Genomic DNA, 72,089 nt, shown 5'->3' on the forward strand with positions numbered 1-72,089 from the left:
GGACAGGTGAGTATAACCTCCAATACCGTTGGCTGTCCGGGCATGCTGGGTATTGTAGTTTTGCAACATCTGGAGGTCTGCAGGTTGTAGACTACTGTCCTTTACTTTACATTGCACGGATCCCTCAACATACGATGGTTTCAACAAACGATGGTCCATTTGGAACGGATTACCATCGTATGTTGAGGGACCACTGTACATGCATAGTCAAAAGTATCAGTTGTTTATAGTTAATTATAATATGCATAGTCTAGCTATATATTTCAGTTGTTACATATCAGTGAATGACAGATATGAATTTGCATTCAAACAATGGATTGAGGATACATTCTGGACATGAAACCATGTGGGATTATGACCACCTCTTGTGGATCTCTCTTGAGGATTTTGTTAAGGATTTCCCCCCCATTTTTGTTAGTTGTCTCCAGATAGATTTTGCCCGTTGAGGAAATGTGTAATGTCCCAGTACAGGACATGGTCCTGCACTACCCTTAGGCCCTGTCAGGTTGAGTCCCTCAGTGACCTGGGGACTCCCCTGCAGTGTCTCCCCTGCTGTTTCTGTAATGTTATTTATTCTACCTTATGTGTAGTCAGTGTCCTAATGTATAGCTAGTCTAAAGGACCTGCAAGTTTTCTAAAGGACCTGTGAAATATCACATGTTATGTTGTCACATGATGTTACCCAGAAAGCACCAGCTTAACCCCTTAAGGACACATGACGTTCTCATACGTCTCCATTTCCGAGTCCTTAAGGACACATGACGTATGAGAACGTCATGTGTTTTACCGGCCCCCCGCAACCATCTGGAGCGGAGCTGGTGCCCGATGCCTGCTGAAATCGTTCAGCAGGCATCGGGGCATATCGCCCAGGGGGGTCATGATGACCTCCCATGTCGGCGATGGCCGCAGATCGCTGGACAATTCAGTCCAGCGATCTGCGACGGATTCCGGGTCAATCTGGTCTCCAGAGACCCGGTGACCCGGAATTACTGGCTGATCAGGGCCGTCTCTGACGGCCTCGGACAGCCATAGCCTGCAGGGGTGAGGTGGCACTGGTGCCATTTCACGATCGCCCTGATTCGTCGGCCGGATTACCGGCCGACCAATCAGGGCGCCTGCTGCGGGTGTCACTCCCGCAAACCGCTCCGCCCCTCTTCTGGAGGACGTGAGCGGGTGCGGGACGTGCACCCCGGGTGCTGGGGACCCCGATTCCCGGCGTTCCTGTTGGGATCGGGGCCCCAGGAGCAGCGGCGGCGGCAACGACGAGGGACTGACCTGATGCGGCTGGATCGTTGGAGGTGAGTGACAGCCTCCTGCTGTTGCTTAGCAACAGCTCCCAGCATGCAAAAAGGGCATGCTGGGAGCTGTAGTTATGCAACAGCAGGAGGCAGACCACCACAACTCCCAGCATTCCCTTATGGGCATGCTGGGACTTGTAGTTTTGCAACAGCTGGAGGCACATTCTTTCTATGGAAAAGTGTACCTTCAGCTGTTGTATAACTACAACCCCCAGCTTGCACAATCAGCTAAAGTGCATGCTGGGAGTTGTAGTGGTGCATCTGGTGGTTGCATAACTACAACTCCTAGCATGCCCGTTGGCTGTCTGACTGCTGAGAGTTGTAGTTTTGCAACAGCTGAAGGCACACTGAGTTAAGTAGCAAACCAGTGTGTCTCCAGCTGTTGCATAACTACAATCCCCAGCATCCCCAGACAAAGTAGTATGCCTCCAGCTGTTGCATAACTACAACACCCAGCATGCCCTTCCGCTGTCCGTACATGCTAGTGGTTGTAGCTTTTGCAACAGCTGAAGGCACACTGGTTGCAAAACACTGAGTTTGTTACCAAACTCGGTGTTTCACAACCAGTGTGCCTCCAGCTGTTGCAAAACTACAACTCCCAGCATGCACTGATAGACCGTACATGCTGGGAGTTGTAGTTTTGCAACAGCTGGATGTTCCCCCCCCCCCCCCCAATGTGAATGTACAGGGTACACTCACATGGGCGGAGGATTACAGTAAGTATCCGGCTGCAAGTTTGAGGTGCAGCAAATTTTCTGCCGCAGCTCAAACTGCCAGCGAGAAACTACTGTGAACCCCCGCCCGTGCGACTGTACCCTAAAAACACTACACTAACACACAATAAAATAAAAAGTAAAAAAACACTACGTATACACATACTCCCCAATAAAAATGAAAAACGTCTGGTACGCCACTGTTTCCAAAACGGAGCCTCCAGTGGTTGCAAAACTACAACTCCCAGCATGCACTGATAGACCGTACATGCTGGGAGTTGTAGTTTTGCAACAGCTGGATGTCCCCCCCCCCCCAATGTGAACGTACAGGGTACACTCACATGGGCGGAGGATTACAGTAAGTATCCGGCTGCAAGTTTGAGCTGCGTCAAATTTTCTGCCGCAGCTCAAACTGCCAGCGAGAAACTACTGTGAACCCCCGCCTGTGTGACTGTAACCTAAAAACACTACACTAACACACAATGAAAAGTAAAAAACACTACGTATACACATACCCCTATACAACCCCCCTCCCCTCCCCCATAAAAATGAAAAACATCTGGTACGCCACTGTTTCCAAAATGGAGCCTCCAGCTGTTGCAAAACAACTACTCCCAGTATTGCCAGATAGCCGTTGACTGTCTAGGCATGCTGGGAGTTTTACAACAGCTGGAGGCACCCTGTTTGGGAATCACTGGCGTAGAATACCCCTATGTCCACCCCTATGCAAGTCCCTAATTCAGGCCTCAAATCCGCATGGCGCTCTCACTTTGGAGCCCTGTCGTATTTCAAGGCAACAGTTTAGGGTCACAAAAATGTAAAATGTAAAATTTTTGGGAAAACAAGCATTTTAGGTAAAAAAAATATATATTTTTTTACATATGCAAAAGTCGTGAAACACCTGTAGGGTATTAAGGTTCAAATTACCCCTTGTTACGTTCCCCGAGGGGTCTAGTTTCCAAAATGGTATGCCATGTGGTTTTTTTTTTTGCTGTCCTGGCACCATAGGGGCTTCCTAAATGCGGCATGCCCCCAGAGCAATATTTGCTTTCAAAAAGCCAAATGTGACTCCTTCTCTTCTGAGACCTGTAGTGCGCCAGCAGAGCACTTTTCACCCCATATGGGGTGTTTTCTGTATCGGAAGAAATTGGGCTTCAAATTTTGGGTGGTATTTTCTGCTATTACCCTTTTTTAAAATGTAAAATTTTTGGGAAACCAAGCATTTTAGGTAAAAAATATATATATATTTTTTTACATATGCAAAAGTCGTGAATCACCTGTGGGGTATTAAGGTTCACTTTACCCCTTGTTACGTTCCCCGAGGGGTCTAGTTTCCAAAATGGTATGCCATGTGTTTTTTTTTTTTTTGCTGTCCTGGCACCATAGGGGCTTCCTAAACGTGACATGCCCCCCAAAAACCATTTGTCGCTCCTTCCCTTCTGAGCCCTCTACTGCGCCCGTCGAACAATCAACATAGACATATGAGGTATGTGCTTACTCAAGAGAAATTGGGTTTCAAATACAAGTAAAAATTTTCTCCTTTTTACCCCTTGCAAAAATAAAAAAATTGGGTCTACAAGAACATGTGAGTGTAAAAAATTAAAATTTTGAATTTTCTCCTTCACTTTGCTGCTATTCCTGTGAAACACCTAAAGGGTTAATACACTTACTGAATGTCATTTTGAATACTTTGGGGGGTGCATTTTTTATAATGGGGTCTTTTATGGGGTATTTCTAATATGAAGACCCTTCAAATCCACTTCAAATCTGAACTGGTCCCTGAAAAATTGTGAGTTTGAAAATTTTGTGAAAAATTTCAAAATTGCTGCTGAACTTTGAAGCCCTCTGGTGTCTTCCAAAAGTAAAAACTCATAAATTTTATGATGCAAACATAAAGTAGACATATTGTATATGTGAACACAAAAAAAATATATTTTGAATATCCATTTTCCTTACAAGCAGAGAGCTTCAAAGTTAGAAAAATGCAAAATTTTCATTTTTTTCATCAAATTTTGGGGTTTTTCCACAAGAAAGGATGCAAGTTACCATACAATTTTACCACTAAGTTAAAGTAGAATATGTCACGAAAAAACAATCTCGGAATCAGAATGATAACTAAAAGCATTCCAGAGTTATTAATGTTTAAAGTGACAGTGGTCAGAATTGCAAAAAAACGCTTCGGTCCTTAAGGTGTAAAATGGCCTGGTCCTTAAGGGGTTAACCTATGACCCGCAGCTTGACCAATGGGCCTTAGTCCAGCCCCCCACTATAAAAAGGGGCAGCCATTACAATTCACTCTCTTACCACTTGCTACTGAGCACTGCAAACATTAGAGATCTCAGTGCTAGTGATCAGCATCTGGAAGGCCACAAAGCTACAGTCATTCCAGTAAGTCAAAAGTCTATGGGAGAGATTTATCAAAACATGTCCAGAGAAAAAGTTGCTGAGTTGCCCATAGCAACCAATCAGATCACTTCTTTCATTTTGCAGAGGCCTTTTCAAAAATGAAAGAAGCGATCTGATTGGTTGCTATGGGCAACTGGGCAACTCTTCCTCTGCACAGGTTTTGATAAATCTCCCCCTGTGTCTACTGTAACTACAAATTGTCAAGTCCTGCATATAGTCAAGCCTCAAGACAATTGTCTCAAATTTATAAAAAGTCTAATTGGTCCCAGCAAGCTGCGAGGTCCTTCTGGGTTCCTGGCCACCTCTCTGGGATTGTGGCCTAGCTGTGAAGATCATTCCATCTGTCTGAACTCAGTAAAGCCTCCGTTAACCCATAACTGGTTGTGGACTCTCCTTTCCTTAACTAGCCATTGGAATCACGGAGATACAGTTCGTGTGGTTCCAGTACCAAAAACCACTCTGGCGTCACAAACACTACGGCTTAATAACATCTTGCCCCAGGGGTTAATACCATCTGGCCCCACCACCTACAATGCTACATCGGTGGTCCCGCCACAAATGAAAAGTGATTGGACAGCTTTCTGACTAATCTGCTCTTGGTTGCTCCAGGGGTAAAAGTTTCCTTGAGTCAGTAACAACAGGTCATTGGATTTCTTTGGAAGTCATGTGACCTATGTGATGTATAAAATGTCAAGTTGAACTGCTGGTTTTAAGTAAGCTTTCAAGGTCCTTAAAGAAGTGTTGAAAGCTGCCAATCCCTTTTTATTGTTAATTCTATTTATTCTCAGTTTTTTTTGTCTCTTTCCTAGAAGTATGAGTAACGTCACTAGATGGGTGGACTATGCCAGCGCCTTTTTAGTAGATATTAGTGATGAGCGGCATTGCCCATATTCGAATTCGCAATAATTTGCGAATATATAGATGAATAGTCGTCCTATATTCGCAAATTTTGTGTATTCGTTATATTCGCATATTCGAGGAAGAAAACAGTGAGGGGGGGGGGGGCAACTTTACTATTGGTTTCTAGGGATGTTGTTGATAACCTCTGACAAGTGTATTTGCATCATTCAAATTGGCCACAAGTGAAAAGAAGGAATATGCGCATATGCGGAAAAAAGTGAATATTCGTAATTTGTGAATTTGCGATATTCGCAATAAAAATTTGAAATGCGAATATTCGCGCCCAACACTAGTAGATACCTTGGAGCTTGTGACTGGATTCCTTATGTTTAGTAAAATAAATTGTGGTTCATGATTATTTTTTCCAGGGCTAAGTTGTTATTAGTAACGAATATCTTTTTTTATCAGCTTGGGAGTTTGTATTTTTTTTTTCCTTATCCAGTAGTAGTAGTAGTTGTTTATTTATAGTAGTTATAGTTACAGTTATATAATTCTTTATTTTGTGTTTCAATTTAAGCGGATGTATATATTGTGCTAATGTAAGGTAGTGTAGGTAGGTATATTTAGAAGGGATCGACTGATATCGATTATTTTAGGGCCGATACGATACTCTGTGGAGGTTAGGGCTGATAGCCGATAACTTATACCGATATTCCGGTATAAGTTATCAGCTATTTATCCCCCCCCCCCGGCGACACCGCTGCAGATCATTGATTTAAAGCGGGCGCTTTAAATCAATGAACTGCTGCGGCTTTTGCGGTGCCAGAGACCGCCGCCGCCACCTGCTTCTCTCCCCCTGTCTGTCCTGGGGTCCTCCTGAGTCCTATCACCGCCACCGAGACGCCCCCCCCCCCCACCACGCCGCACACCCCCACCGCACAACGTGCCGCACCCCCCCACTGCACCGCGCCAAACCCCCCCACCGCACCGCCCCGACCAGAGACCATCGCCGCCGCTGTCCAATTGCCTCCCACATTCCCGGTTTTATAATTACCTGTTCCCGAGGCCCGGGGTCCGCGCTACTTCTGGCTCCGGCGGCGTCCTCCTGAGCTGTCACTGTGCTCACTGATGGTGAAGTCGCGTTGAGGACGTCACTTGTCATTGCACAGCGCACAGCGTAACACAGGATGCCGCAGGAGCCAGAGGTAGCGTGGACCCCGGGCCCCGGGAACAGGTAATTATAAAACCGGGGATGAGGGAGGCAATGGGGCAGCGGCGGCGATGGTCTCTGGCCGGGGCGGTGCGGTGGGGGGTTCGGCGCGGTGCGGTGTGGGGGGGGGGGTGTTTAGTTGGCGGAGCTTTGGGCGGGGCATTATCGGATTATCGGCAAGCTAATTGCCGATAACGTCCAAAATCGTGAATATCGGCCGATAATATCGGCCAAACCGATAATCGGTCAATCCCTAATATTTAGTATTCATCATTATATTACTGGTAAAATATTGATAATATACAGGCCTTATTTACTAAGAGTGTTGTGTAGGTTTCTTTGTGGGTTTTAATTCCCTACACTTTATTTTCCACGGAATTTATTAAGGTTTCCATACATTTTCCACTTTCCCTACACCTGGCTTTTTTTAACACATGATCTGATCTGTCAGGTTTTCATCAGTTGAAATCTACCACATTTTCTGTGGAAACCTTAGTAAATATGTTGGGTTTTTGTGAAAATGTCGGGAAACCTTTTCTGTGACCACGCCCCCTTTTCCCGACGGTAACGCTCCTTTATTGTTTTTTTTTAGCAAAATGGAGAGTTAGTCTGTTTTTTTTTCAATTCTGGCGCAAATGCGTGCACAGGCGGAATTTCTGGCGCAAACCCGACAAAACATGTAGGGTTTGCAATAGGAAATGAGGGCCACAGTGTTTTATCCTATTGATGGGGATGGACATGTGCATGGCCTATAATCAGTCAGGGAGTATATGTAAGTCTCCAGTCTAGTTCATGCAGTAATACTGAGGTTCACTAAGAGGCCATAACCATTGGTTTTAGAAGAAATTTAATGTCCAACTTTGAAGCTTGATGGACAGTATGTTGAATATGTCCAACTTGCACCTCAAATGATCCCTCATCTTCCAATTAATCATGTTAGCTTCATGGTACTGTGGTGTCGTACTATAAGAGATGGGAAATGTAAACAGTTAATTATCACACACTGAAGTTTTCCCAACTACCTTATTCTGATCCTGACAACCATGCCCTTAAAGGGAATCTGTCCTCAATGTCACCTACACTAACCGGTCGGTACAGTCAGGTACTGCAGGTGACACTGATGACAACGATACTTACCTGATCCTGTTCCGTGCTCCGGTTCTCCCACTATCTTCTTTGGTATCTTCCATCCCGGGGCCGATTTGGAGCATGGGTGGAGCTTTCGACATCACTGCTGCTGTTTGCTAGTAGCGGGATCCAGCAGAGAAGCAGGAGCAGTGATGTCACCAAGCTCCGCCCATGATCCAAATCGGCCCCGGAACAGAAGATCTAAGGCTATTTCTTAATAGCCAGGGCCACTGTCTATGCTACTAAAATAACATTGGGTACTCATGAACAGCTTAGGCTGCGTAAACGTTGAAGATTTTCACTTTACCATCAGCGAGTTTCAGAATTTGGTGGGACCCCAGTTTACATGGTGGGACCCCAGACGTGAGTGTGACCACAAATATAATTTGCCAACTTGTTCTTTTTTGTCATTGTTTTTCAGCTAATAACAGGACTGCACCGCTCCAAGTGACAAATCTCTGCTCTACCAGGATATAAACCCAACAACAACACGTCAAGGCATCAAGTCAAAACTGGCAGTTAATAGATGCATTTTGGAACATACAGTATCTTTTTATGGTTATTCGTGGTTATTAAAGGGGTACTCCCGTGGAAAACTTTTTTTTTAAACCAACTGGTGCCAGAAAGTTAAACAGATTTGTAAATTACTTCAATTAAAAAATCTTACCTTCCAATACATTTTATGGGCTGTATACTACAGAGGAAATGCTTTTCTTTTTGGATTTCTCTGATATTATGACCACAGTGCTCTCTGCTGACCTCTGCTGTCCATTTTAGGAACTGTCCAGAGTAGCATATGTTTGCTACGGGGATTTTCTCCTGCTCTGGACAGTTCCAAAAATGGACAGCAGAGGTCAGCAGAGAGCACTGTGGTCGTGACATCAGAGAAATCCAAAAAGAAAAGCATTTCCTCTGTACTATACAGACCCTAAAAAGTACTGGAAGGATTAAGAATTTTTAATAGAAGTAATTTACAAATCTGTTTAACTTTCTGACACCAGTTGATTTAAAAAAAAAAAAAAAGTTTTCCACGGGAGTACCCCTTTAAGAACATCATCTCCAACTATATGAAAAAGGGCCGTCAATGACACCTGTACCTCCTAACCAAAAAGTAACATCAATGACATATGCTCAATGCTGACAGTTTGACCAGCAATATCATCAATCGTCAATGCGATTCAAAACCACAAATACATTTCTTTTGATTCCAGTTTTGTCCTAACCACCTGACCTTACTCTATTAAAGGGGTACTCCACTGCTCAGCGTTTGGAACAAACTGTTCCAAACGCTGGAGCTGGCGCCGGGAGCTCGTGACATCATAGTCCCGCCCCCTCATACCATCAAGCTCCGCCTCCTCAATGCAAGTCTATGGGAGGGGGCGTGACAGATGTCACGCCCCCTCCCATAGACTTGCATTGAGGGGGTGGGGCGTGATGTCATGAGGGCGGGGCTATGACATCACGAGTTCCTGGCGCCGGCTCCAGCATTCGGAACAGTTGATTCCAAATGCTGAGCAGTGGAGTACCCCTTTAAAGGGGTTATCCACTATAACCCCTTCAGGACCGAGTGTTTTTCCGTTTTTGCATTTTCGTTTTTTCCACCTTGCCTTTAAAAAATCCTAACTCTTTCAATTTTGCACCTAAAAATCCATATGATGGCTTATTTTTTGCGCCACCAATTCTACTTTGTAATTACATCAGTCATTTTGCCCAAAAATCTACGGCGAAACGGAAAAAAAAAATCATTGTGATACAAAATTGAAAAAAACGAAACCTTATTTTGTAAATTTTGGGGGCTTCCGTTTCTACTTAGTACATTTTTCAGTAAAAATGACACCTTTTCTTTATTCTGTAGGTCCATACAATTAAAGTGATCCCCTACTTATATAGGTTTGATTTTGTCGCACTTCTGGAAAAAATCCTAACTACATGCAGGAAAATTAATACGTTTAAAATTGTCATCTTCTGACCCCTATAACATTTTTATTTTTCCGTGTATGGGGCGGTATGAGGGCTCATTTTTTGCACCATGATCTGAAGTTTTTAGCGTACCATTTTTGCATTGATAGGACTTATTGATCGTTTTTATTCATTTTTTCATGATAATAAAAGTGACCGAAAATGCACTATTTTGGACTTTTGAATTTTTTTTACGTGTACGCGATTGACCATGCGGTTTAATTATTGATATATTTTTATAATTCGGACATTTCCGCACGCGATGATACCATATATGTTTATTTTTCTTTTTATTTACAAAGTGTGTTTTTTTTCTATGGGAAAAGGGGGGTGATTCAAACTTTTAATAGGGGAGGTGTTAAATGATCTTTATTCACTTATTTTTTTTTTTTTGCAGTGTTATAGGTCCCATAGGGACCTATAACACTGCACACACTGATCTCTTATACTGATCACTGTTATCCCATAGGGACCTATAACACTGCACACACTGATCTCTTATACTGATCTCTGTTATCCCATAGGGACCTATAACACTGCACACACTGATCTCTTATACTGATCATTGTTATCCCATAGGGACCTATAACACTGCACACACTGATCTCCTATGCTGATCACTGGTTTCTCATAGGAAACCATAGATCGATGATTCTGCCGCTTGACTGCTCATGCCTGGATCTCAGGCACTGAGCTGTCATTCGGCGATCGGACAGCGAGGAGGCACTGAGCTAACCGGCATTCTTTTACTTTAGAGTTAAAGGGTTAATAGCACGCGGCACCGCCATCAATGCCGCGCGCTATTAGACACGGGTCCCCGCGTTATAGATCGGGAGCGGACACATGACGTTCCAGTACGTCATGTGTCCTTAAGGAGATAAGCTGATTTTAGTATGTACCTGCCAGACAGTAATGGACATGCTTAGGACGGATCTGCGCTTGTCTTGGGGCTAAATGGCTATGTTGTGAGCTAACCATAACACTGTGGCTATTTTTTTTGTAAACTGGGTATTTCCTGTTGGAGTTCGTTCTCTCAAACTACAAATCCCATAGTTCCTCGTTTGTAAGTGTGAGGTCACTTTTCTCCCTCCCACCCATTGAAACACAAATGAGCTGCATTCCATTCAAAAGACCAGTGTTTTCTGACCAGGGTGCCTCCAGCTGTTGCAAAAAAATATTTAAAAAAATTAGTTGCAGAATGATCTCTCTCCCACCCTGGGGTTGCTCCACCCATTGAAGCAGACAGACTCCCTTTGCACGCCTGACTAGTGATGTCATGTCTCGGTTGCACTGCAACCTGGGAAAACCCGAGACCTGAGTAATTTTGTATGATGAAAAAAAAAAATATTGGGGTGAAAGTCACAGAAAAATTGCGAGACCACCGTCACACACAGGTACAGACACTATATTATGAACTACACTAACTTTACATCCTCTGTAGCATAGTCAAATAAAAAAAAATCCTGAAATACCCCTTTAAAAGGGTAATCTGGAGGAAATCAATTGGTGCCAGAAAGTTAAACAGATTTGTAAATTATTTCTATTAAAACATCTTTACCTCCCAGTACTTGTTAGCAGCTGTATGCTACAGAGGAAATTATTTTCTTTTTTGTCTTGTCCCACAGTGCTCTCTGCTGACACCTGATGCCCGTATCAGGAACTGTCCAGAGCAGGAGAAAATCCCCATAGCAAACCTATGCTACTCTGGACAGTTCCTGACACGGACAGAGGTGTAAGCAGAGAGCACTCTGGACAAGACAAAAAATAAATTTTAAAATAAAAGAATTTCCTCTGTAGCATACAGCTGCTAAAAAGTACTGGAAGGATTACTATTTTTAAATAGAAGTCATTTACAAATCTGTTTAACTTTCTGGCACCAGTTCATAAAAAAAACAAAAAACTGGAGTACCCCTTTAAGTTACATTTTACATGGGCTCTAGTACTGCAGTAAGTCAGAAAAACCATTTGAAGACATCTATAAGCCCTTTAAGATGAACTGATCATTTGGCCCATCTAGTCTGCCCAATAATCTGAATACTATCAATAGTCCCTGGCCCTATCTTATATGAAGGATAGCCTTATACTTATCTCTATCTTATATGAAGGATAACCTTATGCTTATCTCTATCTTATATGAAGGATAACCTTATGCCTATCCCTATCTTATATGAAGGATAGTCTTATGCTTATCTCTATCTTATTTGAAGGATAGCCTTATGCCTATCCCCATCTTATATGAAGGATAACCTTATGCCTATCTCTATTTTATATGAAGGATAGTCTTATGCCTATCTCTATTTTATATGAAGGATAGCCTTATACCTATCCCTATCTTATATGAAGAATATCCTTATGCCTATCCCTATCTTATATGAAGGATAGCCTTATGCTTATCTCTATCTTATATGAAGGATAGCCTTATGCTTATCCCTATCTTATATGAAGGATAGCCTTATGCTTATCCCTATCTTATATGAAGGATAGCCTTATGCTTATCACTATCTTATATGAAGGATAGCCTTATGTTTATCTCTATCTTATATGAAGGATAGCCTTATGCTTATCCCTATCTTATATGAAGGATAGCCTTATGCTTATCCCTATCTTATATGAAGGATAGCCTTATGCTTATCCCTATCTTATATGAAGGATAGCCTTATGCTTATCCCTATCTTATATGAAGGATAGCCTTATGCTTATCACTATCTTATATGAAGGATAGCCTTATGCTTATCTCTATCTTATATGAAGGATAGCCTTATGCCTATCTCTATCTTATATGAAGGATACCCTTATGCCTATCCCTATCTTATATGAAGGATAGTCTTATGTCTATCCCATGCATGTTTAAACTCCTTCACTGTATTTGCAGCGACCACTTCTGCAGGAAGGCTATTCTATGTATCCACTACTCTCAGTAAAGTAATACTTCCTGATATTACTGCACAAACCTTTGCCCCTTTAATTTAAAACTATGTCCTCTTGTGGTAGTTTTTCTTCTTTTAAATATCTTCTCCCCCTTTACCGTGTTGATTCCCTTTATGTATATAAAGTCTCTATCTTATCCCTCTGTCTCTTCTTTCTTCTATACATGTTAAGGTCCTTTAACCTTTCCTGGTAAGTTTTATCCTGCAATCCATGTACTAGTTTAGTATCTTCTCTGAACTCTCTCTAGAATATCTATATCCTTCTGGAGATACGGCATCCAGTACTGCGCACAATACTCCAAGTGAGGTCTCACCAGTGTTCTGTACAGCGACATGAGAACTTCTCTCTCTCTCTCTACTGCTTATACCTCTCCCTATACACCCATGAGCACTTCTCTATTTCTACTGCTTATACCTCTCCCTATACACCCATGAGCACTTCTCTCTTTCTACTGCTTATACCTCTCCCTATATATCCATGAGCACTTCTCTCTTTCTACTGCTTATACCTCTCCCTATACACCCATGAGCACTTCTCTCTTTCTACTGCTTATACCTCTCCCTATATATCCATGAGCACTTCTCTCTTTCTACTGCTTATACCTCTCCCTATACACCCATGAGCACTTCTCTCTTTCTACTGCTTATACCTCTCCCTATACACCCATGAGCACTTCTCTCTTTCTACTGCTTATACCTCTCCCTATATATCCATGAGCACTTCTCTCTTTCTACTGCTTATACCTCTCCCTATACACCCATGAGCACTTCTCTCTTTCTACTGCTTATACCTCTCCCTATACACCCATGAGCACTTCTCTCTTTCTACTGCTTATACCTCTCCCTATACACCCATGAGCACTTCTCTCTTTCTACTGCTTATACCTCTCCCTATATATCCATGAGCACTTCTCTCTTTCTACTGCTTATACCTCTCCCTATACACCCATGAGCACTTCTCTCTTTCTACTGCTTATACCTCTCCCTATATATCCATGAGCACTTCTCTCTTTCTACTGCTTATACCTCTCCCTATACACCCATGAGCACTTCTCTCTTTCTACTGCTTATACCTCTCCCTATATATCCATGAGCACTTCTCTCTTTCTACTGCTTATACCTCTCCCTATACACCCATGAGCACTTCTCTCTTTCTACTGCTTATACCTCTCCCTATACATCCAAGCATTCTGCTAGCGTTTCCTGCTGCTCTATTACATTGTTTTCCTACCTTTAAGTCTTCTGAAATAATTAATCCTAAATCCCTTTCCTCAGAGACTGAGGTCCGGACTGTGTCAAATATTCTATAATAGAAACATACGACCATATTGTGATTCCCAGTAGGCAACAAGCAGGAAATATACCAAAGCCATTTCCATAAGTGCAACCAAAAGTTCTCTATTGTTGCCATTAATTCCTGCAAATAACCATCTTGAGATGGCCGTGCTGATGGTACATGCTACCTATGGCCTAATATTATAAAAAAAGCAACAACCTGGCAGGAGGCCCAAAAACACTCATGTGAGACATACAACCCATCCCCACATTAATCTGCATCTATGTGTGACATTCACTCTAGGAACAGAAGCAATAATTTCGGCTCCACTGCTCTCATCTCTGAGGCTAAGAAATTCACAGATATCTAAAACCTTTGCAGAAGATTAGAAGAACCTGCATAGATCATGGAGGCAGCGCTATGAATACGTCAGGTTCCTTCAAATTACTTAGAATTTATGGTTGGAACAAACCTCACATAGACTCTGTAACACCTGGGTTTGTTAAGAGATGTGAAAGGGTAAAAGACATTAGAAAGGTACTGTCAGTACTGGACTAGTATAAAGGGGTACTCTGCCCCACGACATCTTATCCCCTATGCACAGGATAGGGGATAAGATGTCCCGCCCGCTGGGGTCCCCCGCAATCTCGCCTGCTGCACCCCAGACATCCGGTGCACAAAGCGAACTTCGCTCCGTGCCGGATGACTGGCGAGGCGAGGTAGAGGCTGGTGATGTCACGGTCACGCCTGCTTGTGACATCACGGCCACGCCCCCTCATTTCAAGTCAATGGGAGGGGGCGTGACGTCCGTCACGCCCCCTCCCATTGACTTACATTGAGGGGGTGCGGCCGTGACATCACGAGCGGGGCGCAGCTGTGGCGTCACGAGCCTTCCATAGACTTGCATTGAGGGGGCACCCCATGACGTCACGAGCGGGGCACGGCTGTGACGTCATGAACCTCTGGTGCTGCCCTCTCACGCCCCCTCCCATAGACTTGCATTGAGGGGGCGCGACCGTGATGTCACCATCGGGCCCAGCTGTGATGTCACGAGCCTCTGGCGCTACACCCAATGGTCTAAACGAACACCGAATGCAGCAGGGAGATGGCGGGGGTCCCCAGCGGCGGGACCCCCCCGTGATCAGAAATCTTATCCCCTATCCATTAAATGTCTAGGGGCAGAGTACCCCTTTAAGCCTTGCTGGGACTTGTGGTTGTCTTTTTTTTATCTGCTTAGTTACTGACTTGACTGTACTGTAGTTAATTGAAGTTACTGTTACTTGGTACAGGAGACGAATAACACTGACTTGGGTTCGGCAGAATATCCATTTAAAGGAGTAGTCCAGTCCTGAAAAACGTATCCCTATCCTAAGAATACCACTCGGGGCCCCCCGCGATCTCCTGTATGGGCCCCCGGCAGCCCGCAGTAAGGGGGAGTGTTGACCATCGCACGAAGCGGCGGCTGACACGCCCCCTCAATACAACTCTATGGCAGAGCCGGAGATTGCTGAAGGCAGCGCTCCGGCTCTGCCCTAGAGTAGTATTGAGGGGCGTGTCAGCTGCGGCTTCATGCAGTGGTCAACACGCCCCCTTTCTGCGGGCTTCCGGGGCCCCATACAGGAGATCGCGTTCGAACCCCCCAGCGTTCGTACCCCCCCGCGATCTGAAACTTATCCCCTATCCTTGGAATAGGGGATACATTTTTCAGGACTGGACTATCCCTTTAAGCTTCCTACCACCAGGGTTATAAACTAGACCTTTGTACCTCAGCTGCCGATGCCAGCCACACCCCTGGCAGCTCAGAGAGTCCTGGTTGGCATCTTCTATTTCCACCCTGAAATCCCACTCCATGACTTTTGGGATATTTATTGCTGTAATAACTAATTTCTACATTCTCCACAGAATAGTCTTTGCCTCGGCAGACCTCCAATAATGAGGGCATATTGTACAATACACATTCCACGTAGTGTTAGAGGGGTAAAAGCTGGTGCCATAAAGTTAAACAGATTTGTATATTACTTCTATTAAAAAAACATTAATCCTTCCAGTACTTATTAGCTGCTGAATACTACAGAGGAAATTCTTTTCTTTTTGGAACACAGAGCTCTCTGCTGACATCATGAGCAAAGTGCTCTCTGTTGACACCTCTGTCCATTTTAAGAACTGTCCAGAGTAGGAGAAAATCCCCATAGAAAACATATGCTGCTCTGGACAGTTCCTAAAATGAACAGAGATGTCAGCAGAGAGCACTGTGCTCGTGATGTCAGCAGAGAGCACTGTGTTCCAAAAAGAAAAGAATTTCCTCTGTAGTATTCAGCAGCTAATAAGTACCCAAAGGATTAAAGATTGTTTAATAGATGTCATTTACAAATCTGTTCAACATTCTGGCACCAGTTGATTTAAAAAAAAAAAAAAGTTTTCCACCGGAGTACCCCTTTAACCTCTTCAGGACATAGGGCGTATGGATACGCCCTGCATCCCGAATCCTTAAGGACCGAGGGCGTATCCATACGCCCGTGGGAATTCCGGCCCCCACCGCTAGCCGGTTGGGGACCGGAGCCGGATGCCTGCTGAAATCGTTCAGCAGGCATCCCGGCATATCGCCCAGGGGGGTCATTATGCCCCCCCATGTCGGCGATCGCCGCAGATCGCTGGACAATTCAGTCCAGCGATCTGCGGCGATTCCGGGTCAATCGGGTCTCCAGTGACCCGATGACCCGGAATTACTGGCTGTTCGGGGCCGTCTCTGACGGCCCCGAACAGCCAGAGCCTGCAGGGGTGAGGTGGCACTGGTGCCACCTCACGATCGCCCTGATTCGTCGGCCGGATTACCGGCCGACCAATCAGGGCGCCTGCTGCGGGTGTCACTCCCGCACCCGCTCCGCTCCTCTTCTGGAGGACGTGAGCGGGTGCGGGACGTGCACCCCGGGTGCTGGGGACCCCGATCCCCGGCGCCCCTGTTGGGATCGGGGCCCCAGGAGCAGCTGCGGCGGCGGGACTGACCTGCAGCGTCTGGATCGTTGGAGGTGAGTGACAGCCTCCTGCTGTTGCTTAGCAACAGCTCTCAGCATGCAAAAAGGGCATGCTGGGAGCTGTAGTTATGCAACAGCAGGAGGCAGACCACCACAACTCCCAGCATTCCCTTATGGGCATGCTGGGACTTATGGTTTTGCAACAGCTGGAGGCACATTCTTTCTATGGAAAAGTGTACCTTCAGCTGTTGTATAACTACAACTCCCAGCTTGCACAAACAGCTAAAGTGCATGCTGGGAGTTGTAGTGGTGCATCTGCTGGTTGCATAACTACAACTCCCAGCATGCCCGTTGGCTGTCGGTGACTGCTGAGAGTTGTAGTTTTGCAACAGCTGAAGGCACACTGGTTGTGAAACTCAGAGTTTTTTTTTACCTAACTCAGTGTTTCACGACCGGTGTGCCTCCAGCTGTTGCAAACTACAACTCTCAGCAGTCACCTTACACCATGCACCGTACATGCTGGGAGTTGTAGTTTTGCAACAGCTGGAGGCACACTGGTTGTGAAACACTGAGTTAGGTCACAAGCTCAGTGATACATAACCAGTGTGCCTACAGCTGTTGCAAAACTGCAACTCTCAGCAGTCACCGACAGCCAACGGGCATGCTGGGAGTTGTAGTTATGCAACAGCTGGATGTCCCCCCCCAATGTGAACGTACAGGGTACACTCACATGGGCGGAGGCTTACAGTAAGTATCTGGCTGCAAGTTTGAGCTGCCGCAAACTTTCTGCTGCAGCTCAAATTGCCAGCGAGAAACTACTGTGAACCCCCCGCCCGTGCGACTGTACCCTAAAAACACTACACTACCACAAAAAATAAAATAAAAAGTAAAAAACACTACATATACACATACCCCTACACAGCCCCCCTCCCCTCCCCAATAAAAATAAAAAACATCTGGTACGCCACTGTTTCCAGAACGGAGCCTCCAGCTGTTGCAAAACAACTCCCAGTATTGTCGGACAGCCGTTGACTGTCCAGGCATGCTGGGAGTTTTGCAACAGCTGGAGGCACCCTGTTTGGGAATCACTGGCGTAGAATACCCCTATGTCCACCCCTATGCAATCCCTAATTTAGGCCTCAAATGCGCATGGCGCTCTCACTTTGGAGCCCTGTCGTATTTCAAGGCAACAGTTTAGGGTCACATATGGGGTATCGCCGTACTCGGGAGAAATTGTGTTACAAATTTTGGGGGGTATTTTCTGCTTTTACCCTTTTTAAAAATGTAAAATTTTTGGAAAAACAAGCATTTTAGGTAAAAAAAAATTTTTTTTTTTACATATGCAAAAGTCGTGAAACACCTGTGGGGTATAAAGGTTCACTTAACCCCTTGTTACGTTCCCTGAGGGGTCTAGTTTCCAAAATGGTATGCCATGTGGGTTTTTTTTTGCTGTCCTGTCACCATAGGGGCTTCCTAAATGCGGCATGCCCCCAGAGAAAAATTTGCGTTCAAAAAGCCAAATGTGACTCCTTCTCTTCCGAGACCTGTAGTGCGCCAGCAGAGCACTTTTCACCCCCATAGGGGTATTTTCTGCTATTACCCTTTTTAAAAATAAAAATTTTTTGGGAAAACAAGCATTTTAGGTAAAAATTTTTTTTTTTTTTTTTTACCTTTGCAAAAGTCGTGAAACACCTGTGGGGTATTAAGGTTCACTTTATCCCATGTTACATTCCCCGAGGGGTCTAGTTTCCAAAATGGTATGCCATGTGTTTTTTTTTTGCTGTTCTGGCACCATGAGGGCTTCCTAAAGGTAACATGCCCCCCAAAAACCATTTCAGAAAAACGTACTCTCCAAAATCCCCTTGCCGCTCCTTCCCTTCTGAGCCCTCTACTGCGCCCGCCGAACACTTTACATAGACATATTAGGTATGTCCTTACTCGAGAGAAATTGGGCTACAAATACAAGTAAAAATTTTGTCCTTTTACCCCTTGTAAAAATTCAAAAATTGGGTCTGCAAGAACATGTGAGTGTAAAAAATGAAGATTGTGAATTTTCTCCTTCACTTTGCTTCTATTCCTGTGAAACACCTAAAGGGTTAAAACGCTGACTGAATGTCATTTTGAATACTTTTGGGGGTGTAGTTTTTATAATGGGGTCATTTATGGGGTATTTCTAATATGAAGACCCTTCAAATCCACTTCAAACCTGAACTGGTCCCTGAAAAATACTGAGTTTGAAAATTTTGTGAAAAATCGGAAAATTGCTGCTGACCGTTGAAGCGCTCTGGTGTCTTCCAAAAGTAAAAACACGTCAATTTTATGATGCAAACATAAAGTAGACATATTGTATATGTGAACCAAAAAAAAATGTATGCGTAATATCCATTTTCCTTACAAGCAGAGAGCTTCAAAGTTAGAAAAATGCTAAATTTTCAAATTTTTCATCAAATTTACGGATTTTTCACCAAGAAATGATGCAAGTATCGACAAAAATTTACCACTATGTTAAAGTAGAATATGTCACGAAAAAACAATCTCGGAATCAGAATGATAACTAAAAGCATTCCAGAGTTATCAATGTTTAAAGTGACAGTGGTCAGATGTGCAAAAAACGCTCCGGTCCTTAAGGCCAAAATGGGCTCCGTCCTGAAGGGGTTAAGTCTCATACCCGCTCAATGTTGTTCAGTGGGGAATTGTACTTGGTGCAGATTGGATCTTAAATTGAGGGAAACTTCCAATGAGTCAACTTCAACATTATACCTACTTAGAACAATTTTTTTTGCTCTAGTCATGAACTTCTAGTATGGACGTTGAATGAGTCTTAAACTTAAAGGGGTACTCCCGTGGAAAACTTTTTTTTTTAAATCAACTGGTGCCAGAAAGTTAAACAGATTTGTAAATTACTTCTCTTACAAAATCTTAATCCTTCCAGTACTTTTTAAGGGCTGTATACTAAAGAGAAATCCAAAAAATAAATGCATTTCCTCTGATGTCCTGACCACAGTGCTCTCTGCTGACCTCTACTGTCCATTTTAGGACTGTCCAGAGCAGAAGAAAAAAACCCATAGCAAACATATGCTGCTCTGGATAGTTCCTAAAAATAACAATGGCCGGGACCCGTGGCTAATAGCGCGCTGCATTGATCGCGGTGCCGCGCGCTATTATCCCTTTAAACACGGCGTTCAAAGTAAATCATTGCCGGTTAGCTCAGGGGGCTGTTCTGGATGTCCGAGTCGAAATCGCGGCATCCCGAACAGCTTACAGGACAGCAGGAGGGTCCCTACCTTGCCTCCTGGTGTCCGATTACTGAATGACTGCTCATTGCCTAAGATCCAGGCATGAGCAGTCAAGCGGCAGAATCATTGATCTATGGTTTCCTATGAGAAACCAGTGATCAATGTAAAAGATCAGTGTGTGCAGTGTTATAGTCCCCTATGGGATAACAATGATCAGTGTGTGCAGTGTTATAGTCCCCTATGGGAGCTATAACATTGCAAAAAAAAAAGTGAAAAAAATGTGAATAAATATCATTTAACCCATTCCCTAATAAAAGTTTGAATCACCCCCCTTTTCCCATAAAAAAAACAAAACTGTGTAAATAAAAATAAATATATGTGGTATCGCCGCGTGCGGAAATGTCCGAATTATAAAAATATATAATTAATTAAACTGCATGGTCAATGGCATATGCCCAAAAAATGAATCAATAAGTCCTATCAATACAAAAATGGTACCGCTAAAAACTTCAGATCACGGCACAAAAAATGAGCCCTCATACCGCCCCATACACGGAAAAATAAAAAAGTCATAGGGGTCAGAAGATGACAATTTTAAACGTATACATTTTCCTGCATGTAGTTATGATTTTTTCCAGAAGTACGACAAAATCAAACCTATATAAGTAGGGGATCATTTTAACCGTATGGACCTACAGAATAATAATAAAGTGTAATTTTTACCGAAAAATGGACTGCGTAGAAACGGAAGCCCTCAAAATGGCTTTTTTTTTTTCAATTTTGTCTCACAATGATTTTTTTTTCCCGTTTTGCCGTAGATTTTTGGGTAAAATGACTGACATTATTACAAAATAGAATTGGTGGCGCAAACAATAAGCCATCATATGGATTTTTAGGTGCAAAATTTAAAGAGTTATGATTTTTTAAAGGCAAGGAGGAAAAACGAAAGTGCAAAAACGGAAAAACCCCGGGTCCTTAAGGGGTTAAAAGAAATATTGTATACACTGAAAACACACAGAATACACCCAAGCGCTCCCCCGACACACAAGAAAGAAAAAATGCAGTGGGACCCTTACAAAGAATAATGGGAAGAGCGCCTAAAAAGTACATGAAGGGTCTGTTCACATATCACATTTTTAACATGGTGTGTACAGTAACATGGGGTTTACTGTATGTTCCCTAACTAACCAATGCATCGCTCCCCCTTAAAGGGGACACAAGGTTTGTCCGTTTCCAGGCCAAGTATACAGACACATCATAAAGAATCCTATCAATAGTAAATGTATTTAGCAGTGTACATAGATCTTGATAAGATTAACGATTGTCTTATCCAATTCTTTGCAGGACTGAGATTACACATTAAGATTTTCTATAAGAATTGTGAGCCTCTCGGCCGCCTGTGTGTACTCAGGGGATATTGCACAAGAATGGGAACAATGGCATAGGCCACTCCACATTCTGTTCCAATTGACGGATTGTATGAGATAGAGATAATATAAAGTGCTGGGCTAAGCTGCAATACCAGATGTAACCTATGAATAAGAACTATAGACAAAGGGAGACGGCGCTCCTAGTGTGATACCGTAAATAAGTAAGGTACAATTTAAGCAATATTGCTCACCGATGTAGGTTGTACTACGACCAAGTACAACAATGGTGTAGGCATAAACCCTATACGGGCAAGACTCGGCAGCCGCTCCTGGCAACACGAAGTGAAGCAAAGACAGATCCCTCCAGGACAGCACAGGATAGAGCTGGCGCACAAGACTTCAAGGTAAAAACAGATTTATTTTACCTGGCATGCAACGCGTTTCGCTGGATAACCAGCTTCATCAGGCATCAGCTTCATGCCTGATGAAGCTGGTTATCCAGCGAAACGCGTTGCATGCCGGGTAAAACAAATCTGTTTTTACCTTGAAGTCTTGTGCGCCAACTCTATCCTGAGCTGTCCTGGAAGGATCTGTCTTTCCTATGAATAAGAAGGCGCTGTTCCCTTTCCTATATCTGACATCTCCAACTACACAGGACCTTTGGGCTGGCTAACTCTCCACCCCTGTATACCTGTATACTCCCATAGGTCAGAGCTATAGACGCCTTACAGACTGTCATATTACAAATGCTATTTACTCAACTGCAACTTTCTAGTCTACTTCATTTTTCTCCATTTCAGTATCTCTGGTAGCTGCCGGTGAATGGAAACTTTGTACAGTTGTGCAGTTGTTCAGATTTACAGCCACACAAAGAAAGGGGTACTACACTCCTAGATATGTCATCCCCTATCCAAAGAATAGGGGATAACATGTCTGATCGCGGGAGTCCGGCTGCTGGGGACCCCCGCGATCTCCGCCGTGACACCTCATTCATCCGGCGCACAGAGCGAACTCCGCTCCGTGCCTGATGATTGGTGATCACAGTCGCCACGCCCCCTTCATTCATGTCTATGGGAGGAGGTGTGATGGCTGTGTACTAGCCGTCATGCCCCCTCCGATAAACATAAATGGAGTGGGCACGGCGTGATGTCAGGCTTCTGTGAATGTAAAACCGCAGCATTGGCCCGGAGATCGCGGGGGGTCCCCAGTGGCCGGACCCCTCGCGATCAGACATTCAAAGAACAAGGAATAACATGTGTAGGGGCGGAGTACCCCTTTAAAGTTGTATTGTCGTTTTAAGGATCTATTCACACATACATTATCCTGCACATCAAATATGCGCAGGATACTATACATGTGAAAAGACCTTGAAAAGATATTTTGTCATGTTATAGAGACATGTCGAAAGTTTTGATCGTTCACCGTCTAGAGAAAAACAGCAGCACGTCCAACGTTCTCAGACTTATAACCTGTTTACTTTAACCAAGTGCAATTTAATTTTGTAAATCCAAAAACATAATGTGTTTCAGGGTAAATACCCCTTCCTCAGATGTAACATGTAACATACCCGAAAACATGTATCAAAGGCATTAGAGGCCTTTACAAAAATGAAAGAAGTGATCTGACTGGTTGCTATTGGCAACTCAGCAACTTTTCCTCTGGACAGGTTTTGTTAAATCTCCCCGGTTATGTTTTTGGCTGTACAAAATAAACTAGCACTTTGGTGGTGCAAGCTGTGCATAACTAGCCTGCCCTCTGACTGTGGAGCAGTTAAGGGGTTAATACATTTTGTGCTAATGGTTTTACCCCCTTCCCCCACCTGCTAATCAGCCCAGTAACAGCTAGTGGTCTGTCCCAAAGGTGGGGGGATGGAGTGTGCCTATCAGGGTTTTCAAGGCTGCTTTTTAGTGTGTTTACCCCCCCCCCCCCAAGTATTTAGAGCGGGTTTGGCGCCCTCTTCCCTCCAATCTGCCCTGGACCTGGAATTTTGCGGTTTACTGCTGATGTCAGTTGGTATAGGCATTGCTGCCCACATCAGAGCTTCTGTTTCGGGAGGCAGGTGGTCATCGGTTCCTCCCTCCCTCACGCCTCAGCCCCAGTGATCCCCCTCCCGTACCTCGCGGCCGGTCACGTGGTGCGGCTGCTGGTTCTTCTGCACAGCCGCATTTGCGCCTGTCTCCGCTTCCGCCTGCCGCTTCTCCTCATTTCCCCTAACTCTACGTTAGTGCCAGCTCTTAGGGCTTTGGCCGATCAGTTGTCTTCAACTGAATCGGCAGAGAAAGCCCCCCCTCCTTCCCCTTCCCCGAGGGCTAGTGTGCTTAAGGATTCTTTCTTTTGCGGGTTAGACCCTTAGGTTCCCATTTGTCTGATGAGGTTAAGGCTAAGCTATGGGAAAATGCATATGTTGATATCTGGTCCCTCGTTTCGGCGGATGAGCATACTGTAGATAAGGAGTGCAGGGCCTTGGGTGAGCGGTGTTTTGGGTGTGTGATGGGCCAGAGGCATCCTGAACTGTTTATTTATCAAGTTATGATCAATTCGTCCTTCAGCCGAAAATGGCGTGGGTCGTGAAGGTTACTGAGGTTACTTAGGCTTATGTTGTCCCCTAAACAGGCAACCTTTCAACCCAGGGCCGCTGCGGCAGGACAAGGGTCCGGCCCTGGCTCAGTGGCTGTGCGACGCCTGGGGGCATGTTGGCTCTTTAATGAAGGCCACTGACGTTTTTTCGCGCTGTGTAAGTACAAGCATGAGTGCTCCTCCTGTGGGGTTTGGTGCCTAAGAAGGAGGTGGGCAAGTTTCGTCTGATACACCATTTGTCTCACCCTATAGGCTCGTCGGTCAATGACGGTATTCCGGAAGATGATTCTTCTGTGCAATACATGTCATTTGACGGGGCTGGGGAGTTGGCTAGGAAAGCGGGTAGAGGGGCGTGGCTGGCCAAATCTGATGTTGAGGCCTTCGCCCTGTGCACCCTGATTGTCATCATCTTTTGGGTTGTTTTCTTGATGGGGATTATTTTTATGATGCATGGCTCCTGATGGGCTGCTCCATATTCTGCCGCTATTTTGAGCTGTTTGGCTCTTTCCTTGAATCGGTGGTCAGGTATGAAACACATTATTTAGATGATTTTCTATTTGTTGGCCTGTGTGACTCTGGCTTGTGCCGCTTCCTGCTTGATACCTTTCGTTTTATCATGAGACACTTTGGTTTTCCTTTGTCTGAGGACAAGACAGTGGGCTCTTGTTCGGTGTTGTCATTCCTTGGCTTTGAGATTGGCATGCTGGCTATGGTCTTCTGCCTTCCTTCTGACAAGGTGGTGAGATTGCCTTCTCTGTTGCTTGGTTTTCTTGGGGCTCATAAAGGGACCCTAGTTCAGTTCTAGTCTTTGCTAGGTATATTGAATTTTGCGTGCAGAATTTTGCCTATGGGCAGGGCTTTTTCCCGCAGGTTGTCCTTGGCTACAAAGGGTGTCCGGCATCCGAGCCACCGCATTTGTATGACCAGAGCGCTGAAGGCTGACATTTCGGTCTGGCTGGGGATTTTGGAGTCATACAACGGGCAGACCTGTTGCGACAAACGGGGAGCTCGCTCTCTGCTGGCGTGGCATCAGGGGCCCCTGTTATTGGTTGAGGTGGTGAGCATCAGTCGGTTGTCCCAAGGTTCAGTGTTGCAAGCATTGCATGTCGGCGGCAATGATCTTTGTTCCACTCTACTAGCGGAGCTCCTAACAATGAGGAGGGCGGATTGTGTGAGGTTCCCAAGTTTTTTCTCTGAGCTCCTCCTGCTGTGGTCAGAGATCATTCCCTGTGTGGTGTGGCAGAGGCCGCGGCAGTAGTGAGGGCACGCAGGATGGTGAATGCGTGAATGTCTTGATTCGTGTGGCTCCGTTCCGGCATGGAGGTCAGGCACGTACAGTAAGAAGGGGACAACTGTAGGTGTGATGGTGTGCATCTCATGGATATCGGACTTGATATCTTCTTGGCGGGGTTACAGGATGGCATTGAGCATGGTCTGTACCTCATGGGTGGGGGTCAGAGCCCAGTTTAGGGCTAACTGTTCTCCTCTGTGGCGGAAGAAGACGGATAAAGTGGGGTCAACCTGGGGTAGACCTGCACACAGGACGGTGTGGCAGCACCTCTCGGGGGTTGACAAGAAGCCAATCGGTGACTTGTTGTTTTTATATTTAAATTGTTATTTAAATTGTTTTATAAATAAAGCTGTGGCTGACCCTAACCCACACAAAACGTTAATATTGTTGTCAATGTCAGTCATTTATTTAAATATTTTATATTTAAATAAGGGGAAGGGGTAGTTATAGTATGGTAAGAGGTAATGGGGTCTCAACAGTCTAAGTAAAACGGCTAAAAGTCTGAGAGCAGTGGATATGTTTAAACTTTTTAAGTGATGGTAACTCTTTAACAAGCACCTGTGTTCGGCTGCATTGAAATGATGATTGGGGCATACGACAGCCGGATCCGGAGGGAGAATCTGAAAACTGGCTGCTGTGTTATCCCGGCTGTACCCGCGCTGTACCCCATTTATTTCATTGAGTCTGGCGGTTGGAATATTTTTGGTTTTCCTGTTGGCTTATTTTTGGCCATATGCGTTTTTGCTGCCGTGGTCTGCTGCGGTTTCAGTCCAGCAACAAAAACTGATACAAACTGATCCAAAAATGAGCCATCCAGAGTCACTAGCTTAATGGGGTCCTGCACAGGTTCAGCGGGGATAGGCAGCAGCCAGTTTTCATATTCTCATGTGGGATCCAGCTGCCATATGCCCCAATCGTAATATTAAAGGGGTACTCCAGTGGAAAACTTTTTTTTTTTTTTAAATCAACTGGTGCCAGAAAGTTAAACAGATTTGTAAATTACTTCTATTAAAAAATCTTAATCCTTCCTGTACTTATTAGCTGCTGAATACTACAGAGGAAATTATTTTCTTTTTGGAACACAGAGCTCTCTGCTGACATCACGAGCACAGTGCTCTCCGCTGACATCTCTGTCCATTTTAGGAACTGTCCAGAGCAGCATATGTTTGCTATAGGGATTTTCTCCTACTCTAGACAGTTCTTAAAATGGACAGAGATGTCAGCAGAGAGCACTGTGCTCGTGATGTCAGCAGAGAGCTCTGTGTTCCAAAAAGAAAAGAATTTCCTCTGTAGTATTCAGCAACAAATAAGTATTGGAAGAATTAAGATTTTTTAATAGAAGTAATTTACAAATCTGTTTAACTTTCTGGCACCAGTTGATAAAAAAAAAAGAGGTTTTCCACGGGAGTACCCCTTTAATACTGCCTTAGGGTGCATTAACGTTACAGATTTTGCATACGGTTAGCATATGGTTAAGGGTTATTAAAACTGTATGAGTTAAAACCGTCTGAAACCGTATACAGACACAGTTTATAACATTCTCATTGACTACATTATTATGAAGAAGAAAAAAAACATATAAGGTGAATATACGGTTTTTAAAACAGTAGACTAAACGGACAGACGTTCCGGAAGTGTGAACATAGCCTCAGTGGCACAGGCTAGGTAGGGAAGTCCTGTGCATTAGAGCCCAGGACCTTCTGCAGGGACAAGCAGCTTGAGAGTCTATTACACTGTTATTAACATGTGTCTCATATCTTTGCATGTTGTCTAATTGTTATTTACTTTGCGAACCGAATCGAGCAAAGTGCACGCTTTCAGACAGATCTGGGCATGAAGGGGTTAAAGGAGAAAGTGAGTTATCTTCCCCACGCATAATCTCTTGAGAGATCTTTTTTCGCAGATCCTTCCCTATCTCACCCCCCCCCCTCCTTCCATCCCCACCTGAGTCTGAATCAACTCTTTTGTCTAAACTTTTTAGAAGAAGAAGAAAAAAAAAAAAAAGGTCGCCTGTTTGCTTAGTGTAATTTCGAAGGCAGATCCAGAATAGGGGATCATTTCAGCAGACCAATGAGAAATGTCTGCTCTCACTTGGCACAAAGAAGAAGGGACCGGTGAAATTCCAAAGGGCTTCCTGGCACCACCCAGCTAGTAGGGAATAAAAGGAGGCTGCGGGACAGAGAACAGTTACACTCCTGTGATCTGCATCTCTAAGCCTGCACCAGCCAGACATACTGTAACCATGTCCTACCGCAGCGTTCAGTCTACCACCACCTACAGAAGTGGTCTTGGTGGTGGTGGTGGAGCTGGAAGAGTCTCCTTCAAAGCCCCAAGTGTCCACGGTGGCTATGGGGGCCAGGGTGTCTCAGTGTCATCTGCCCGCTATGTCTCTTCTGGATATGGCGGTGGCCTGGGCGGTGGCAGTGGTTACGGTAGTAGTAGCTACGGATCCGGCGGCGGCTATGGCGGTGGATTCAGCCTCAGCGTCCAAGGGGATGGCCTGTGCGCTGGCAACGAGAAGGAGACCATGCAGAACCTGAACGACCGCCTGGCCTCCTACCTGGATAAGGTGCGATCTCTGGAGAGCGCCAATGCAGACCTAGAGGTGAAGATCCGGGAGTGGTATGAAAAGCAAGGACCCAGCCCAACCCGGGACTATGCCAACTACTTTAAGATCATCGAGGACCTGAGGGACAAGGTAAGCTGGCATTGATGCCAACCTAAACGTATGTTGGGGAAAGGGACGGGCACAGACGTTTTGGGGGGCAGGGGATGACCTGGGGGGAAAAAAAATCTGGAAAAAAAAAATCTGGAAAAAAAAATCTGGAAAAAAAAAAGGGGGGGGAGTCACTTCCCAGAATTATTTATATAAATGTCCATAATGATGCCAGCACTGCCCAGGGCACTTTAAGGAGTAACGTCAAAAAGGGCCCCCTTTCTAGTCAACCTGTGCACATCCCTGGTGGGAGATGTCGTTTTTTTTTTATTTTTTTTTTACTAGAAGATACATTTAATACCAATGTAACTCCTCTACCTATAACCCCCAGCAATGTATCTACTACTTTAAAAATAATTTATCTTTGCATGTACAATTGTATACACTTCATATCATTGCCTATACTGTATTTTATATGCCGATGGTGAGAACTTGCTTTCCATCTGTTGCAAAACTACAACTCCCAGAATGCCCTGCAGGGACATGCACAGAATTTTATTTTATTTTATTTTATTTATTTTTTTTGGGCAGGGGCTGAACTGAAAAAAAAAAAGGGCACTTCCCAAAATTATTTATATAAATGTCTACTTAATAATGCCAGACTGCCCAGGGCCCCAATCCGTGGCTTTCCATCTGTTCCAAAACTACAGCTCCCAGCATGCCCTGACAGCCTGCGGCTGTCAGGGCATGCTGAGAGTTGTAGTTTTGCAACAGCTGGAGAGCCCCGGGTGGGCGATCACCGCACACAGCGAGTGAATAAACCTTCGTTCTTGTATAGAATCTCCATTGTTTATATAAGCTTTGCTTGCTTGCAACTTCCGTACTGTAGCAAAACCTCAGCGAGGTTAGGAGAGGGCCACTAAAAACTGGCCGGACCGGTTTAACCTACATACGCGCTAATCTCCCTAAACTGCCGTCGTATTTGCATAATAATTATTGTTCATTATGGATTATTAGTAAATCCCTTTAAAAGTAATTTATTAGACTATTTCTATAGCCTTTTCTCATTTTCTCTATCCATGTAATGCAGGTTTAAGCAGATAAGGAATCATCAGTTCCTAATAGTTGTCTAGGTTTTGGATAAAGGGGGTGTCCACTGTGGGGAATCCCTTTTGGGAATAAAGTGTACTATTTACCTACAGCACCTCTAGAGGTAGAATGAAGTATTACACAATTCCTATTAAAAGGAGAAATCCGGCAAAAATGAACTTATCCCCTATCCACAGGATAGGGGATAAGTAGCTGATTGCGGGGGTCCGACCACTGGGACCCCTCCCCCCTTGCGATCAGTGAGAAGCACGTGCTGCAGGCGGCACGCACTCCATTCATTTCTGGAGACCCCAGTACAGCATTTTCATAGAAATAAATAGAGGGCGTACCGTCTGCTCGCTCGTCACTGAGAGAGCCGGGGTCCCAGGCATCATGGGGGGGTCCAAGCGGTAGGACCCCCCGTGATCAGCAGGGACATGCACACATAGACTCAAAAGGGGGCTTGAGCCCCTTTCCTTTTAACGCACCTACCCTATAATGCCCTCACTGATCAGGACCCGCGTGGGGTCCCATTCAGCTGACATGACTGCCAGAGGTCCCATTACCTCAGGAATTTTGTTGTGTTAACATATGTAAAGTTTTACCAAACATTTTTTAATGATAAGTGCCCATTTTTTTTCTACTTGAGCCCCTGCCCCCCAAAATGGGGGCACTTCCCTGGCGATCAGCTACTTATCCCCTATCTCCTATGGATAGGGGATACGTTTACTTTTGAGTACTCCTTTAAAATCTATGGGTCATTTGTGCTGGGTACATACATAATAGGTCCTCCAGAGCAGTGGTCTCCAAACTGTGGCCCTCCAGATGTTGTGAATAGTCATTGGTTGTCCAGACATGCTGGGAGATAAAGCTTTGCAACATCTGGAGGGCCACTGCTCTAATTCACTCAATTCATAATTGACAATTAAAGGGGTACTCCCCTGGAAAACATTTTCTTTTAAATCAACTGGTGCCAGAAAGTTAAACCGATTTGTAAATTATTTCTATCGAAAAATCTTAATCCTTCCAGTACTTATTAGCTGCTGTATACTACAGAGGAAGTTCTTTTCTTTTTGAATTTCCTTTCTGTCTGACCACAGTGCTCTCTGCTGACACCTCTGTCCATGTCAGGAACTGTCCGGAGCAGGAGAGGTTTGCTATGGGGATTTGCCCCTACTCTGGACAGTTTCTGACATGGACAGAGGTGTCAGCAGAGAGCACTGTGGTCAGACAGAAAGGAAATTCACAAATAAGAGAATTTCCTCTGTAGTATACAGCAGCTGATAAGTACTGGAAGGATTAAGATTTCTTAATAGAAGTCATTTACAAATCTGTTTAACTTTCTGGCACCAGTTGATTTAAAAGAAAATGTTTTCCAGTGGAGTACCCCTTTCACTTTGCTATAGCTTAAAGGGATTATCCAGGAAAAAAACTTTTTTTTTTATATCAACTGGCTCCAGAAAGCTAAACAGATTTGTAAATTACTTCTATTAAAAAATATTAATCATTCCAGTACTTATGAGCTTCTGAAGTTAAGGTTGTTCTTTTCTGTCTAAGTGCTCTCTGATGACACGTGTCTCAGGAACAGCCCAGTTTAGAACAAGTTTGCTATGGGGATTTGCTTCTAAACTGGGCGGTTCCTGAGACACGTGTCATCAGAGAGCACTTAGACAGAAAAGAACAACCTTAACTTCAGAAGCTCATAAGTACTGAAAGGATTAAGATTTTTTAATAGAAGTAATTTACAAATCTGTTTAACTTTCTGGAGCCAGTTGATATATATATATATATATATATATATATATATATATATAAAATAAATAAATAAAATAAAATATATATATATATATATATATATATATATATATATATATATATATATAAATATATATATATATATAAATAAATATATATATATATATATATATATATATATAAATATATATATATATATATATATATATATATATATATATATATAAATATATAAATAAATAGTTTTTTTCCTGGATAACCCCTGTAACTATTATTACCTTCTCATCTGCGCAGTTATCTCTAGAATTGACCTGTTCGGCAACCGGTAGAGTCAGGTTGTAAGCTCTGCAGGTGCAGTAACTAAGTAGACCTTTTCGGGTTTGGGATCTCGAAAATTTTAGATCAAATTGGTATTCAAGGTGCAGGTGCAGTTACTCTCATCTCCGTCCTCCGTATCCCTTGGGTGTGGCATTGCCTTAGAGCGCTGGGATTATGATTATTCTGTCATGTTACAAGGATATCCTGCTGCTAAATTACACTAAATAAGGGCGAGGTGACGTTTGCTGTCGGCGAGAGTGAAAAAGAATGAACGTTTTCTACTAATAGTCGTGTAAAATAACGTAACCTGTCTTTTCTTACAGATCCTCGCTGCTACCATTGACAACTCCAAGATTGTCCTGCAGGTGGACAACGCCCGGTTGGCAGCAGATGACTTCAGAACCAAGTGAGTGTCGGACTTTATTTTATGGGTATATAAAGGGTTATGCTCAGTGCTGTTAGTATCCCTTGTGCACCTCCTCCATTGTCGTGTGAACCCGTGTAGGAATTCTTCCTTACACAGGTAGCACAATGTTAGTAGACAAAGCAGATGGGAGGGTTATGCTTCCCATCTTGACCACCAGGGCCGCCATCAGGGCAATACTAGCGGTACTTCCCAGGCCAAATGAAACCTAAAAAGGGGCCCCTTTCTGCTGGCTCTGCCACATTCCCCTGCACTGTAAGGGGGTACTCCGCCCCTAGCAGTATAGGACACTGAAATTTCTTAAAGGGGTCGGCTGATCACAAGGGTTGGCCATTTTTGGCCAACCCTTGTGATCAGCCGACCCCTTTAAGAAATTTTGGATAGGGGATAAGATGTCTAGGGGCGGAGTACCCCTTTAATTTGGTTTTGGTGTACACTGCCCATTTATGGGCAGTGTACACCAAAAACAAATTAAAGGGGTACTCCGCCCCTAGACATCTTATCCCCTATCCAAAAGATAGGGGATAAAATGTCTGATCATGCGGGGGGGGGGGGGCGGCCGCTGGGGACCTCCGCGATCTTGGCTGCGGCACCCCCAACTTCGTTCCATTCTGGATGACTGGCGATGCGGGGTGGAGGCTTGTAACGCTGCACCCGACACTCTAAATGAACGCCGTGTGCAACAGGGAGATCGTGGGGGTCCCAAGCAGCCGACCACACCACGATCAGACATCTTATCCCCTATCTTTTGGATATGGGGATAACATATCTAGGGGCGGAGTACCCCTTTAGGCCCATTCTCCATTGGGCTACATGCCTCCCTTCTTTCTGAGTCATCAGTACAATTAGGGTCTTCAACTACAAGTTGTGATTTCTTTAGGGGGTACATGCTATGTTTCTAGGGGGTACTGACTTTTTTAGGCCATATATAACCTTTGGGGTACTTTGATAGTAATAATCTGAGAGGGGAGTACTTGGCTTGTCACTAAGAAACACTGGTTTAGTGCAGACCAACTGGAGGAGAATTGCAAAGAGTTAACAGCAGTAGAAATATTCCCATTTATGGCAAACTCGGCTATAAATAAATCCCTAGTACACAAATTCCTTCCTTTCTCTAGGGATTGGCACAGACTATAAAATCCTGAAAATGACAAATACACAATCCATGCCGATATTTTTCCTATTGCGTTATCTTTGCATATATAAAGTTGGCTTCATGGTTGGGTCCCTGTTGGCTAATGTTGAAATATATAATGCTTCTTAGGACAGTATATCATAGTATGCCCACTATTAGCACACTATAAGCTGCAATACCAGCCAGAGACTATGAATAGAAGAGGCGCTGTTTTTGGAGAAGACTCGGGCTATTCTTTTAATTTACAGCCCCAATATAGTATACAGCGTGTAATGCCCGTGGGTGTACATCTAGTGACCCTACCACCATAAATATAACTTGTATACAACTGTTTAGGACAGTCTACATAGGACTCGTGTGTCACCTAAGACAGCAGAGTCCTAGCGAAGGACAGAGATATGACGGCTCTATAGGTGGCCGCTCACCTTGCGAAAAAGAATATGCGAATATCACCCCTATAATGGGGTACCAGTGGTCCCGTGAGAGTGAACTGCCAAGCCCAAAGGTAACAGAAAGAGGAATGACCCAGTCCCGTGCAGAAATGTAGAGATGAATAGAAAAAACCTTGATACGGGCGCTGTTCTAGATTCCAGGAGATTCAACCCGAGACAGATGATGAACGGTATTAAAGTGCTGGTTAGCTCTATGTTTATTAGATAAAATAATAAAACCAATGACGCGTTTCGGAGGTACAGTCCTCCTTCCTCAGACTGGCATAGTATGCCAGTCTGAGGAAGGAGGACTGTACCTCCGAAACGCGTCATTGGTTTTATTATTTTATCTAATAAACATAGTGCCTGGCCTCAACATACAATAGTTTGTTTCAACATACAATGGTCTTTTCTGGACCATTGTAACTTGAAACCAGACTGAATATACAATGCTACAGACAGTCCAGATCTGCAAAACATGTTAAAGGGGTACTCCGCTGCTCAGCGTTTTGGAACAAACTGTTCCGAACGCTGGAGCCAGCGCCAGGAGCTCGTGATGTCATAGCCCTGCCCCCTTCCTGCCGTCACGCCCCACCCCCTCAATGCAAGTCTGTGGGAGGGGGCGTGACAGCCGTCACGCCCCCTCCCATAGACTTGCATTAAGGGGACGGGGCGTGACGGCAGGAAGGGGGCAGGGCTATGACATCACGAGCTCCCGGCCCCAGCGTTCGGAACAGTTTGTTCCAAACGTTGATCATCGGAGTACCCCTTTAACATGTTTTGCAGATCTGGACTGTCTGTAGCATTGTATGGTGACTCTGGTTTCAAGTTACAATAGTCCAGAAAAGATCATTGTATGTTGAAACTATTGTATGTTGAGGCCAGGCACTATGTTTATTAGATAAAATAATAAAACCAATGACACATTTCGGAGGTACAGTCCTCCTTCCTCAGACTGGCATACTATGCCAGTCTGAGGAAGGAGGCCTGTACCTCCGAAATGCGTCATTGGTTTCATTATTTTATCTAATAAACATAGTGCTAACCAGGCTGGTAGAACTGACCAATCAGAATGGATATTTCACTGGTAAAACAACTGTTTTACTCAAACTGTATGCACTGAATTCCTGTCTGGTAGTGCCCCCTACAGTTCAGGGAGGTACTGCATGTTCTGTACTCTTTAACTGTACCACAGTTAGCTGCTCCTTTGGACACCAGGTAAGGGCGGCTCCATTTAAATTTTTTAGGACACTGTGTACTGTACAGGACCCTGAATCTCCCAGCACCGTATCAAGGTTTTTTCTATTCATCTCTATAGTTATGATATAGTCTATTGTATTATAGGAGATATCCAGTGGTGAAAAACATATCCCCTATCCTAAGGATAGGGGATATGTTTCAGATCGCGGGGGGGGGGGGGGGGGGGGGGGTCCGACCACTGGGGCCCCCCGTGATCTCTTGTACGGGGCCCCGACAGCCCGCGGGAAGGGGGCGTGTTGACCACCGCACGAGGCGGCGGCTGACACGCCCCCTCAATGCAACTCTATGGCAGAGCCGGAGCGCTGCCTTCGGCAATCTCCGGCTCTGCCATATCGATGTATTGAGGGGGCGTGTCGGCCTCCGCTTCGTGCTGTGGTCAACACGCTCTATCTGGCCAGCGAGCCGGACAGAGAGATCGCGCGGGGCCCCAGTGGTCGGACCCCTTACGATCTGAAACTCATCTCCTATCCTTAGGATAGGGGATACGTTTTTCACCACTGGACTACCCCTTTAAATGTAATTTGGGCCAGACCTGTGAAACGCTCAGGGCATCTGATGAACAGAAGAGCGTAGGGTGTGGCCCAGTTCCTGAGGAACTTTATCCATCTGCTCCAGAATATAGCTTTCGTTTTTTTTTCCATTGTCCCCTTTGAGATAATACAGGTTCCAGGGAGCTAAAGAGTAAATCATCCCCATGGCAACAGGACACAACAATTGCACAACACACATGACCTTCACATGAGGTGAACCTACAACACCCACGTCTTCCTATCAGATGCTATGGGATGAATAAGCCTTTCCTTATGCATTTCTTTATGAATATATTAATTACCGCCGGGTACAGAATATCCTATTGTCAACATGACCGTGCCGGTAAACATCCAGGTGCCTGGGTCCTTGAGCGGTATAAAGTGACACAGCCTGTATACAATGCTGTGTGTTCCGGCTGACTACCCAGCTCGCACCTATTGTTGTGCGTGTCTGGGACTTTGGCCGACATCTAGCTGGGCTGGTGGATTAACCCATTAAAGTCACAGCCACGCCCTGCTGTAAAACTATAGGGCCAGGAAAGAACAATCGCTATGAAAAACTCTTGGCGTCTTTTTACGAAACGCTGCTAAAAAAAAAAATAATAATAATAATTTGTGAGTGAAGGAGTCCAGATTAGAAAGGATACTTTCATACACCCTTTTAGAAAATATTGAGTATGGGGGGGGGGGCTCTCTTTAAGATCTTCATCTCTTGACTAGATTTAAAGGGGTACTCCGCTGCTCAGCATTTGGAACAAACTGTTCCAAACGCTGGAGCCGAGAGCTTGTGACATCATAGCCCCACCCCCTCACGATGTCATGCCCCACCCCCTCAATGCAAGTCTATGGGAGGGGGCGTGTCACGCCCCCTCCCATAGACTTGCATTGAGGAGGCGGGGAGTGACGTCATGAGGAGGCGGGGCTATGACATCACAAGTTCCTGGCGCCGGCTCCAGCGTTTGGAACAGTTTGTTCCAAACGCTGAGCAGCGGAGTACCCCTTTAAAGGGGTATTCCAGGCCTTATATGTCCAGCCTCCGCTGCCTCCGGTACCGAGACACTCCCTCGTGATGTCACGCCTTGGCCCCTCCATTCACTCCCCCTCCCAGAGAGGACGTGGCCGTGACATCACGATGGGGCGTGGCCTTGACTAAACATCTCAGAGTCAGCGCCGGCACGGAATGTTGGGGGCTGCACCGAAATCGTTGGGGTCCCAGCGGTGGGACCCCCGCGATCAGACATCTTATCCCCTATCTTTTGGATAGGGGATAAGATGTATAAGGCCAGAATACCCCTTTAAAGGGGTACTACGGTGGAAAACTTTTTTTTTTTTTTTTTTAAATCAACTGTTGCCAGAAAGTTAAACAGATTTGTAAATTACTTCTGTTAAAAAAATCTTAATCCTTCCAGTACTTATTAGCTGCTGAATACTACGGAGGAAATTATTTTCTTTTTGGAACACAGAGCTCTCTGAGGACATCATGACCACAGTGCTCTCTGCTGACATCTCTGTCCATTTTAGGAACATTCCAGAGTATGAGAATATCCCTATAGCAAACATGTGCTGCTCTGGACAGTTCCTAAAATGGGCAGAGATGTCAGCAGAGAGCACTGTGCTCGTGATGTCAGCAGAGAGCTCTGTGTTCCAAAAAGAAAAGCATTTCCTCTGTAGTATTCAGCATTAATAAGTACTGGAAGGATTAAGATTTTTTTAATAGAAATGTTTTCCACCAGAGTACCCCTTTAATGGCAATGGTGTAATGCTTCATCTCTCCTGTGGTGGCACGGTATAGAAATTGAACACTTGCTGCTAGGTCCTACTAGGGGGACATGGTGTGATACCCTTATTATTGGGGGACCTTTCTAAATAGGGTTTCCCCATTCCCTATAAGGCAATAAAGAAAAGTAACTTGTCTAGATATAATAAAAAGTGAAGACAACGATCTTAGCACAGAGAGAGGCCTCTAACCCAACGTCACTTTATTTATTAGGTTTGAGAATGAACTTGCTCTTCGCCAGAGTGTGGAGGCTGATATCAATGGACTACGTAGAGTGTTGGATGAGCTGACCTTGGCCAGAACTGACCTGGAGCTCCAGATTGAGAACCTGAAGGAAGAATTGGCCTACTTGAAGAAGAACCATGAAGAGGTAAGAGGTCTAAAATTAGTCGTGGCCAGGAAGGAGGGACATAGCATAAAGATACAGTCAAGAACAAGAAAAGGGTCCAGCGCAGCTTCTCACAGATATGCGGCTTTATTGTATCATGCAGATAACACACAGGACATACACGGAGGTGACGCGTTTCGGCCGGTGGCACCCGGTCCTAGGCAGCTTCTCACAGATATGCGGCTTTATTGTATCGTGCAGATAACACACAGGACATACACGGAGGTGACGCGTTTCGACCAGTGGCACCCGGCCCTAGGCAGCTTCTCACAGATATGCAGCTTTATTGTATCATACAGATAACACACAGGACATACACGGAGGTGACGCGTTTCGGCCGGTGGCACCCGGTCCTAGGCAGCTTCTCACAGATATGCGGCTTTATTGTATCGTGCAGATAACACACAGGACATACACGGAGGTGACGCGTTTCGACCAGTGGCACCCGGCCCTAGGCAGCTTCTCACAGATATGCAGCTTTATTGTATCATGCAGATAACACACAGGACATACACGGAGGTGACGCGTTTCGGCCGGTGGCACCCGGCCTTAGGCCGGGTGCCACCGGCCGAAACGCGTCACCTCCGTATATGTCCTGTGTGTTATCTGCATGATACAATAAAGCCGCATATCTGTGAGAAGCTGCGCTGGACCCTTTTCTTGTTCTTTATTGCTACAAGGTGAATCCGCACCTGCCCGTGCTGCAGCGGGTCTATGCCGGGTGAGCTGATCCTACTCTTCCTTTAATAACGATACAGTGATCCCTCAACTTACAATGGTCTCAGGTTACAATATTTTCATCATACATTGGTCTTTTCTGGACCATTGTAACTTGAAACCAGACACAACATATAATGTTACGGACAGTCCAGATCTGCGAAACGTGTGAATGACTGGAAGAACCGTCCAATCAGAATGGGCATTCACTGGTAAAACCCCTGTATTACTGAAGTGCATGCCCTGACTGGTGTCTGGTAGTGCCCCCTACAGTACAGGGAGTTATTACATGTTCTGTACTCTTTACCTGTATTACTGAAGTGTATGCACTGACTGGTGTCTAGTAGCGCCCCCTACAGTACAGGGAGGTATTACATGTTCTGTACTCTTTACCTGTATTACTGAAGTGTATGCACTGACTGGTGTCTGGTAGTGCCCCCTACAGTACAGGGAGTTATTACATGTTCTGTACTCTTTACCTGTATTACTGAAGTGTATGCACTGACTGGTGTCTAGTAGCGCCCCCTACAGTACAGGGAGGTATTACATGTTCTGTAGTCTTTACCTGTATTACTGAAGTGTATGCACTGACTGGTGTCTGGTAGCACCCCCTACAGTACAGGAAGGTATTACATGTTCTGTACTCTTTACCTGTGCCAGGGTTACCTGCACCTTTGGACACCAGGTGAGGGCGGCTCCATTTTACTTTTTTAGGACACTGTGTACTGTACAGGACCCTGAAGAAGCTCCTGTCCTCTACATAGACAGTGATTACAGCTTCCAGCAGATCTTCATTACTTTTATATGTAAGGATTTGCTTTATCTGTATTAGTTATCTACTTATTTTTCTTTAATCCTCACTTTTTTCTATTTTTGGGTGATATTTTGGTGGCTCCAAAACCAATTTCCAGGTTTCCATAGAGTTATGGTCTCAGCATACAATGGTTTCAACATACAATGGTCGTCCTGGAACCAATTAATATTGTAACTTGAGGGACCACCGTATTCTAAGAGGTGTATGTTTTCACTAATGTGGTGGTCGTGTGAGTCGGGTGACATGTTTCACGTGACATTTTACTGTCCCCTCTAGGAAATTAACGCTTTGCGCGGACAAGCCGGTGGACAAGTCAGTGTAGAAGTAGACTCAGCACCAGGTGTGGATCTAACCAAGATTTTGGCCGATATGAGAGACCAGTATGAAGTTATGGCTGAAAAGAACCGGAAGGATGCCGAAACCTGGTTCTTCACAAAGGTAAGGAACAATTTCAGATATTCAGTATTAGCTTTTTTGTATTGGTATCCCATTCCATCCTAATGTCCCCCCCCCCTTTTTTTTTTACTATCCAGTCGGAGGAATTGAACAAGGAAGTTGCTGTACACACAGAACAGATCCAAAGCAGCAAGACAGAAATAACAGACCTAAGACGCACACTCCAAGGCCTTGAGATAGAACTCCAGTCTCAGCTCAGTATGGTAAATATCCACTGATTTCCTTTTGCAACATATTTGGAAAGTTAAAGGGGCAGGGACGTGCACAGGTTGACTAAAAAGGGGGCTTGAGCCCCTGCACTTTTCATGTTCTTCTTATAAGTGCCCTGGGGGCGGGCTGGCATCATTATGTGGGCATTTATATTATAATAATTACAAGAAGTGCCCTTTTTATTAGTTCAGCCCCTGCCCCCCCCCCAAATGTCTGTGCACGTCGCCGTAAAGGGGTAATCCAGTGCCCCAGCGTTCGGAACATTTTTGTTCCAAACGCTGGGCGCGGGCTGCTGGGGTTGTGACATCACACCACGCCCCCTCAATGCAGGTCTATGCATCGAGGAGGCGTTGCATGACATCACGAGGGGCGTATTGTCAAGACCCCCGCAGCCCCCACCCAGTGTATTTGAAAAGTTAAAGGGGTACTCCACTGCCCCAGCATTCGGAACATTTTGTTCTGAACGATGGGTGCGGGCTGCGGAGGTCGTGACATCACACCACGCCCCCTCAATGCAAGTCTATTGGAGGGGACGTGGCGTCCGCCACGCCCCCTCCCATAGACTTGCATCGAGAGGGCTTGGCATGACGTCACAAGGGGTGTATTGTCAAGACCCCCGAAACCCACACACAGTGTATTTGGAAAGTTAAAGGGGTACTCCACTGCCCCAGCATTCGGAACATTTTGTTCCGAACGCTGGGTGCGGGCTGCGGAGGTCGTGACGTCATGCCACGCCTCCTCGATGCAAGTCTATGGGAGGGGGGCATGGCATCTGCCATTCCTCCTCTCGTACACTTGCATCGAGGGGGCGTGGCATGACGTCACAGGGGGGCAAGGGCGTGATGTCATGACCCCCGCATCCCGCACCCAGCGTTCGGAACAAAACCTCACCCAGCATTCGGAACAAAACCGCTGGGGCAGTGGAGTACCCCTTTAACTTTCCAAATACACTGGGCGCGGGCTGCGGGGGTTGTGACATCACACCACACCCCCTCAATGCAAATCTCTACGCCCCCTTCCATAGACTTGCATTGAAGGGGCGTGTCATGATGTCATGAGGGACGTATTGTCAAAACCCTCGCAACCCGCACCCAGTGCATTTGGAAAGTTAAAGGGGTACTCCACTGCCCCAGCATTCGGAAGATTTTGTTCCGAACGCTGGGTGCGGGCTGCGGAGGTCGTGACGTTGCGCCACGCCCCCTCGATGCAAGTCTATGGGAGGGGGCGTGGCATCTGCCATGCCTCCTCCCATAGACTAGCATTGAGGGGGCGTGGTGTGATGTCACAACCCCCGCAGCCCGCACCCAGTGACTTGCATCGAGGGGGTGTGGCATGACGTCACAGGGGGCAAGGGCGTGACGTCACGACCCCTGCAGCCTGCACCAACAAAATGTTCCGAACGCTGGGTCAGTGGAGTACTCCTTTAGCAATAGATGGGATGGATCTCTCATCATCTGACGTTTTTTTTTCTTTATAGAAAGCATCCCTTGAAGGTACCCTCTCAGAAACCGAAGCACGATACGGTGCACAGTTGCAACAAATTCAGGCGTTGATCGGCAGTTTGGAGACGCAACTTGGGGACCTCCGGTCAGACATGGAGCGCCAAAACTATGAGTACAAAATGCTCATGGACATCAAGTCACGTCTTGAAATGGAAATTGCCACCTATCGTCAGCTCCTGGAAGGCCACGACGCGCAGTGAGTAGTACCATTTTTCTGTTTATTGATCTACAGTAATTTTATTTCTCACATATCCCTAGTAGCTACTCAGGGTAAGGAATTTTATTAGGCCACACCCAGAGGCGGAGCTTGTAGCTTCTGGTCCCCGATGCAAAATCTGCAACAGGGCCCCATATGCCAATAAAAGTACTGGTCTCTTATGCGGCAGACGTTTTTTGGGCCCCGCTTAGGCAGCAGGGCATCGGTGTGACCGCTACCTCTACAGCTACGCCCCTGGCCACACTCCAAGAGTCCCGTAATGCCCTCAACGACTTCAAGAATATTTGTCAAAGCCCTTTCACTTTTTAGGTCCTTCTTGCAGGACATTCTCTTGAGATGCTAAATGGTTAATGTATCATTCAAACACTAAATGAGTGAGGGATAACGCAGGTACATACTGTGGGCTCATAGCTATTGGTTAGGGAGTACAGTGCTTTATGTACTTATATTTCTCATACCTGTCATCCTTTTTCTTCTACAGGCTCATTGTGGGCACCACCAAAGATGGTAAGTATTCATAATAAAAGAGTAATGTCTGCTTCAAAAACAGCGCCAGACTTGTCTACAGGTTAAAACTAAGCGCAATTCCCTTTAATGGAGCTGAGCTGCAATACCAGGCCCAACCTTATGACAAGTGTGGCATTGTTTCGGGAAGGGAACCCCCATGTTTTTCACATCCTGTACAAACTCTTTTAAAGTGTACCTGTCGTTTCCAAAAACTTTTATATGATGTAGATAATAGCATTATATGTATATTTGTAATATACATTGGTTAAAAAAATGTGTATATTTTTGGGTGAAAAAATGCTGTCCCTGCAGCTATTGCCAGTGTGTCTCTGTGCGACGACAAAATATAAGAAGTTTGGCAGGACAAGTAGGGCTCTGTGCAGGCTCCTGGCTTTGTCCTCAGTGTACAGAGCCCTCCTTGTCCTCAGTGCACAGAGCCCTGCTTGTCCTCGGTGTACAGAGCCCTGCTTGTCCTCGGTGTACAGAGCCCCGCTTGTCCTCAGTGTACAGAGCCCCGCTTGTCCTCAGTGTACAGGGCCCCACTTGTCCTCAGTGTACAGAGCCCCGCTTGTCCTCAGTGTACAGAGCTCTGCTTGTCCTCTGTGTACAGAGCCCCGCTTGTCCTCAGTGTACAGAGCCCTGCTTGTCCTCAGTGCACAGAGCCCTGCTTGTCCTCAGTGTACAGAGCCCTGCTTGTCCTCAGTGCACAGAGCCCTGCTTGTCCTCAGTGTACAGAGCCCCGCTTGTCCTCGGTGTACAGAGCCCTGCTTGTCCTCAGTGCACAGAGCCCTGCTTGTCCTCAGTGTACAGAGCCCTGCTTGTCCTCAGTGTACAGAGCCCTGCTTGTCCTCGGTGTACAGAGTTCTGCTTTTCCCGCCCACACTTCCCGTATTTTGTCTCTACATTTTGTCTCTACATAAGATGTTATTTTTTTACATTAAGTATAACGTTTTTGTAAATAACAGGTACACTTTAACATGAACAATCTTTACTAGCACCAAGAAATTACATATTATTTCTTAGCTATGCATTTTTTTTTTCCTAAAGGGTGTGTCTGGTATTACAGCAACCTTCAGTCAAACCTGACTAAACTGCTATGAGAGGGGGTGCTGTTTTTGGGAAAATAAAATTCAAATCTCACCCCCTTTCATATAGATTTAACATTAGTAGTACCTTATCAAACATGCTCAACAAGCTTAGGCTGGGTCCACACTACGTTTTGTCCCAAACGGGAGCGCATACGGCAGGAGGGAGCTAAAACCTCGCGCTCCCGTATGTGACCGTATGTGCTCCCGTATGCCATTCACTTCAATGAGCCGACCGGAGTGAAACGTTCGGTCCGGTCGGCTCATTTTTGCGCCGTATGCGCTTTTACAACCGGACCTAAAACCGTGGTTGACCACGGTTTTAGGTCCGGTTGTAAAAGCGCATACGGCGCAAAAATGAGCCGACCGGACCTAACGTTTCACTCCGGTCGGCTCATTGAAGTGAATGGCATACGGGAGCGCATACGGTCACATACGGGAGCGCGAGGTTTTAGCTCCCTCCTGCCGTATGCGCTCCCGTATGGGACAAAACGTAGTGTGGACCCAGCCTCAGCCAGATAAAACACAAAGCTTGAATGGCTGAACCTATTAACAAAACAAACTTCTACTGGAAATATGTACTGGAGAATAATGGGAGGAAATGTTCATAATTCCTAATGGCCGCCTCAGCGACAGGACGAAAACATTGTTTTATCCACCTTCTAAGCTGCCAACTAACATAAAGTAATATTCAAGGCCAAATAAAGGTTGGCAATGACCCAGATGTAGATCCTAGGCCCCAATGCCATAATCAGGGCCGGCTCCACTTATAGGCAAAATAGGCAGCCGACTAGAGCGCCCTCTTGATGGGGGCGCCGTTCTGCCCTCTGCAAGAAAGTTATTTCTCCAGGTCCTGACAGCCACAAAACTATCACCCTAGTAGTAAGGAGATTACATGAGGAGGAGGTTTGTTACAGTGTGTCACCCCAGTAGTAAGGAGATTACATGAGGAGGGGGTTTGTTACAGTGTGTCACCCCAGTAGTAAGGTGATTACATGAGGAGGGGGTTTGTTACAGTGTGTCACCCCAGTAGTAAGGTGATTACATGAGGAGGAGGTTTGCTACAGTGTGTCACCCTGGTAGTAAGGAGATTACATGAGGAGGTTTGTTACAGTGTGTTACCCCAGTAGTGAGGAGATTACATGAGGAGGAGGAGGTTTGTTACAGTGTGTCACCCCAGTAGTAAGGAGATTACTTGAAGAGGAGGTATGTTACAGTGTGTCACACCAGTAGTAAGGTGTTTAATGAGGAGGAGGTTTGTTACAGTGTGTCACCCCAGTAGTAAGGAGACAACATGAGGAGGGGGTTTGTTACAGTATGTCACCCCAGTAGTAAGGAGATTACATGAGGAGGAGGTTTGTTTCAGTGTGTCACCCCAGTAGTAAGGAGATTACATGAGGAGGAGGTTTGTTACAGTGTGTCACCCCAGTAGTAATGAGATTACATGGGGAGGAGGTTTGTTACAGTGTGTCACCCCAGTAGTAAGGAGATTATGTGAGGAGTAGGTTTGTTACAGTGTGTCAACCCAGTGGTAAGGTGGGGCGTGTCAAAGGGAGGAGTCAATTGGGCAGCAAAAGTAGCCTTTGCCTAGGGTGGCAAAAATCCTTGCCCCAGCCCTGGCCATAATACTAGTGTTATCTTATGTCAGCGTTTCCCAACTCGCGTGCCTCTAGCTATTGCAAAACTTCAACTCCCAGCATGCCCGGACAGCCAACGGCTGTCCGGGGATGCTGGGAGTTAAAGTTTTGCAAAAGCTGTAGGCACACTGAATGGTAAACACTGTCTTATGTGTCAGATTGGTCTTTGGGCCTAGGTGTAACTATCAGTGTCTATTGCACAGTCCAGGATCTATTACAAATTAATGTTTTTTGTTCTCTTTCTTCCTAGTTAAAATTGAACGGAAGTAAAGTCTTTGGTAGACATTAGGCAGCTGCATCGTAAGAAGACCCTCCTCTTTTTTTTCCCGCTACTGAGAATGGCTTACACGCTAGTTAGGAGACCTGGATCTGCTACCGTTTTTGTTTCGGAAGACCTACAGATCTTCGTAGATTTTGGACACCTGAACGTAGTGAATGAATTGGATGCTTGCTTTTTATATTCTTTTTGCCGCAGCTGTTTAATAAAAAGACAACTTTGGGTCAAGCATTAAAATGTGTTCTTTTGTGTATTTTAAACCTTTATTATTCGAGAAACAGGATGACCGGCATCTTATCTGGCCCACTTGAACCCTACTATGTACTGACATGGGTAAAGAAGTGAGTGTACGTGCAGCTCACAACCATACTAACCGAGGTCACACTGGATGTTCACCGATACCCGATGGTGCAAAAAAAAAAAAGGAGAAAATATATAGAATTAATCCAGACCTGAAGGATGTAACCAGAATTAACAGATAATGCGTTACTGTCGTTAGAAACAACTATTTTCCATTTAATACTTCCTTAAAAACTAAGCATTTTCCTAATATACTTCATAAAAAAATGTGATTGCTAAAGATGTGAAAAAAGGGTTTAAAAAAAATGGCCACTAGGGGTCTCTGTCTTTTTAATTTTGCCAACGAACCCAGAAAATGCAGCATTTTTGGTCCTTTTTATAAAAAATTAAAAAAAGGACCAAAATAGGGGGGGGGGGGATATAGTTATCTCCATGCTGTTCCTCAGAGCACAGAAAAGATCCAGACAGCTGCAGTCCTCGAGAAGCATTCACATGCACAGTTACAAGCACTACAGGGTGCTGAACTATTATTTATATGCAAAATGGTTTCTCTCTGGTCATTTTATGAACTTATTTCTTGTGTATTTGCACCATGTAGATTCCACATGGTGGCTTTAGGGTTCTAAAAAGCATTCACTTCGAATCAAAAGCTGTAAAAATCTTAAATTTGGGAAAAAATGCAGGTCTTGTCTTCTGTCCTTGCGCCATATAGTTTCACATGGCTGCTTTACAGTTATATAGAGCATGCATTTAGACAGTATGTTTTGCAAATGTAAAAATGTTTGTGCAGAACTCATGACAAGGAAGAGGGGAGGGGGGGGGGGGAGGAGAGGAGCTCATCATGCTCCAGGTGAAACGCCCCCAGCCTCTGAGAGAAATGCAAAAAACTAAAGGTGCTTTCACACCACATTTTCAGCCTATGGCTGCCGGCTCCGGCTGGGGGAGGGGAAAACCGTGCGCTCCCGTACCCCAGCTAAACCGACACTGAAAACCAATGACTTTAGGTTTTGTGACCAGACCTAAAACCGTAGTATACTTCGGTCCGGTCATTAAAGTCAATGGATTTCGGCGCCGGTATGTGCCTACAGGTCTTAGGACACATTACTACACTGATTTAAGACTTTACTTATTTATTGTTTTAACTTTCTTACTAATGACAGTAACGCTTTAAGGTCCATAATGAATATTGAATTGTAAGGAAAAATAAATGAAAGAGACCGTGCTCCAAATACAAATAGTTTATTTATTAAAATATAAACAAACAGTATATGTCTTATTCATTAATGTCCCATCACAGGGCCCTTGTGAATGGGATAAATTAATAGCATAAAATCAGTTTAGAGCAAACACCACACTGTTATAAAATAAATCTGTTAATGTATTATACATGTACTGCTGGTTTGCATACAATTGCCTACAAATGAATGATCCAAACTCCGCTATTCCAATTTCAATAATAATGTTGGTACAAATCGATTAAAGCTACACCATCCGGCATTCAGTAATCTGACAGATCTCAGACAATCCCATAGAAATAGACATCGGAAGAGACTGCAAACGTGCTTGTTAGATCTCTATACTCTGACCGGATATAATTTGTGTAGAAGTAGTAAAAGAAAAGGCCCAGAGGAGGCGCCTTGTGAGTTACCCTAAAAAAAACTATAAAACAGCCCCACAGATGTGGGGGCAGATGCAGAGTCTATATATTTGCCGCTCACCTGGAGCGTATAGTATATACGCATATCACCTCATGCAGAGGTACAGTAGATAGGGGATCCCATGCAAGCCCGCAGGTCTCAGGATGGAACCAAATGGAAATCCTGAAGTAGAACTAGGTATAGCAAAGTGAAAATGACCTCCATATAGGCGCCCAGGTATCCAAGGAAACGTCACAACCAGGTCATGGGAGTGAATTCAAGCTTCAAGTTTATTGAGTTACAGCACAATGATTCAGGGTATACAAACCCCTTCATCAGATGTGCAGATTAATCTAATTGTCAGATGGATCTAATTGTCAGGGAAGAAACAAACAGTAAATGTTCTGAGAGTGTTTTAACAGATGGTACACTGTACCTCTCACCCACGGGACCTCGATCTTGTTGGCAAGGGCCTGGCAGGGCCTGTACGGGTCCAAAACAGCTTACGGTGCAAACTGTGTGTCTGTAGTTGGGAGATCTCAAGACTGGTGAGCCGAAGCGGCATCTTACGTCAGACTAATGTCCGCATCCAGGTGGAAGAGGTAAGCGGGGAACTCAGTCAGATCAGCCGAAGAGATGGAACAAGTTGTTGGAGCAGAGTTGGAGCTTAGGGCGTCTCAATAACACAGTGTGGATACATCTTAGATGCTCATTCAGACTGGATTAGACGCGTTTCAGGGTACTGTCTGCATAAATTGTTGATCCCTTTCTCAGTAGTTGTGTTTATTTATTTTAGGCTTGAGCTTTTCTAGAAATATGAGCTTTGGTGAAGCTGTATCTTAATCAAGAGAACCCCTCCCAATTGTTTAGCATACCCTTGTTTGGGATTAGCAATAGGTTTGTGTACAGCAAATTTATGAGATCTTTTACCATCATAGACCCCTATCCAAAGAATAGAGGATATATTTCTGATCACAGAAGGACTGACCACTGGGACACCCCTGCAATCTTGAGAATTGGTTTTCCAATTAGGACTCGAAATGAGGAGACAATGTGCAGACCGTCACTCCATTCATTGTCTTTGGGAGTGCTGAAGATAGCTTTCTACAGTGCTCGGCTGTCTTTGAAGGGGTACTCCACTCCTAGACATCTTATCCCCTATCGAAAGGATAGGGGATAAGATGTCTGATCGGAGGGGTCCTGCCGCTGGGGACCCCCATGATCTTCATGCTGCACCCGGCGTTCGCTTAGATCGTTGAGCACAGTGACGGAGGCTCGTGACGTCACAGCGCTGTGCCTCGCTCGTGACGTCATGGTCACGTCCCCTCAATGCAAGTCTATGGGAGGGGTCGTGACGGCCGTCACGCCCCCTCCCATAGACTTGCATTGAGGCGGTGTGGCCGTGACATCACGAGTGGGGCGTGACCATGACATCACGAGCCTCCGCCCCACATCACCAGTCATCCGGCACAGACCGAAGTTCGCTCCGTTCACTGGTGTCTGAGGTGCCAGTGGCGGGACACCCACGATCAGACATCCTTTGGAAAGGGGATAAGTTTTGTAGGGGCAGAATACCCCTTTAACACCCCATAGACAATGAATGGAGCAGTATTGAGTCTACGCGTTGCCTTTCCATTCAGTGTCCTTGGTGGTAAAACCACTTTAAGTGCCATGATTGCTGGTTTGTTCATGCGGCCCATTAAAATAATCGGCCCGTTTAAAAAACAAAACAAACCCAGCATGGTGCTTAGTATTGGAAGATTATTTGGCATCCATTTAAGACAATTTACGCCATTTGAGTAACATTGTAATTGATGCACCACACATGGTTAAGCAGGTTACCAGCAGCAATGCTTCTCTGATCAGGCGCCTGTGAGGTGACCCGAAAACGAAAACAGGATTGTCTGAGTTTCACCTAATTGAAATGTTTATCCTTGGCAGGTTTCGCATGACTCAGGATGCCCATGCACCTTAGATAGCTATCAGCTGAATGCTCTTTGGCCGAGAGCTTTTCCTACCCCACAGACATGTATGACTCACTTTTAGCAGACTTTTATTTGGCAGGGGCTTATCTCCCGCAGGAACAAACAATTGCTCATATTGAATTTTAGCATGCGTTATGCTACTCTCCCTGGGAATTAGGGGAGAATCAGCACACCCTTACACCAGTGGTGTATCTAGAATACAATGGGCTCTGGGGCAAAATCTGGACTTAGGCCCCACCCACAACTGCTTTGCTAGCATACACAAAGTTTAGTAAACCCCCCAAACATAAAGACAAAACACAATAGCAGTACGTAGTATCACTGAATAATATGCTGTCACCTGATAATACTGCCACATCATTACCAACACATAGTGAGCGAATAATATGCTGTTGTGGTGAGGGTGTGATGAGGGCAGATGGAATTACCCTAGGAGCAGATTGGAATAACATCTTGTGTTCGTGACGCCAGGGTGTGGTTTATCCTCTACACCACCCAAAGGTATACCACTGGATCCTGGGCTAGGTACGGGGGCAAATAATGACTCTGACGCAAAGTTACAGAACAATGGCAGCTTTACTGAGTCAGACAGATGTAACAGTCTATACAGCTTGGCTAGGCCCAAGGAGGTGACCAGTGACTTCAGAGACCACAGGGTTTGCTGGGACTCATAGTGGACTTGGACAATTTGATGACGCTGACTTGAGACAGACTTGACTTGGACTGACTTGAGTGAGACTGACTATGAAAGGCTTCACCCTGTTTGTAGCTTACCAGGTTTTGACTTTCACTTGTGGGGCAGTAGACTTGTGGATCCATGGCTGTGTGGTAGATTTTGGGCCTTCTTAGGACACCAGACACTCTCTCAGGACTTGACCTCACTGTAACTCAGCAAAGTATCAAAGAGAAAGAGGAAGCTCGACCCAGGGCTTATATGTGGGAAACTTTGGAGGGGTCTCATAGGTGACTCTGTAGGTCACATGGCACATGGTCACTGGTACCTTCCCTGGTTACAATTACATGACAACAATACTTAAAGGCATACAACAATATATGTACATTACACTAAATAGCATAGGCACTTAAGATGATACATAAGACACAAGTGCAGGGGGGGCAGAGGTCACTGATATGGAGTCTGCCTGACAGGGTAGCAAGCATACAGGGGTGCAACTCCTGTACTGGGCCACCACACTGTCATCAAATAATACTGTCACACCATTACTACCATAGTGACTATATAATATGTTAGACTCACTGCAGACGACAGGTGCCCAGGGAGTAGTAGATCAGTAACACCACGGTAATCTGGAGCAGATGATGTAGTGGATCCGCTGGTCCTGTGAGGCAGATGATGCTGGCCGTGCCAGGGAGCGGAGTCTAAGGTGCCGCTGGTTTTCACCAGAGCCTGCCGCAAAGTGGGTTGGACTTGCTGCGGCAGGCGGCACCAAGGTTGTTACCACTGGCACGATCACACAGGCAGCTGAGGAGAAGCGTGGCACAGAAGGAATAGGCAGGATGTAGTCAGGCTGGCTAGAGGTCAGGGCAGGCGGCACAGGAGCATAGTTGGTAGGGAAACAGTAGGTCAATAGGCTGGCGGCTAGGAACACGGTAAGGTCAAGGAATACTAAGGTCTGGTACACGGCAAGGAAACACTAAGACTACTTTCTCTAAAGTGCAAGGGAAACAAAGATCCAACAAGGGTAAAGGGAGGTGCTAAAACTTATAACAGTGGTGCAGGTGTGAAGCTAATTACGGGTGCACTGGCCCTTTAAATTTCAAAGCTCCGGTGCGCGTGCTAGGAGGTGGGGGCACGCGCGCCGGAGCTGAGGGACAGAGATCGGGGACGGAGGTGAGTGACAGGATGTGAATCCCAGCCCTGCCGGTGGCCGACATGCAGGAAGAGGTGTGCTCATGGCCGGTATGTCCGGCCGGAGCGCCGTGTATTACATAATACCAGCATTCTGTTACTAAATAAAAAACACTATATACAGACCAATTTTCCTCCATACAGTGACCATATACTGTATACTGTGAAAGAAACAAAACAAAATAAAAAAAAACTAATATTGGTTAGTGTCGATATTCGTGATAAAAATTGGCTATTCAAATATTCGTGCTCAACACTACTTGTGTCTCCAGAATCTGCTGGACAAGCATCTGTGGAAGTCATGGGGCGGAGAGCCAATGGGTCTCTGCTCCATAATGGAATTGAGCTGTTTCTGTGTCCTGGAGATCCATGGCTGGTCCCACTTCTCATATGGGCCTGACAGCATTTGCGGCAAAATCAGCAAAATCTTGTGACCATGGGGTGATATTTACCTTTTATTTGTACCTTGCCTTCTCATGATATGTTATCCTGAGTGGATTTTTTGTGTGTGCCATGAATGTGTATTTTCAATAAAGAAATATATATATATATATATATATATATATATATATATATATATATATTTTTTTTTTTTTTTTTTTTCTAATAGTACACAGAGAAAGGAATTGGGATGGATTGGAAGCCTTTATTTATTGTTGGTGGATGAATATCAGTAGTAGTTGTAGTGGTAGAAGTAGTAGTTATAGCAGTATTGGTAGTAGAAGCAATAGCAGTAGCAGTATTAGTAGAATTAGTAGTAATAGCAGTAGCAGTACTAGTAGAAGTAGTAGTAATAGCAGTAGCAGTACTAGTAGAAGTAGTAGTAATAGCAGTAGCAGTACTAGTAGAAGTAGTAGCAATAGCAGTAGCAGTACTAGTAGAATTAGTAGTTATAGAAGTAGCAGTACTAGTAGAAGTAGTAGCAATAGCAGTAGAAGTACTAGTAGAATTAGTAGTAATAGCAGTAGCAGTAAAAGTAGAAGTAGAAGCAATAGCAGTAGAAGTACTAGTAGAAGTAGTAGTTATAGCAGAATTGGTAGTAGAAACAATAGCAGTAGCATTATTAATAGAATCAGTAGTAATAGCAGTAGCAGTACTAGTAGAAGTAGTAGTAATAGCAGTAGCAGTACTAGTAGAAGTAGTAGCAATAGCAGCAGCAGTACTAGTAGAATTAGTAGTAATAGCAGTAGCAGTACTAGTAGAAGTAGTAGCAATAGCAGCAGCAGTACTAGTAGAATTAGTAGTAATAGCAGTAGCAGTACTAGTAGAAGTAGTAGCAATAGCAGTCGAAGTGCTAGTAGAATTAGTAGTAAAAGCAGTAGCAGTACTAGTAGAAGTAGTAGCAATAGCAGTAGAAGTACTAGTAGAATTAGTAGTAATAGCAGTAGCAGTACTAGTAGAATTAGTAGTAATAGCAGTAGCAGTACTAGTAGAAGTAGTAGCAATAGCAGTAGAAGTACTAGTAGAATTAGTAGTAATAGCAGTAGCAGTACTAGTAGAATTAGTAGTAATAGCAGTAGCAGTACTAGTAGAAGTAGTAGCAAAAGCAGTAGAAGTACTAGTAGAATTAGTAGTAATAGCAGTAGCAGTACTAGTAGAAGTAGTAGCAATAGCAGTAGAAGTACTAGTAGAATTAGTAGTAATAGCAGTAGCAGTACTAGTAGAATTAGTAGTAATAGCAGTAGCAGTACTAGTAGAAGTAGTAGCAATAGCAGTAGAAGTACTAGTAGAATTAGTAGTAATAGCAGTAGCAATACTAGTAGAAGTAGTAGTAATAGCAGTAGCAGTACTAGTATAATTAGTAGTAATAGCAGTAGCAGTACTAGTAGAAATAGTAGTAATAGCAGTAGTAGTACTAGTAGTAGTAGTAGTAACAGCAGTAGTAGTACTAGTAGAAGTAGTAGCAAGAGCAGTAGCAGTATCCAAAAAGGCATAGTACAGGGTCATTTAACTTTGACAATAAACATTCTTTTTATTTTTAGATCAACTATTTTTTAGATAAACCGTCAAGTTTTCTGTTTTGTTGGCAGCTTTAATGCCTGTCAGTCAAGTATGAACTCTATAATCTCTGTCAGTCACGTATGTACTGTATAATCTCTGTCAGTCAAGTATGTACTATATAATCTCTGTCAGTCACGTATGTACTATATAATCTCTGTCAGTCAAGTATGTACTATATAATCTCTGTCAGTCAAGTATGTACTGTATAATCTCTGTCAGTCAAGTATGTACTATATAATCTCTGTCAGTCAAGTATGAACTCTATAATCTCTGTCAGTGAAGTATGTACTGTATAATCTCTGTCAGTCACGTATATACTGTATAATCTCTGTCAGTCATGTATATACTGTATAATCTCTGTCAGTCACGTATATACTGTATAATCTCTGTCAGTCACGCATATACTGTATAATCTCTGTCAGTCATGTATATACTGTATAATCTCTGTCAGTCACGTATATACTGTATAATCTCTGTCAGTCACGCATATACTGTATAATCTCTGTCAGTCAAGTATATACTGTATAATCTCTGTCAGTCACATATATACTGTATAATCTCTGTCAGTCAAGTATGTACTGTATAATCTCTGTCAGTCAAGTATATACTGTATAATGTCTGTCAGTCACGTATATACTGTATAATCTCTGTCAGTGAAGTATGTACTGTATAATCTCTGTCAGTCACGTATATACTGTATAATCTCTGTCAGTCAAGTATGAACTCTATAATCTCTGTCAGTGAAGTATGTACTGTATAATCTCTGTCAGTCACATATATACTGTATAATCTCTGTCAGTCACGCATATACTGTATAATCTCTGTCAGTCAAGTATGTACTGTATAATCTCTGTCAGTCAAGTATGTACTGTATAATCTCTGTCAGTCAAGTATATACTGTATAATCTCTGTCAGTCACATATATACTGTATAATCTCTGTCAGTCAAGTATGTACTGTATAATCTCTGTCAGTCAAGTATATACTGTATAATGTCTGTCAGTCAAGTATGTACTGTATAATGTCTGTCAGTCACGTATATACTGTATAATCTCTGTCAATCACATATATACTGTATAATCTCTGTCAGTCACATATATACTGTATAATCTCTGTCAGTCAAGTATGTACTGTATAATCTCTGTCAGTCACGTATATACTGTATAATCTCTGTCAGTCACATATATACTGTATAATCTCTGTCAGTCAAGTATGTACTGTATAATCTCTGTCAGTCACATATATACTGTATAATCTCTGTCAGTCATGTATATACTGTATAATCTCTGTCAGTCACATATATACTGTATAATCTCTGTCAGTCAAGTATGTACTGTATAATCTCTGTCAGTCACATATATACTGTATAATCTCTGTCAGTCATGTATATACTGTATAATCTCTGTCAGTCACATATATACTGTATAATCTCTGTCAGTCACGCATATACTGTATAATCTCTGTCAGTCAAGTATGTACTGTATAATCTCTGTCAGTCAAGTATATACTGTATAATCTCTGTCAGTCACACATATACTGTATAATCTCTGTCAGTCAAGTATATACTGTATAATGTCTGTCAGTCGAGTATGTACTGTATAATCTCTGTCAGTCAAGTATATACTGTATAATCTCTGTCAGTCACACATATACTGTATAATCTCTGTCAGTCAAGTATATACTGTATAATGTCTGTCAGTCAAGTATGTACTGTATAATCTCTGTCAGTCACGTATATACTGTATAATGTCTGTCAGTCACGTATATACTGTATAATCTCTGTCAATCACATATATACTGTATAATCTCTGTCAGTCACATATATACTGTATAATCTCTGTCAGTCAAGTATGTACTGTATAATCTCTGTCAGTCACGTATATACTGTATAATCTCTGTCAGTCACATATATACTGTATAATCTCTGTCAGTCAAGTATGTACTGTATAATCTCTGTCAGTCACATATATACTGTATAATCTCTGTCAGTCATGTATATACTGTATAATCTCTGTCAGTCACATATATACTGTATAATCTCTGTCAGTCAAGTATGTACTGTATAATCTCTGTCAGTCACATATATACTGTATAATCTCTGTCAGTCATGTATATACTGTATAATCTCTGTCAGTCACGTATGTACTGTATAATCTCTGTCAGTCAAGTATGTACTGTATAATGTCTGTCAGTCACGTATATACTGTATAATGTCTGTCAGTCAAGTATATACTGTATAATCTCTGTCAGTCAAGTATATACTGTATAATCTCTGTCAGTCCCATATATACTGTATAATCTCTGTCAGTCAAGTATGTACTGTATAATCTCTGTCAGTCAAGTATGTACTGTATAATGTCTGTCAGTCAAGTATGTACTGTATAATGTCTGTCAGTCACGTATATACTGTATAATCTCTGTCAGTCACGTATATACTGTATAATGTCTGTCAGTCACGTATATACTGTATAATCTCTGTCAGTCACGTATATACTGTATAATCTCTGTCAGTCACATATATACTGTATAATCTCTGTCAGTCAAGTATATACTGTATAATGTCTGTCAGTCACGTATATACTGTATAATCTCTGTCAGTCACGTATATACTGTATAATGTCTGTCAGTCACGTATATACTGTATAATCTCTGTCAGTCACGTATATACTGTATAATCTCTGTCAGTCACATATATACTGTATAATCTCTGTCAGTCAAGTATATACTGTATAATCTCTGTCAGTCACATATATACTGTATAATCTCTGTCAGTCAAGTATGTACTGTATAATCTCTGTCAGTCACGTATATACTGTATAATCTCTGTCAGTCAAGTATGTACTGTATAATGTCTGTCAGTCACGTATATACTGTATAATCTCTGTCAGTCACGTATATACTGTATAATGTCTGTCAGTCACGTATATACTGTATAATCTCTGTCAGTCACGTATATACTGTATAATCTCTGTCAGTCACATATATACTGTATAATCTCTGTCAGTCAAGTATATACTGTATAATCTCTGTCAGTCACATATATACTGTATAATCTCTGTCAGTCAAGTATATACTGTATAATGTCTGTCAGTCACGTATATACTGTATAATCTCTGTCAGTCACGTATATACTGTATAATGTCTGTCAGTCACGTATATACTGTATAATCTCTGTCAGTCAAGTATATACTGTATAATGTCTGTCAGTCACATATATACTGTATAATCTCTGTCAGTCAAGTATGTACTGTATAATCTCTGTCAGTCAAGTATATACTGTATAATGTCTGTCAGTCACGTATATACTGTATAATGTCTGTCAGTCAAGTATATACTGTATAATCTCTGTCAGTCACGTATATACTGTATAATCTCTGTCAGTCACATATATACTGTATAATCTCTGTCAGTCAAGTATGTACTGTATAATCTCTGTCAGTCAAGTATATACTGTATAATCTCTGTCAGTCACATATATACTGTATAATCTCTGTCAGTCAAGTATGTACTGTATAATCTCTGTCAGTCAAGTATATACTGTATAATGTCTGTCAGTCACGTATATACTGTATAATCTCTGTCAGTCACGTATATACTGTATAATCTCTGTCAGTCACATATATACTGTATAATGTCTGTCAGTCAAGTATCCTTCATGCTGAAATCCCCATGAGATTTATTACCACAGAACTTCAGTAATGTCAGAAACAAGTGACCTGTAAACTGGAGGATTATATCAGCAAACACAAGTCCATAGTGGAGACAAGAAATGAGTCTTTGTTAACCTGAATAATTGCTGTATAGACTGAAATTGAGCTAAAGACAATGGGGGCCATTTACAGTATCAAACCTGTGAAGAGAAAGGCGGTGCAGTTACCCATTGTAAGCGATCTGATTGGTTGCTATGGGAAACTGCGCCGCTCTCTCTACACAGGTTTTGATAAATCTCCCTAATTTTTCCTTCAATGAGGAGAGAGGAATAAGATGGTGCCAACACACGTCTGCTGGCAGAACAAAAGGATCGGACATTGAAATACCAAATCATCTGTTGAGGAAGAGTCAGGATGAATAAGATACTGGTCCAGTCCTGCTGGAATCACTGGGTTTGGCCCCCCTTTTCTTTAAAGGGGTACTCTGCCCCTAAACATCTTATCCCCTATCCAAAGGATAGGGGATAAGATGTCTGATCGCAGGGGTCCTGCCGCTGAGGACCCCCATGTGGCACCCCAGACAGCCGGTGCACGGAGCGAACTTTGCTCCGTGCCAGATGACTGGCGATGCTGCCATCACACTCCCTCCCATAGACTTGCATTGAGGGGGGGGGGGGGTGGCCATTGTGTCACAAGCCTCCGGCGCTGCACCCGACGCTCTAAACCAACGCTGGTTGTAGCAGGGAGATGGCGGGGGTCCACAGTGGCGGGACCCCTGCGATGTGACATCTTATCCCCTATCCTTTGGATAGGGGATACGATGTCTAGGGGTGGAGTACCCCTTTAATGTGTTAGGGGGTCTTAAAGGGGTGTTCCCATCTAGGAACAAGGGCTCCCTCTCTCTCTCTCTCTCTCTCTCTCTCTCTCTCTCTCTCTCTCTCTCTCTCTCTATATATATATATATATATATATGACAACCTCTTTATTTTAGGGTTCCATAGTCTACAGAGATCAATGCAATCATTGATCAGACAGTTTAGGCTTTCCCTGTATTTCCTATTCCTAGTCCTCCTGAGGTAAGTGAAACCAAATGCACCTGGCTGTCACTTATCTCCTCTGCACTCCATAGTAGTGGCACACATTTGCTAAAGGGTGAGAATAAAAATTCCTAATGGTGGCCCTGATAGTATTCAAAGTGTTAATGGTCATGTCCCTTTAAAGGGGTACTCCGGTGGAAAACTTTTTTTTTTTTTTTTTTTAAATCACCTGGTTCCAGAAAGTTAAACAGATTTGTAAATTACGTCTATTAAAAAATCTTAATCCTTTCAGTACTTATTAGCTGCTGAATACTACAGAGGAAATTCTTTTCTTTTTGGAACAGAGAGCTCTCTGCTGACATCATGACCACAGTGCTCTCTGCTGACATCTCTGTCCCTTTTAAGAACTGTCCAGAGTAGGAGAAAATCCCCATAGCAAACATATGCTGCTCTGGACAGTTCCTAAAATGGACAGAGATGTCAGCAGAGAGCACTGTGCTCGTGATGTCAGCAGAGAGCTTTGTGTTCCAAAAAGAAAAGAATTTCCTCTGTAGTATTCAGCAGCTAATAAGTACTTGAAGGATTAAGATTTTTTAATAGACGTAATTTACAAATCTGTTTAAAAAAAAAGTTTTCCATCGGAGTACCCCTTTAAGGGTTAGAAAATAATTTGCCGCTTCCTGCTCTACATATTAATTCTCACAATTTTCATCGGCGGCTTTGCTGGTTGAGTAACTTATTAAAGAACGCTGCACGTTTATGTGTTTATCTTGGGATACGACCATGAGCTTATGAGAAGAAATGTCTTAACCAATCACAGCGCGGCAAGATGTTTGTTCAGGAATACTTTGGCCTGGGATAGTCTTGAACCGGTGACTGTGCGCCACACCCAGCAGTTGGCTACATTACAAAAAATTCAGATTATTATTTATTTTTTGACCAGTGGTGTCACTAATGTTCCATGGAGTGAAAGCAGGTTATAGTCAGTAGAGTCTTTCATGAATCCTCTTCTTTAGTCTTAGTTTGACACTAGGAAAATGCAGAGCTATTCCTAAAAAAAAGACTTGGTATACAGTAGCCTGTGAATAGGTTGAGTTAAAATTTCTATATTAGGTAAAGTTTATTAAAAGGGCTTCTCTGATTAACCCCTTAAGGACTCAGGGTTTTTCAGTTTTTGCACTTTCGTTTTTTCCTCCTTACCTTTAAAAAATCATAACCCTTTCAATTTTCCACCTAAAAATCCATATTATGGCTTATTCTTTGCGTCGCCAATTCTACTTTGCAGTGACATCAGTCATTTTACCCAAAAATCCACGGCAAAACGGGAAAAAAATCATTTGTAACTTTTGGGGGCTTCCGTTTCTACGCAGTGCATATTTCGGTAAAAATTACACCTTATCATTATTCTGTACGTCCATGCGATTAAAATGATCCCCTACTTATATAGGTTTGATTTTGTCGCACTTCTGGAAAAAATCATAACTACATGCAGGAAAATGTATACGTTTAAAATTGTCATCTTCTGACCCCTATAACTTTTTTATTTTTCCGTGTATGGGGCGGTATGAGGGCTAATTTTTTGCGCCGTGATCTGAAGTTTTTAAACCATTTTTGCATTGATAGGTCTTATTGATTAAATTATAGAAAAAGTGACCAAAAATGCACTATTTTGGACTTTGGAATTTTTTTTGCGCACACGCCATTGACCGAGCGGTTTAATTAATGATATATTTGTATAATTCGGACATTTCCGCACGCGGTGATACCATATATGTTTATTTATATTTTTATTTACACTGTGTTTTTTTTTATTGGAAAAGGGGGGTGATTCAAACTTTTAATAGGGGAGGAGTTAAATGATCTTTATTCATTTTTTTTCCCCTTTTTTTTTGCAGTGTTATAGCTCCCATAGGGACCTATAAAACTGCACACACTGATCATTATTATCCCATAGGGACCTATAACACTGCACACACTGATCATTATTATCCCATAGGGACCTATAACACTGCACACACTGATCATTGTTATCCCATAGGGACCTATAACACTGCACACACTGATCTCCTATGTTGATCACTGGTTTCTCATAGGAAACCAGTGATCAACGATTCTGCCGCATGACTGCTCATGCCTGGATCTCAGGCAATGAGCAGTCATTCAGCGATCGGACAGCGAGGAGGCAGGAAGGGGCCCTCCCGCTGTCCTGTCAGCTGTTCGGGATGCCGCGATTAGCCACGGCTATCTCGCAAACAGCCCGACTGAGCTATCCGGCAACTTTCACTTTCGCTTTTAGCCGCGCGGCTCAGCTCTGAGCGCACGGGTAAAGGGTTAATAGCGCGCGGCGCCACGATCGACGCTGCGCGCTATTAGAGGCGGGTCCCGGCTTCACTATGACGCCGGGCCCGCCGTGATATGACGCGGGGTTGCACAGGGGTTATATCAGGAGAGCAGGACCAAGGACGTACCGGTACGTCTTTGGTCCTTAAGGGGTTAAAGGGGTACTCCCGTGGAAAACTTTTTTTTTTTTTTTTTATCCACTGGTGCCAGAAAGTTAAACAGATTTGTAAATCCCTTCTATTAAAAAATCTCAATCCTTCCAGTACTTTTTAGGGGCTGTATACTAAAGAGAAATCCAAAAAAGAAATGCATTTCCTCTGATGTCATGACCACAGTGCTCTCTGCTGTCCATTTTAGGAACTGTCCAGAGCTGGAGAAAATCCCCATAGCAAACTGTTCTGGACAGTTCCTAAAATGGACAGCAGAGGTCAGCAGAGAGCACTGTGGTCATGACAGCAGAGGAAAATGCATTTCTTTTTTGGATTTCTCTTTAGTATACAGCCCCTAAAAAGTACTGGAAGGATTAAGATTTTTTTAATAGAAGTGATTTACAAATCTATAGAACAGAAATAGGTAGCCAGTGGTACGATGAAAAGTTCTGTTTATTCAGATCCCATAAAACCGCATGCAAGCGGGATTCAGCCAGGTAACAAACAACCAATGGTCAGCGTGGACGCGTTTCGGGTATGCACCCTTTGTCTCAGCAAATTGTAAAATCACCACAAAGACAGGTTATATACGGGCATCTGTCCGAGGGAGGGAGGAGTCTGGACCAAGTCCATAATAATTAACCCACTCGGTTACCTCGACAGATTAACCCTGACAAACACTTAACCCCTTCAGGACGGAGCCCATTTTGGCCTTAAGGACCGGAGCGTTTTTTGCACATCTGCCCACTGTCACTTTAAACATTAATAACTCTGGAATGCTTTTAGTTATCATTCTGATTCCGAGAATGTTTTTTCATGACATATTCTACTTTAACATAGTGGTAAATTTTTGTCGATACTTGCATCCTTTCTTGGTGAAAAATCCGTAAATTTGATGAAAAATTTGAAAATTTTGCATTTTTCTAACTTTGAAGCTCTCTGCTTGTAAGGAAAATGGATATTACGAATACATTTTTTTTTGGTTCACATATACAATATGTCTACTTTATGTTTGCATCATAAAATTGACGTGTTTTTACTTTTGGAAGACACCAGAGGGCTTCAACGGTCAGCAGCAATTTTCCGATTTTTCACAAAATTTTCAAACTCAGTATTTTTCAGGGACCAGTTCAGGTTTGAAGTGGATTTGAAGGGTCTTCATATTAGAAATACCCCACAAATGACCCCATTATAAAAACTACACCCCCCAAAGTATTCAAAATGACATTCAGTCAGCGTTTTAACCCTTTAGGTGTTTCACACGAATAGCAGCAAAGTGAAGGAGAAAATTCACAATCTTCATTTTTTACACTCACATGTTCTTGTAGACCCAATTTTTGAATTTTTACAATGGGTAAAAGGACAAAATTTTTACTTGTATTTGTAGCCCAATTTCTCTCGAGTAATGACATACCTCATATGTCTATGTAAAGTGTTCGGCGGGCGCAGTAGAGGGCTCAGAAGGGAAGGAGCGACAAGGGGATTTTGGAGAGTACGTTTTTCTGAAATGGTTTTTGGGGGGCATGTTACCTTTAGGAAGCCCTTATGGTGCCAGAACAGCAAAAAAAACCACATGGAATACCATTTTGGAAACTAGACCCCTCGGGGAATGTAACATGGGATAAAGTGAACCTTAATACCCCACAGGTGTTTCACGACTTTTGCATATGTAAAAAAAAAATAAAAAATTTTACCTAAAATGCTTGTTTTCCCCAAAAAATTTTATTTTTAAAAAGGGTAATAGCAGAAAATACCCCTAAAAATTTGAAGCCCAATTTCTCCCGATTCAGAAAACACCCCATATGGGGGTGAAAAGTGCTCTGCTGGCGCACTACAGGTCTCGGAAGAGAAGGAGTCACATTTGGCTTTTTGAACGCAAATTTTTCTCTGGGGGCATGCCGCATTTAGGAAGCCCCTATGGTGCCAGGACAGCAAAAAAAAAACCACATGGCATACCATTTTGGAAACTAGACCCCTCGGGGAACGTAACAAGGGGTTAAGTTAACCTTTATACCCCACAGGTGTTTCACGACTTTTGCATATGTAAAAAAAAAATTTTTTTTTTACCTAAAATACTTGTTTTCCCAAAAATTTTACATTTTTAAAAAGGGTAAAAGCAGAAAATACCCCCCAAAATTTGTAACACAATTTCTCCCGAGTACGGCGATACCCCATATGTGACCCTAAACTGTTGCCTTGAAATACGACAGGGCTCCAAAGTGAGAGCGCCGTGCGCATTTGAGGCTTAAATTAGGGATTGCATAGGGGTGGACATAGGGGTATTCTACGCCAGTGATTCCCAAACAGGGTGCCTCCAGCTGTTGCAAAACTCCCAGCATGCCTAGACAGTCAACGGCTGTCCGACAATACTGGGAGTTGTTTTGCAACAGCTGGAGGCTCCGTTCTGGAAACAGTGGCGTACCAGACGTTTTTCATTTTTATTGCGGAGGGGAGGGGGGCTGTATAGGGGTATGTGTATACGTAGTGTTTTTTACTTTTTATTTTATTTTTTGTGGTAGTGTAGTGTAGTGTTTTTAGGGTACAGTCGCACGGGCGGGGGTTCACAGTAGTTTCTCGCTGGCAATTGGAGCTGCAGCAGAAAGTTTGCGGCAGCTCAAATTTGCAGCCAGATACTTACTGTAATCCTCCGCCCATGTGAGTGTACCCTGTACGTTCACATTGGGGGGGACATCCAGCTGTTGCATAACTACAACTCCCAGCATGCCCGTTGGCTGTCGGTGACTGCTGAGAGTTGCAGTTTTGCAACAACTGTAGGCACACTGGTTATGTATCAGTTTGTGACCTAACTCAGTGTTTCACAACCAGTGTGCCTCCAGCTGTTGCAAAACTACAACTCCCAGCATGTACGGTGCATGGTGTACGGTGACTGCTGAGAGTTGTAGTTTGCAACAGCTGGAGGCACACCGGTTGTGAAACACTGAGTTAGGTAAAAAAAAAACTCTGAGTTTCACAACCAGTGTGCCTTCAGCTGTTGCAAAACTACAACTCTCAGCAGTCACCGACAGCCAACGGGCATGCTGGGAGTTGTAGTTATGCAACCAGCAGATGCACCACTACAACTCCCAGCATGCACTTTAGCTGTTTGTGCAAGCTGGGAGTTGTAGTTATACAACAGCTGAAGGTACACTTTTCCATAGAAAGAATGTGCCTCCAGCTGTTGCAAAACCATAAGTCCCAGCATGCCCATAAGGGAATGCTGGGAGTTGTGGTGGTCTGCCTCCTGCTGTTGCATAACTACAGCTCCCAGCATGCCCTTTTTGCATGCTGGGAGCTGTTGCTAAGCAACAGCAGGAGGCTGTCACTCACCTCCAACGATCCAGACGCTGCAGGTCAGTTCCGCCGCCGCCGCTGCTCCTGAGGCCCCGATCCCAACAGGGGCGCCGGGGATCGGGGTCCCCAGCACCCGGGGTGCACGTCCCGCACCCGCTCACGTCCTCCAGAAGAGGGGCGGAGCGGGTGCGGGAGTGACACCCGCAGCAGGCGCCCTGATTGGTCGGCCGGTAATCCGGCCGACGAATCAGGGCGATCGTGAGGTGGCACCAGTGCCACCTCACCCCTGCAGGCTCTGGCTGTTCGGGGCCGTCAGAGACGGCCCCGAACAGCCAGTAATTCGGGGTCATCGGGTCACTGGAGACCCGATTGACCCGGAATCGCCGCAGATCGCTAGACTGAATTGTCCAGCGATCTGCGGCGATCGCCGACATGGGGGGGCATAATGACCCCCCTGGGCGATATGCCGGGATGCCTGCTGAACGATTTCAGCATGCATCCGGCTCCGGTCCCCAACCGGCTAGCGGTGGGGGCCGGAATTCCCACGGGCGTATGGATACGCCCTCGGTCCTTAAGGACTCGGGATGCAGGGCGTATCCATACGCCCTATGTCCTGAAGAGGTTAAAGGTAAAACCTGTAAGTAGTAATAAGATATTGTTGCACATAAAATTCCAAACAAAATGCAATAATGAAACAATATATGTCCTATGTTCATGAAAATAAACAAAACATAAGACAAAGAATTTTTTATAATGATAAAGAAAAAAGCTAAACATAGAAAAACCGCAAGTAAAAACCGCACAGTGTAACTAATCCCCTAAAAAATGGAATCAATTAGTAATGGAGAATCAAATCATTTCTAAGATTCAGGCCACTAGGATCAGTGGTCTGGAGGTTATGTATCCAAAAGGCCTCTCTATTGCGTAGGGTTCTAACCCGATCTCCTCCTCTCAAATGTTTGCGAACACATTCGATGCCACAGAAAATCATGTCAGAGACATCGCCACCGTGAACGTCCCAAAAATGTCTAGAGACCGTGGAGGCGTTCACATGGTGCCGATTGACTGCAGCTCGAATGTGCTCCTGTATACGTTTAAAAAAAAAAACGTTTTGTACTGCCTGCATAATTTAATTTGCATTTCTTGCAGGATATAACATAAACTGTAAAAGTACGTTAATAAACGAACGTATAGGAAAACATTGATTAGTATTAAAAGCAGTAACCTCCTTAGTTACTTGAGCATGTTTGCAAACCACGCAGCGAGAGAGGCCACACTTGTAAAAATCCTTTAACCTGAAGCCAGGTGGGGCTAGTCTCGCCGGTGGTAGAAAACATACTGGGTGACAATATGTTGCCAAGGGTGGGAGCGCGTCTAGAGGAAAACCTACAACCTCTACGTATGAATTTAGCCAAAATTGGATCCTGCGAGAAAACTGGTAGTTACTTCTTTACAATTTTAGTTACCTCATGATACTCTGTACTGAAAGTAGTAACAAAAGTAACAATATCATTATCGGGACTTTTAGTTCCTATATTTCTATTGCCACTTTTAGATTTAGATGAGGTCAATAACTCCTTCCTATCCTTGTCACAAACCTTGTTTAACCCCTTAAGGACCGGGGGTTTTTCCGTTTTTGCATTTTCGTTTTTTGCTCCTTGCCTTTAAAAAATCATAACTCTTTCAAATTTGCACCTAAAAATCCATATGATGGCTTATTTTTTGCACCACCAATTCTACTTTGTAATGACGTCAGTCATTTTGCCCAAAAATCTACAGTGAAGCGGGAAAAAAATCATTGTGCGACAAAATTGAAAAAAACCCGCTGTTTTGTAACTTTTGGGGGCTTCCGTTTCTACGTAGTACATTTTTCGGTAAAAATGACACCTGATATTTATTCTGTAGGTCCATACGATTAAAATGATACCCTACTTATATAGGTTTGATTTTGTCGGACTTCTGGAAAAAATCATAACTACATGCAGGAAAATTAATACGTTTAAAATTGTCATCTTCTGACCCCTATAACTTTTTTATTTTTCCGTGTATGGGGCGGTATGAGGACTCATTTTTTGCGCCGTGATCTGAAGTTTTTAACGGTACCATTTTTGCATTGATATGACTTATTGATATGAATTATTTCTTAATGATATAAAAAGTGACCAAAAATGCACTATTTTGGAATTTGGAATTTTTTTGCGCACACGCCATTGACCGAGCGGTTTAATTAATGATATATTTTTATAATTCGGACATTTCCGCACGCGGTGATACCATATATGTTTATTTTTATTTTTATTTACACTGTGTTTTTTTTATTATTGGAAAAGGGGGGTGATTCAAACTTTTAATAGGGGAGGAGTTAAATGATCTTTATTCACTTTTTTTTTCACTTTTTTTTTGCAGTGTTATAGGTCCCATAGAGACTATATAACACTGCACACACTGATCTCTTATACTGATCATTGTTATCCCATAGGGACCTATAACACTGCACACACTGATCTCCTATGCTGATCACTGGTTTCTCATAAGAAACCAGTGATCAACGATTCTGCCGCATGACTGCTCAGGCCTGGATCTCAGTCACTGAGCAGTCATTCGGCGATCGGACAGCGAGGAGGCAGGAAGGGGCCCTCCCGCTGTCCTGTCAGCTGTTCGGAATGCCGCGATTAGCCGCGGCTATCCCGAACAGCCCGACTGAGCTAGCCGGGAGCTTTCACTTTCACTTTTAGCCGCGCATCGGCGCTGCGCGCTATTAGAGGCGGGTCCCGGCTTCACTATGACGCCGGGCCCGCCGTGATATGACGCGGGGTTACTGTGTAACCCCGCGTTATATCAGAAGAGCAGGACCAAGGACGTACCGGTACGTCCTTGGTCCTTAAGGGGTTAAAGCTCTGTGTATTAAATTAAATTATGTAGGCAGTACAAAACGTTTTTTTTTTTTAAACGTATACAGGAGCACATTCGAGCTGCAGTCAATCGGCACCATGTGAACGCCTCCACGGTCTCTAGACATTTTTGGGACGTTCACGGTGGCGATGTCTCTGACATGATTTTCTGTGGCATCGAATGTGTTCGCAAACATTTGAGAGGAGGAGATCGGGTTAGAACCCTACGCAATAGAGAGGCCTTTTGGATACATAACCTCCAGACCACTCATCCTAGTGGCCTGAATCTTAGAAATGATTTGATTCTCCATTACTAATTGATTCCATTTTTTAGGGGATTAGTTACACTGTGCGGTTTTTACTTGCGGTTTTTCTATGTTTAGCTTTCTTCTTTATCATTATAAAAAATTCTTTGTCTTATGTTTTGTTTATTTTCATGAACATAGGACATATATTGTTTCATTATTGCATTTTTTGTGGAATTTTATGTGCAACAATATCTTATTACTACTTACAGGTTTTACCTTTAAGTGTTTGTCAGGGTTAATCTGTCGAGGTAACCGAGTGGGTTAATTATTATGGACTTGGTCCAGACTCCTCCCTCCCTCGGACAGATGCCCGTATATAACCTGTCTTTGTGGTGATTTTACAATGTGCTGAGACAAAGGGTGCATACCCGAAACGCGTCCACGCTGACCATTGGTTGTTTGTTACCTGGCTGAATCCCGCTTGCATGCGGTTTTATGGGATCTGAATAAACAGAACTTTTCATCGTACCACTGGCTACCTATTTCTGTTCTATTGCTTATGCTGGAATCTTCAGCCGTGTTGGGTGTCCTGAGAGCTGACCATACCTATCTTGATTTACAAATCTGTTTAACTTTCTGGCACCAGTTGATTAAAAAAAAAAAAAGTTTTCCACAGGAGTACCCCTTTAAAACAGCTGTGCCTCATGGCACCACCTCATGGTGATACAGATAATGCAAACATCACAATGATCATCTAAGGCAGGGGTCTCAAACTAGTGGCCCTCCAGATGTTGCAAAACTTCAACTCCCAGCATGCCCAGACAGCCGTTGGCTGTCTGGGCATGCGGGGAGTTGAAGTTTTAAAACATCTGGAGGGCCACCAGTCTGAGAGCCCTGACTAAGGCCACACTTCCGAAATTTCAACGGGATTCCGCTGCGCTGTACACACTTCTGGGATTTCCATGCCAGATGTTTCTGGCACAGAAATTCTGTTTTCCATGTCCACAGAAAAAATGTTCCAGTTCATTCTTTATGCGGACTCTGCACTTCGGTCTTTAGCAAATTTTCTGCTGCAGAAAATCTGCAGCGTATCTGCAATGTGTGGTTCTAGCCTTAGTTTTTAAAAAGGGCCTCTGAAAAATTAAAGAAGCAATCGGATCCGTACAATTTATTTACCTATAGCAATACATGTTGCAGTAACCTTGACATAAACTTTGCCTTAGGGGTACTCTGGTGTAAAACTTTTTTTTTTTTTTTTTTTTTAAATCAACTGGTGCCAGAAAGTTAAACAGATTTGTAAATGACTTCTATTAAACAATCTTTACCCTTCCAGTACTTTTTAGCAGCTGTATGCTACAGAGGAAATTCTTTTCTTTTTGAATTTCTTTTTTGTCTTGTCCACAGTGCTCTCTGCTGACAACCTCTGTCCGTGTCAGGAAGTGTCCAGAGCAGCATAGGTTTGCTATGGGGATTTTCTCCTGCTCTGGACAGTTCCGGATACGGGCATCAGGTGTCAGCAGAGAGCACTGTGGACATGACAAAAAAGAAATTCAAAAAGATTTGAATTCGTCATATTCGGATTCGTCAGATTCGATTTGCTCATCCCTAAATACATCCCTTGGTGACCTTGTAGTGTTATACTGGGCTTTTTTGGATTAGTGAAAGGCTATCAGTGAAGTTTGTATTCGGACCAAACTAGTTCAAACTGAACAAACTTATTGCTAAGGTGGCAGAACCGAATAATAAACTCCAAAACCAAGAACAGAAATGAAAATGAAGAGGAGTTGGAGATGTCATGTCTTCTGTTGCCTCTAGAGGGCTCAGATGCATCAACTGAAACCTCAGCCCTCAAGTTCTTTCCTAAGAGCTGTGTTTTCTAATCAGTGGCCATTGGCTGTTGCAAAACTACAACTCCCAGCATGCCCGGACAGCCAAAGGCTGTCTGAGCATGCTGGGAGTTGTAGTTTTGCAACAGCTGGTGGCACACTGATTTAAAAACACAGCTCTAGGGCAGTGTCCCTACAGTGACTCTGTAGGGACAGATAGATAGATAGAAATGAGATATATAGATAGATATGAGATATATAGATAGATAGAGATAGATAGATAGATAGGAGATAGATAGATATGAGATAGATAGATAGATAGATAGATAGATAGATAGATAGATAGATATGAGATAGATATGAGATAGATAGATAGATATGAGAAAGATAGATATGAGATAGATAGATAGATATGAGATAGATATATAGATAGATAGATATGAGATAGATAGATATGAGATAGATAGATGTGAGATAGATAGATAGATAGATATGAGATAGATAGATAGATAGATATGAGAAAGATAGACAGATATGAGATAGATAGATATGAGAGATAGATATGAGATAGATAGATAGATAGATAGATATGAGATGGATATGAGATATATAGATAGATAGAAATATAGCAGCAGAGAAGACCGCAGCACACAAAAGTGTCTTGGTGCAAAAAAAGGTTACTTTATTCCATCATTAGCAAGCAAAAAAAGAGCAACGTTTCGGTAGTCTCACACCACCATCTTCAGGCATGAAGATGGTGGTGTGAGACTACCGAAACATTGCACTTTTGCATTAAGACACTTTTGTGTGCTGCGGTCTTCTCTGCTGCTTTTCAAGTTGGGGCCTCTAACCAAGTTTCCTATGAAGGCGTGCACCTTTTCTCTTTTTTTCTTCAAATCCTTGGCGGATGTGCTGCTTCTTCTGTAAAGTCTAAATAGAAATATAGATAGATATGAAATAGATAGATAGATATGTATGAAATAGATAGATAGATATGAAATAGATAGAAAGATATGAAATAGATAGATAGAGTGACGTCTTCTTTACAGTGAGGAGAATACACAATGATATCAGTAACTACAGGTGATGTCTTCTCTATAGTGAGGAGAAAACACAATGATATCAGTGATTACAGGTGACATCTCTATAGTTAGGAGAATACACAATGATATCAATGACTACAGGTGACGTCTTCTCTATAGTGAGGAGAATACACAATGATATCAGTGATTACAAGTGACATCTCTATAGTGAGGAGAATACACAATGATATCAGTGACTACAGGTGACGTCTTCTCTATAGTGAGGAGAATACACAATGATATCAGTGATTACAGGTGACGTAGTCTCTATAGTTAGGAGAATACACAATGATATCAGTGACTACAGGTGACATCTTCTGTATAGAGAGGAGAATACACAATGATATCAGTGACTACAGGTGACGTTTTCTCTATAGTGAGGAGAATACACAATGATATCAGTGATTACAGGTGACGTCTTCTCTATAGTTAGGAGAATACACAATGATATCAGTGACTACAGGTGACGTCTTCTCTATAGTGAGAATACACAATGATATCAGTGACTACAGATGACGTCTTCTCTATAGTTAGGAGAATACACAATGATATCAGTGACTACAGGTGACGTCTTCTCTATAGTGAGGAGTATACACAATGATATCAGTGATTACAGATGACGTCTTCTCTATAGTTAGGAGAATACACAATGATATCAGTGACTACAGGTGACATCTTCTCTATAGTGAGGAGAATACACAATGATATCAGTGATTACAGATGACGTCTTCTCTATAGTGAGGAGAATACACAATGATATCAGTGATTACAGGAGACATCTTCTCTATAGTGAGGAGAATACACAATGATATCAGTGATTACAGGTGACGTCTTCTCTATAGTGAGGAGAATACACAACGATCTTTATTTGTGTTGCACATTTGTAGTCTCTCCCTTCTTCCACAGCCAGCACTCCACTCCACCCATTCGGCCCAGGCATTTTTAATTAGCAGGAAACTGCATAAGGGTTTCCTCCTACCATTCTCCCAGCCCTCTGGCAGTGAGCACATGGTAGGTTTCATACTGGTGTGGTTCTCTGTGGCGGCCGTTGTTTCTGTGATGCTTTGTCTGTGGGGTGGAGTGGCCCAGAGCCAGGGGCTTGGTCGGGCAGTAGTGGGGCTGCCTGGCCACTGGGTCCCGGAGGCAGGGGTCGCCACGGGGGACTACGCCAGTGTCAGGTTAGGGACCCACTTTAACAAGGTGGCCTTGACGTGGCGAGTGGGCTTGTACTTTTTGATCAAAATGTATACTAACAACCTGTTATTTTTTGAAATTATGCTGAGAAGCAAGTAGATCAAATTACAAATGGTCGAAGTACGTCTGTGTTTCTCTTTTTATGTTGTCTTCTCTATAGTCTTTCCTTAACTAATTTATATGGTACATACCACCATGACTTGTTCCAGCTGAAACTTCTCTCTGTAGAATGTGACGCCCAGATGGCTCCTCAATATGACAGTGGATTCGGATCCTCTATATGAAAACAATTATTATAAACCTGCCAGACACTGTATCCTCTAAATATAATACTACTATACACTGCACTATTTGAATATAAACCTTCTACACACTGTACCCTCTGAATATAAATCTGCCACATACTGTACCACCTAAATATAATACTGTCAAACACTGTATCCTCTGAATATAATACTACTACACACTGTATCCTCTGAATATAATACTACTATACAATGTATCCTCTGAATATAAATCTGCCACATACTGTACCCTCTAAATATAATGCTGTCAAACACTGTATCCTCTGAATATAAATCTGCCACATACTGTACCCTCTAAATATAATGCTGTCAAACACTGTATCCTCTGAATATAATACTACTACACACTGTATCCTCTGAATATAATACTACTATATACTGTATCATCTGAATATAAATCTGCCACATACTGTACCCTCTAAATATAATGCTGTCAAACACTGTATCCTCTGAATATAATACTACTATACACTGTATCCTATGAATATAATACTACTACACACTGTACCCTCTGAATATAAAACTACCACACACTGTAGCCTTTGAATATAATACTATCACACACTGTAACCTCTGAATATAATACTACTACACACTGTACCCTCTGAATATACTATCACACACTGTACCCTCTGAATATAATACTACCACACACTGTACCCTCTGAATATAATACTACCACACACCATACCCTCTAAATACAATACTACCATACACTGTACATTCTGAATATAATACTATCAAACACTGCACTCTCTGAATATACTACAACACTTTGCGCCCTCCGAATATAACATTGCCATACAGTGAACCCTCTGAATAACATACCACAATAGCAGTAGCACTCTTCCTCATCTGTTAGCTGATGGGGGGGGGGGGATTGGTGGTGTTGCTGGTGGATAATGGGGGTGCTACTGTACATCAACTATCTGTAGCTACCAAGGTCCCTGACCAGACCCAGACACAGTGGGCACCCGGGCATAATTTATCTGTGGAGTGCTGCTTTCCTGCAAGAGATAGATAGATAGATAGATAGATAGATAGATAGATAGATAGATAGATAGATAGAAAATCTGGATAAATCCGCAGCACACAAATCCATGTAACGGTGAAAAAAGGAAGATTTGTTCCATAAATTTGTGAATGTCACACAGCGAGTCAGCGACGTTTCTACCAGCTCTCCTGGTCTTTCTCAAGCTCAATACTAGTGATACACACCACAATTTATATGAGAGTGTCAATTACATTTCCAATTAATGCAAACCAGTGTTACATACATAATTTTCTCAGCAAACTTCATAAAACTTTGTGTATACAAAGTACATCATATTATCAATCTCATGTGAACATAACCCCTAACACAAAGTGCAGTAATCTTTCACTGTAAACCCTACTACCTAATACGGTCCTGGTTACTTGCTCAGAACAGATGTGCTAGTGTATTAAAATCAATTAAAAACAAAATTATGCAGGCAATATGGGAGTCCTCACTCAATACTGTAATGGAGATGGTTAGCATGGGTGAAAATCAATTGCGCATGCACCACGGAAGTGCGCGGTATCATAAAAGAAGCAAGGGAGTACGTGTAGTCATGGAGACAATGCACGCTGCGTTCCACCAAACACTCGCCAGAGTCCATCCCACTGTGCACGCGCACAGTGAGCCCGGCCTTGGCCACATTACTTTCACATCCTCAGCGTGCATATTACCATGGAAACCCGACTCCACTTTGGCCATCTTAGGTAAGGGCAACCCTGGGGCAGAGTTAGCCAAATGATTAAAATACTAAATGGAAAACAAATTCTAAATGAAAAAACTAAATGAAAAACTAAATGAAAAAAACTAGCAATTACATATACATGGACTGACAGGTCCAAACTCACATTCCATCTATT

At 43.5% G+C, this 72,089-nt stretch overlaps 1 protein-coding gene across 1 annotated transcript; it reads left to right on the forward strand.

Annotated features, from left to right (window-relative positions):
* Nucleotides 1-27,377: 27,377 nt before the first annotated feature.
* On the forward strand, nucleotides 27,378-44,619 carry LOC130296761 (keratin, type I cytoskeletal 19-like). The gene is made up of 8 exons (XM_056548660.1): nucleotides 27,378-27,901; nucleotides 31,345-31,427; nucleotides 36,792-36,948; nucleotides 38,774-38,935; nucleotides 39,031-39,156; nucleotides 40,641-40,861; nucleotides 41,364-41,389; nucleotides 44,362-44,619. Exons 1-8 carry the CDS (start codon nucleotides 27,446-27,448, stop codon nucleotides 44,379-44,381), a joined length of 1,251 nt encoding a protein of 416 aa, XP_056404635.1. The 5' UTR covers nucleotides 27,378-27,445; the 3' UTR covers nucleotides 44,382-44,619.
* Nucleotides 44,620-72,089: the final 27,470 nt, after the last annotated feature.

The sequence above is a fragment of the Hyla sarda genome, chromosome 12, assembly GCF_029499605.1.
Source record: "Hyla sarda isolate aHylSar1 chromosome 12, aHylSar1.hap1, whole genome shotgun sequence".
Taxonomy (NCBI): domain Eukaryota; kingdom Metazoa; phylum Chordata; class Amphibia; order Anura; family Hylidae; genus Hyla; species Hyla sarda.

What these genes read in the sequence shown, in the direction of transcription:
- LOC130296761 (XM_056548660.1), top strand. Translation starts at nt 27,446, where the DNA reads ATGTCCTACCGCAGCGTTCAGTCTACCACCACCTACAGAAGTGGTCTT. An exon ending in TCGAGGACCTGAGGGACAAG is followed by an intron (nt 27,902 to 31,344) that starts GTAAGCTGGCAT and finishes CTTTTCTTACAG; the next exon opens with ATCCTCGCTGCTACCATTGA. An exon ending in TGTGGGCACCACCAAAGATG is followed by an intron (nt 41,390 to 44,361) that starts GTAAGTATTCAT and finishes CTTTCTTCCTAG; the next exon opens with TTAAAATTGAACGGAAGTAA.